Source organism: Lolium rigidum, chromosome 5 (assembly GCF_022539505.1).
Source record: "Lolium rigidum isolate FL_2022 chromosome 5, APGP_CSIRO_Lrig_0.1, whole genome shotgun sequence".
Lineage (NCBI taxonomy): Eukaryota > Viridiplantae > Streptophyta > Magnoliopsida > Poales > Poaceae > Lolium > Lolium rigidum.
The window spans coordinates 133,015,010-133,087,098 of NC_061512.1; the positions used below are offsets into that span (position 1 = coordinate 133,015,010).

At 44.2% G+C, this 72,089-nt stretch overlaps 3 protein-coding genes and 1 pseudogene across 4 annotated transcripts; 3 read left to right on the forward strand and 1 right to left on the reverse strand.

Moving 5' to 3' along the window:
• Positions 1 to 14,253: 14,253 nt before the first annotated feature.
• LOC124654688 (regulatory-associated protein of TOR 1-like) lies at positions 14,254 to 23,850 on the forward strand. 2 transcript variants are annotated; one of them, XM_047193684.1, is made up of 23 exons: positions 14,254 to 14,595; positions 16,273 to 16,375; positions 16,755 to 16,837; positions 16,921 to 17,079; positions 17,158 to 17,274; positions 17,410 to 17,564; positions 17,666 to 17,820; positions 17,893 to 18,037; positions 18,113 to 18,191; positions 18,277 to 18,378; positions 18,668 to 18,751; positions 18,848 to 18,958; positions 19,052 to 19,405; positions 19,485 to 19,665; positions 19,764 to 20,369; positions 20,469 to 20,795; positions 20,910 to 21,033; positions 21,119 to 21,243; positions 21,326 to 21,465; positions 21,562 to 21,663; positions 22,319 to 22,404; positions 22,547 to 22,631; positions 22,761 to 23,850. In XM_047193684.1, exons 1-23 carry the CDS (start codon positions 14,269 to 14,271, stop codon positions 23,100 to 23,102), a joined length of 4,092 nt encoding a protein of 1,363 aa, XP_047049640.1. In that variant the 5' UTR covers positions 14,254 to 14,268; the 3' UTR covers positions 23,103 to 23,850. The 2 variants fall into 2 exon arrangements, with proteins under 2 accessions (XP_047049640.1, XP_047049642.1); XM_047193686.1 differs by having other exon boundaries at positions 20,913 to 21,033.
• Positions 23,851 to 25,190: 1,340 nt separating this feature from the next.
• LOC124656434 lies at positions 25,191 to 32,069 on the forward strand (annotated as a pseudogene).
• A 5,108-nt stretch (positions 32,070 to 37,177) lies between these two features.
• LOC124654261 (double-stranded RNA-binding protein 8-like) lies at positions 37,178 to 40,435 on the forward strand. The gene is made up of 4 exons (XM_047193278.1): positions 37,178 to 37,276; positions 37,565 to 37,830; positions 38,604 to 38,817; positions 38,957 to 40,435. Exons 1-4 carry the CDS (start codon positions 37,198 to 37,200, stop codon positions 40,078 to 40,080), a joined length of 1,683 nt encoding a protein of 560 aa, XP_047049234.1. The 5' UTR covers positions 37,178 to 37,197; the 3' UTR covers positions 40,081 to 40,435.
• A 256-nt stretch (positions 40,436 to 40,691) lies between these two features.
• Positions 40,692 to 42,692, reverse strand: LOC124651523 (pentatricopeptide repeat-containing protein At3g09040, mitochondrial-like). The gene has a single exon (XM_047190602.1). The coding sequence runs from the start codon at positions 42,690 to 42,692 to the stop codon at positions 40,692 to 40,694; it is 2,001 nt and encodes a 666-aa protein (XP_047046558.1).
• Positions 42,693 to 72,089: the final 29,397 nt, after the last annotated feature.

The window sequence follows — 72,089 nt, forward strand, 5'->3', positions numbered from 1 at the left end:
TAACCGTATTGTGTGGAAGATGATTGTTTGCAGAGAAAACAGTAAAAACAAGTATTGCAGCAGATTTGTATTTCAGTATTAAAAGAATGGACCGGGGTCCACGGTTCACTAGAGGTGTCTCTCCCATAAGATAAAAGCATGTTGGGTGAACAAATTACGAGTCGGGCAATTGACAAATATAGAGGGCATAACAATGCACATACATGGCATGATAAGTATAGTGAGATTTAATTGGGCATTACGACAAAGTACATAGACCGCCATCCAAGCGCATCTATGCCTAAAAAGTCCACCTTCGAGGTTATCGTCCGAACCCCTTCCGGTATTAAGTTGCAAAGCAACGAGACAATTGCATTAAGTATGGTGCGTAATGTAATCAACAACTACATCCTCGGACATAGCGCCAATGTTTTATCCCTAGTGGCAACGAGCACAACACAACCTTAGAACTTTTCGTCACTTTGTCCCGGGTATCAATGCGGGCATGAACCCACTATCGAGCATAAATACTCCCTCTTGGAGTTAAAAGCAAAAACTTGGCAGAGCCTCTACTAGTAACGGAGAGCATGCAAGATCATAAACAACACATTTGTAATAACTTGATAATTAACATAACATGGTATTCTCTATCCATCGGATCCCGACAAACACAACATAGAGTATTACGGATAGATGATCTTGATCATGTTAGGCAGCTCACAAGATCCAACAATGAAGCACAATGAGGAGAAGACAACCATCTAGCTACTTGCTATGGACCCATAGTCCAGGGGTGAACTACTCACTCATCACTCCGGAGGCGACCATGGCGGTGTAGAGTCCTCCGGGAGATGAATCCCCTCTCCGGCGGGGTGCCGGAGGAGATCTCCAGAATCCCCCGAGATGGGATCGGTGGCGGCGGCGTCTCAGTAAGGTTTTCCGTATCGTGGTTTTTCGCATCAGGGGTTTCGCGACGGAGGCTTTAAGTAGGCGGAAGGGCAGAGTCGGGGGCCTGACGAGGGGCCCACACCACAGGGCGGCGCGGGCCCCCTTGGCCGCGCCGCCATGTGGTCTGGCCACCTCGTGGCCCCACTTCGTATGCTCTTCGGTCTTCGGAAGGTTCGTGGCGAAATAGGCCCACTGGGTCTTTGTTTCGTCCAATTCCGAGAATATTTCGTTACTAGGATTTACGAAACCAAAAACAGCAGAAAACGAGAGCCGGCACTTCGGCATCTTGTTAATAGGTTAGTTCCAGAAAATGCACGAATATGACATAAAGTGTGCATAAAACATGTAGGTATCATCAATAATATGGCATAGAACATAAGAAATTATCGATACGTCGGAGACGTATCAGCCCACACCACCCCTAGGCGCGGGCCACACCCAGTCCAGGCCTAGGGCAGGAGTGGCTACCCTGTGGCGCCACTTCATCCCCCCCTCCGAACTTCATCTTCGTTACGGTAAAATATTGACTTCGGCTTTTGTTTCATCCAATTCCGAGAATATTTCCTGTACAACTTTTCTGAAATACACAAATAGCAGAAAACATGGAACTGATATTGTGGCATCTTGTTAATAAGTTAGTGCCGGAAATCATGTAAAAGTGCAATGAAGTGTAAGCAAAACATATATGAATTGGTGTAACACAAGCATGGAGCATCAAAAATTATAGATACGTTTGATACGTATCAAGCATCCCCAATATTAACTCCTGCTCGTCCTCGAGTAGGTAAGTGATCAAATTTATTAAGTGCAAGAAAGTACTCCCTCCGGTCTCTTTTAATTGACTCAGATTTAGTACAACTTTATACTAAATTTGAGTCAATTAAAAAGAACAGAGGGAGTAAATGTGCCATCAAGTTCGTGAGAGCTTTACTGACCAATTTTCTCATGCCAAAATTTAATTTAGAAGATAAATAAAAACATGATGAATATACTTGGAATAGTAATAATGCTACTAGGTAGATTTGGTGGACTCAATTGGCAAACTTTGTTTATTGGTGGTTGGATGCACGAGTAGAGTTCATACTCAGCGCAGGCGAATGCTAGCAAAAGACTGGGAGCAACCAACTAAGAGAGCAATAATGGCAATAATCATGCATAGCGACAAAACATTATCAATCAAAGCATAAAGTGATATTACAAGTCAAAAACTAAATGATCATAGATGCTTTAGTTGACTGGTTATAGTCATAACATGGTATAAGCATGCGCCAAGTCAACCCAATAGAGCATCAAAGGAGAATACCATAATATTATGATTTGTATGATGGAAACAACACATGATTCTTTCAATGACACATTGCGCATTCTCAGCTATTTGAAACAAGTCATGCTACAACAATAAATACTAAGCATATGACAAGAATAACATCCAACATGACATGCCAAAGTCTATGCCACAGTCTAGACAAGCTTCCTTTTGTGTCACTACAGTCATGAAATATTTTACTCGTCTCCAACACCAATCAACTTATTTAAAATAACTCTCAGAGAAGAAATACATTATGGACCAGAGAGCTAATCATACACATATAAAGAATACTAACGAGATTTGAACAAAATTTAAGTGAAAAACAAGAGCTAAACGCAGTACCAGAAAACTAGAACACTCGCAGAACAATAACAACGAAAACTAGAGCGTTCTATGCAATTAAAACAGAGCAGGTATTTCTCCAAAACAAATGTGTCAGTATCCAACATATGCTACAGAAAACAAAACTAAATTAAAGTAAAAACAAAAATAAAGATGCTCCAAGAACAACACATAGCGTATAAAGCAATAAAAATATAACGCATAGAGAGATAACTTGTTGCTTTGTTGATGAAGACGGGATGCCTTGGGCATCCCCAAGCTTTGACGTTTGTACCTCTTGAATATTTCTTGGGGTGCAGGGGACATCTCCAAGATTGAGCTTTTGTCCATTTTTCATCTCATCACATCATTCTTCTCTCCCTACACTTGAAAACTTCCTTCATACAAAATTTCACATAATTCTCTATTAGCAGCAATCAAAATAAATAAATCCGCTTGGGTTCAGTACTAATATATGTCAAGCATCTATTAAAGCATTAGCTACTGTAGCAAACTTTCAAAAAGCTCTTTGATCAAAAGAACTCAAAAAGAAAGAGACTTAAGAGGCAAATGCAAATAGTGCAGAAATCTATCAAAACAAAACAACAAGTAAAGATCGATTTTTTAATAGGTTAGTGCCGGAAATCATATAAATGTGCAACAAAGTGCAAGCAAAACATATATGAATTGGTGTAAAACAAGCATGAAGCATCAAAATTATAGATAAACCTTTGAGACGTATCAGCATCGGTGGGACGAAGGTGCGTTTTTGTGACGACATCTAAGGCCAGGAGCAATTTGGGAGCGGTGGAAAACAAGGTAGCCCGGTGATTATATCATTTTTAAGGTAGGAAACTACTGCTGATTAATTTGCGTGCGAATGAAATAGGAAACAAATGATTTGATTTGATCAAGCATTAATAAGGGGTGGAGAAAGAGCGCACAAACCAAACAGTCGGACGGTGTTAATGATGTCGAGTTGATTGAACGGTCCGGATGATCTCAATCTCCTTCACCAAACGCGTTATATGACCTACAACCAACTCCAATATAATAGTATAGATAGATAGATAGTATAGATATCTCCCCAATACATACCCCTGCACGCACACGTTGGACAATATGCCATAATTCCATTATTAGTAAATTGACTCAGATTAGGTTTATGTACCATTTGCACGCGTGTTGGTTATATTGCTCAATGGGGGTACATTGTGAACTTTGTAAGCAAGCCTCAGGTGTTTGATACATCTACTCCAGCTTAACACCACCTGGGTTGCAACCTTCTTTTTGCTGGCGGGCTATAGGTTGCCTACGATACTATGTATATACTCCTCCATTTGTTCTCACCGGTCAATCCATGCAGGCCTCGTCGTGGTAGGAGTAGTAGGCCTACAGATCGTGGGGCATTAGTGGCCTATAACACATGAGAAAGGGGATCGAGGTTGGATGAGCATACCTAGTCCATCAACGTTAGGAGGGGCCGTGGCATTTCCTCGAACATGTTGCGGGGAATGGGCATGTTTTCTGGCGGATAGCCCTGGCCTTCCTAAATGAGGGGTCGACTCCCGGATCACCGCCAAGTGTGCAGTTAGGTCCTGGTGTTCCGACGAAGCCCTTGCTAAACAGGTCGTCCGACGACGATGAGCGCGGGCCGGCGAGGCGTGAATCGATGTGGCCGGTGGCATATTTGACGACCATTGATATAGGGGTGGTCGTGCGGCCTTGGAACTTACAGCTCATCGAGGAGGCATGGCGTGGCCTATGATCGCCTCCCGCTTCAACATGAGCATGCGCTCAGCCATGGACGACGGTATTCCGAGCTAGGAGTTGGCGTGCGCCTGCATCTCCAAGGCCATCTCGTTGGTGACCCTGGTGGCTTTCTTCGCCCGCACGATGGAGCAGTGTTCACTGTCTTTCTTTGTCTACACCGTCCTGTCCTCGGACGTCTGCTCCTTCTTCATCACCTTGGCCTTCTCCCTACGGTTAGCAGCAGTGGTCCGTTTAAGGATATGCTCTTGGGAGGCCTCTGGTGGCCAAATAGAGTTTTGGGTGGCAGGAGTGGGAGTGGCTACTATGCCACTGCCGAGCGGGCCATGCTTTATACAAGAGCCCAATTTTGACCAGCAAATGCGTCGGTGCGGATACAACAAATATTTTGGGTCAGCTCTAGGCTGAGAGTTTCCCCAAATTATGTCTAACTTGATTAAAATTGATACTTTTGGTCCGTTTGCCTCAGGCCGCTGGGATGTGTGCTGGTGTTAGTGATGCCATGTCCCCCCAGTAGAAGTCCACACACGCCACCAACGAAGCATTGCAGCTCGCAGGCCCTGCCCTGCCAGCTTCTCCAGCCCTAGCTGACAATTTATAATCTAATTAAGCCGCATGAGCTAGATTTTTGGTGAAGGAATTAAGCCTCGGCCGGAGTAGTGAATGTACAGACACATAACTCACTGATTCAGACTCTCGTTCGACTGAATTTAGGTAACAGGGTGGATGTAATGTACGTACTACACTACGCCATTCCTGCCAGCGGACTCCTGCAAGATCCTTTAGCAGTTTGGGGCGAAAATGAGTGATAATGAAGGCATGTAATAATCGAGTGCGTGCAAGGTGCAGGGGAGCGAGCGAGTGGGTGTCGGCTTGACATTGGCTGGCAATAATGGCCGTGGGGAGGGAGCTTCATCGATGCCTCCTGTTTTTCCAGCTGAGCTGACCTTGGAGCACACCAAATCTAGGCACTGCAGCAGCCCCCGTGCTGTGCTGTGCTGTGCTGTTCCAGGGCGTGTGAGCCAGCAAGCATCTGCCAAGCTGCCTTGCTACTCCAGGTCCAGTACTTGGTACATCACACCTAGGTTTCCACTTTCCAGTAATTGCTACTGGAAATGCCACATCCATCTCCTCTCCACTCCCTCTGACTCTCTCTCTCTCTCGATCCATCAAACAGATGACAACATGGTAGTGCTACTGTGCATGATTGTCTCAGAGTTAGTGGAAAGCTGTTAAGTAAGCTGTTTCCTACGACATCAGAGCTCTGTCGAGAAAATTATTTCAGGCCGTGCGGTTGCTGGCCTGCCAACGTCCGCAACAGAGACGAAGGGAGACGTGGCCTCGCCGTGAGCTGCTCATCTTCCTCCTATAACTAATGCTACAGTAGCACGCCATGGATCTATCCTTGTTGTCCTTTTTGATTTCACTAGTACAAATGCCCGTGCGTTGCTACGGGTCCTCAAATTTTATTTTACAATGTATATATATAATTTATAACTCAGTATAAAAATTTGGAACAAATCAGGGATAACATAATATACAACACGATAACACCGAAGCAATAACAAGACACGATAACACCGAAGCAATAACAAGACAACATTGTTGTGTCTCTGCGTGGTTCCAAGTTCTAGTTTTTCTTGTTATTCTTCCGTGGTTAGTCACACACCCGTGTTTAACTTTTAACTGAACAACCACTCCTTTTAGTTGTATTATTGTCTCACAAAACGTATGTGCTGCAAACACATGTATAAACTGGAGGAATACTTATTTTATGATTAGTTCAAACAACTCTTGATATTCATAAATATCTGGAGACAACCCTAGATCGTAGCCTTCTGTATCAAACATATTAAAGTGGCTTAGCAAATCTTCAATAATGGCTGGGGTAAAAAAAACTCCGTCGGCAGTGTTGTGGATGCTAATTTTTTTAGGTAGCTTCCTCAAACCTCTTCAACACATGCATGCCAAAAAAAAAAGTGAAACACGATTGCGATCAAAGATAATTGCTTTTGTGGCTCTTTCTCTAGCTCCCTTGCCTCTCCCCGTGTCTCTCTACATTCTCACGCCGGCGGACTCGCACGCTCGTCGCAGGCTCGCCCCGGCGTGCCTCCCGGTGGAGCTCGCAGCTTCCCGCCGGCGGAATCCTGCACTCCTCGCAGCCTCGCGCCAGCGGGCCTCCCGGCGGGCGGCCTCCCGCCCTTGGCGCCGGCAACCTCTCACGCCGGCGAGCCGGAGTCCTCCCTTGCTCCGCCGCCGCTGCTGGAGCTCACCTCTCGCGACCGCTGCTGGAACCTGCACGAGTAACAGGAAGACCTTTCATTGGTCTTGACCTTTTGAGCAGTGTTCACCAGATTGCGTCATTTCTTCAACACCTAGAGATTGTCTGGATTTTATTTTGTGTCCAGTGCCACGCCAAAGACATCCTGCAAAAAATGATACTCCAGCATTAGATTTCAGATCATACACAGGGAAATCATAGGTCCTCTTATATGGGTGAGAATGGATTTTTTTTTTCAGATCATAACAACTTAAGAATGTACTCCAATTTAAAAATAATAGAGTACTTGATATGTTTTTAAGTAACTAAAAAGCCTAACTATAGCAAGCAACTCCAAAGCCTAACTGTATGATTATGGCTGTATGCTCAATTACAGAAAAGGCACTTTGGTTATGATTATGACTGTATAATTGTGGCCATTGGACAGGTCAGTAGCTACCATAGAATCTTGTAAGGCCAGAACTGCTTCTTTTATATGGTTCCTTTCATCGGCACATCACACCTCATTTGAATTGAACCCACCAAAACGTAAGTAATAATGGGTTCAGTAACTTCAGTGTATAACTGTTCCTTCTGTTATATCTTCCTTGCATTTACAACAAAAAGATACCCCTTATCTAAGAGACCATAGACCAAACAACAAAATGATACCCGTGGAGTACTTGACAATCTCTGCTTTGATTCAGTACCATTTCATTTATGGAGTTGCCTCACTTGGCACATAAACAAATGTAGTTTCATCAATACCAGAAACCCATATGTTTAGCCTGGTTAAAGTTTTTACTAAGATAAACAAGCAACTAATGTACTCCAGTAGTACCAGTAGAACAGTTCAACTTTTTTCCATCTACTGTACTGTACAATAACAAAGAAAATTCAGGTTGAGTATAACAAAGACTATTCAGGTTTCAGACATATGCTCAATTAAACTACTGTACTGTCATCAGAATAAGAAACTCATATGATTTCCCTGGCTACAAAGATAAAACAAGCAACTAAAACATGTTAGGCTATTTACAGTAGCACAGTAGGATGGTGTTATTATGATCTTTGATTATGACTATGAAAGGCACATTGGTTTTTTCCTAACTACTTTGAGATATTAGTCAGTGTGATGCAAGTCCCAAAAGCCAGCATATAGAAAACTGAATTGCCTTAATTCAGAATAAATATATGGTTTGCACAATGCAAGAGAACAAAATTTAATTCTGCTAATGATGACAAAATAAAAAGCATGAACCTAAAAAGTAAAAAATAGAAGGTTGATTTTTTCTGTTCAATAGAGCAGTTTAATTCAGGCAGTTCATGTCTTTCAAATTTTTAGTATAGATGCCTTGGTGATTCAGGGATGCTCACAGCTCAAAGCACATCAAGATACAAAACAAACAACAAACAAACTCGACATATGAATCACCAAGGAGTGCTACATCAAAGACATATAACGTAGAAACTATTTAGCAACATCTGAATCCTACAAGGAGTGCTTAACAAACAACTGACAAATATAGGCTATACATATGAAGACTTGGTAACGCAACACGATGATTCATAAGTGATAGAAAGAAGGTTTGCACCTTTGCCACCACAATCAACACCACAAAAGTAACAGGAACAAAAACTGGAACATCAAGACTTATAATTGAGTAAGTGTGCTTCTTTGAAAATGAATAAATCAAGAGCTGATTTGAGGATAGGATTGTACCCGATCTACAAAGTCGATATGATGCAGAGGCCAGGGGTACCCCCTCCATTTTGAAGGGAAAAAAACGATCTACAAAGTTCCCAGTTTCCAAGCAATTATATCTTGAAAGAATCAATGTCCTGTGAATGAACTACAATAGCATGGTTAGTGTAAATCCTATTTTTTTGGAGAAACACACATGGCATGCATATATAACTGCAAGAGATCACTAACCCTATGAAAAAGAGCAGTAACCTTTGAGGACCAGGAGCTTTAGCTCAAAATTTTCATTGATGCATCCATAGTATGTAAACATAATCATGAAGAGACCTTATTAATCATGAAAGCATCAAAGAGGAAGGAGAGCAAATTCTATAAGAGGACAAAACAATAATCTTATTCAGAGCTCTCTAACAAATAGAAACATATTAGTTGCCCTTTCTTGCAAGCACATATATGAAGACCGAGTTCAGTGCAGCGAAGGCACATGTGCATACACCATCACGAGAAGCATGCTCATCTCGTCATCGGATGCTTCCAGTCGTTGTTGGTATCATCAGAGCTCGGTTTGATAACGTTCAGTTCAAATCGCGTCACTGCCGAGGTTGAGGAAGGACACAAAGACCCAGCCTCGTGGGCACATCCCCGGACAACATCTCGATGTGAGGATGCCTTAGTGGTAGGCCGGGTGCGACCTGCGGAACGTCGCGCAACCGCTCCATGAAATCATTAGTAAAGTACTACAAAATCCTAAATGGAGTTTATGGTTTCAGAGCTGATGATTGGAGAAGTACCGAAAGTGTAAAAACAGAGAAGTACCGACTAAGAGTAAGAGCATGAAGCTTTAGTAAAACAACAGGAACAATTTCCTGCTAAACATCACTACAAATACATAAATATATACGAGTATAATTTTATAATCCAGTTGCTAGAATAAACAAAGAAGGAGCTCCCAATTTTTTGGTCCGCTCCTCTGAAACTAAGCCTAGATGATGTCTTCCGAATGTTTCATCTAGAGTACATTTCTACTTTTCTATCTGATAATATCTGATTGGGGCTTGTCTTTGATTCTGCCTCTGAACATGCACACATTTTTCATTGTCCCAGACTAAAATTTTGACAAATTGGCAGCACATCGATTCTTTCATATTTTCCTTGAAACCATCCATCTTACCATTACCCAGCAAGTTGATCAGAAACAGTAGTGATAGATGAGCGGAGCATGAAACATGCACACATTTTTATTCTCAAGTTTTGGAAGAATTAAAATGCATCTTCTTTCAGAACCCATTGATAGATGAGCGGAGCATGAAACAACTATTGTAACTTAGAAAGTAACATAAATATAATACAAAATAACAAATTATATTAAGCATTATGAAAACTCTCCCACCACATGAGCATGCTCTATAATTGAATGTACAGCAAAACCTCAGTCGAAGGGTTCTTTCCAGGCTTTTTTTGCGAATAGGATTTTAGCACTGTTTATAGTAATTATGTAGAGAGAAATTCAAATATTTCTCTCAAAAGGAGATGAAGAAAGTCAAAAGAGATAACACAAGCAAGCAATTTATCACACAAGTTACATGGGCACAGAGCCATTAATCCCAGATTCAGACATAACTTGAAATCAACAATTCTTAATTAGTACACTCCGTTCATAAATAGTTGAACTCCCAAAACGTCTCATATTTAGGAAAAATGAAGTTTATGGTTTCAGAACTGATGATTGGAGTAGTACTGAAAGCGCAAAAAAAAAGATAAACTGATGCCATGCTGACTAAGAGTAAAAACATGAAGCTTTAGTGAAAAAACAGATCACTACAAATACTTAAATAGATGATTTTATCATCCAGTTGTTAGAATAAACAAAGGAGAGCATTGCCATGGAGTGGTATTGCTCGATCAAACTGTCCGCCAAGGCTTCTTTTTTTGACAGAATCAAATACCCTGTTCACAGTGGGAAGCCTTGCAATACTTTCCTTCACATATACTACGGATTTGAAATAACTCAATTCCCGCAATATAAAAAATCTGTAAAATAACGGTACCACTTCAGAGCAAATGATTCATGAAGCAAACAATTTCACATCAAGGTACCATTAGTAATGCATTTTAAAATCCTAAATGGATTTTATGTTTTTAAAGCGGATGATTGGAGAAGTACAAAAGGTGCAAAAACACAGAAACTCATGTCATGTTGACTAAGAGTATATCATGAACCTTTAATGAAACTATAGTAAAAATTTGATCCTCTACATCAGTACAAATACATAAATACATCATTTTATCATTCAGTTGCTAGAATAAAGAAAGAATGAGCTCCAGAATTTAGTGAGTAAAGGAATACCCTCAATTCATGAACATATATATATATATATCTTACCGGACTTAAGTCAGCTACTTCAGAAAAACCTAGCGATATTAGAGTAACATATCACTGGAGACGGTGGCGCCATGTGAGATGCCCCACCAGCATTGGCAGATTGTCAGCATCCTCGGCGTCGCCACTGGCAGTTGCATCATCAACGAATTCCGCCTTGCGGCCTTGCTGGACGATGGATGGAAAATTCCGCCTCAAGGATAAGGGAAATCACAGAGCTTACCACGTCCAGGTATAGTATAGATTATATTCATTGAATAAGCGGACAACACATAAGGTCACAACCAACCCCGTAAACAGAAAGGAACACATGATAATATGAGGCTATACCGTATATGCCCATGGCGAAGATTACTGTATGGTTCCGTCTTCCATCCTCCGCATCCGAGAACCAGGCAAGGAAGTGGGGGCTCCTCGGGGATGTCAACCTTGACTGAAGCTCCGCAGCCGAACCACCTATAGGCAGGCTATCCACCTGAGGCTGACCTCGAGGTGGCAGCTATGGGTGCGGAGTGCTTCGGAGGCGGGCGCGTCAATGCAAGCTCGATGCAGCTAGGGTTTCCTTGTGCGGCGGCGGTATAGTGAGGCCACGGTAGCGACATGGATTCGACATAACCGCACCGCCGAGGCAAAGGGAGAAGGTGCGACGGGATGTGGAGATTTAGGCGGTTGGCAGCCGCTCTCTACTGCCAAAGGGAGGAGGGGGCGGCGCGGCGGGATGTGGAGATGGAGGCGGTCGGCGCGAGCGCGAGGATTGCGTCCCGGGTGAGGAGCGAGGGTTTCGGCTGCCGTTCCCGTTCTGCTCGAGTGTTGGGCTTCGGCCCAGTTGGGCCGCGCGGGATGACGAAGCGGACGAATTGTACGACGACCAAAGTTTGACGTATTGAGATTTGGGCAGAATAAGGAACATGTTCCTCCTTTTTAAGTAGTGTAGATATATGTCAATATTTGGGTGGATCAAAGACGACCAGCAAGTACGCACGAGTCCTCCACGGGTCAACAAGCATGCGTGCAACTTGCAACACAAAGCTACAAAAGGGTTGCTAGTGCTGATTAAGCTAATCCTCAAAGGGGCTTTCTAGCTAGATTGCTGACGAGGAAAACTGTCATGGCGGTTAACTGAATCGCACCGTGCTTACGAGAGGCTGTGTGTGTATCATGACTCGGTTAAGAATATATCAAGCCACCACGTCAGCCCGTAAAGTTATTTTGTAGGATGATTTCCGTAGGTGTAGGAATCTGGATCTCTTTTCTGATTTACTAGAGTTGAGAACATTCGACGAAACTCCGAGTTACTTTTGGTAGTATCAAAGTGTGGTTGTTCCATGAACTCAGATTTATCACCTCTGCGGTGAACAATATCAATATTCCCGATTAGGGTCGGAAGAAAGACTTGAGACTCACGAGCGGCTCGAGACCAACTCGTCTTTTAGCTTTGCTCGTGGTCGACTCAAAAATGAAATGAGCCGAGTATAAGTGTCTTACTAGTTCAACCTAAACACTAGCTGATCTTAAACGACCACTAGCTCGCTCTATTTTAGCTCAGTAGCTTAAAACAATATAATTATGTGTAATTATTTTTCCATATTAAAAATAAATACAGTACAATAATTTGTTGCCTTGTATGTTATTAGTGATTTTTCTTTCCTTCTACGCGCAACAAAATTTGGAAGATCAATTATGCGAGTAAATTTGGTATTTAATGGTACGTTGTCTGCCCCTATGAATAGGCTACACCATATATAGGTCTTCGGGCCAAAGTTTGAAACGAGACAGATCTTCCCTATCCTTGCAAGTACATTTTTTTTTATTATGATATCGTTGTGTGTCTTACTAGTTAAAAAATTACATTGAAATATTAGAATTTTTATTTTTATTTTTCGCTCAAAACTAGTTTAAGACCGACTCGAGGTCGTCACAAGGTGAGTACGAGCCAACTTTACGGCTCAACCTTCCACTCAAATCAATTAGAGCTTACCCGATTTTTTTACGAGCCGAGCTGATCCTAGTATAAGTCGCTCAAACTCGTCGTGTTTGTAACCCCATTCCCGATGTTAATGAGGTGCGCGTTGCCTCATTCACCGGTGACCACACCGCCTCATATTGGCAAAGCGTATCAGGATCACCAACTCCAAAATCAAAATCAAAATCAAAACCATAAACTCCTTTTCTCTTTTGTTGCAAGAACATGATGTCAGTTTGTTGCGAACTCTGCATTTGGCCTTGCGCTAGCTTAATGCTAACACCCACTTTGGTATTTAGGTCGATTATTTCTCTATGAATGACTAGTTTTTCCAAAGAGTTAATTTCACTTTTTACCCCCCATAGCTTAACATGCGTGACACATTTTACCTTACATTTTCAATTTGCGTCATTTTATATCTTCTTTTTGAAACAAGGCAAAAGCTTTGTTTGTTTGTATTGATATCCCACCCATACTTTTGAATGCGTGTCATGTTTCACCCTCTAACTAAAATTTTGCCAGGTTAGCGAAGTTCCAGTATCATGTATCATTCCACATCAGACATGTGAGCACCATGTTAACGATTTTCGCAAAGAGAAAAGAGCCATGTTAACAGACCGACACATTTTTTTTTCAAACGAGGCAAGATATATGTATTTTCATTGAAATTGTAGAAAAGAATTTGCCGGGTTATAAGAAAAACTAGCCAAAAACCGAGACACATTTATTCTATACATGTTTTCAGGTGTAACATATTCTTCTTTCCGCCTCTGCATTGACTAGTGCACACAGTCATGGTAACACCGATTATAGACGGCCAAAATGGGCAAAAATATTGTTAGTGGACAAAATGTGGCACACAATTAAAAGATGGGTAAAACGTGTTAGAAATGAAAATTATGAGTAATCCCTGCCACAAAGAACAAAATAAGAGAAAAGGTTGGAATTATTTCTATTGCAAATTTGCTATCTGGCCAACTAACTTTGTCTGTTCTTGCACCTACTGATCAACAGCATTTTATAAGCAAATTTCCACGCATCACAATTTCACAAAACTATAATAAACTAACCGTCCGTAAAAAAATATACCACCTCAGCTCAAGTAATACAGAAATCACACTGAAAATGGTTGGACAAGAGAAGCACTAGCACCAGCAAAGAGAAGTTGAAGCTACTAGCACAATAGCTGAAGAAGCAAAACACACGGGCAGGAGGCTGCGCACCTACTCATCTTGAGGGCAACCAAACCAAACCCCAAAAGAAGAAAACAAACCACGCAAGGGGAAGGAAGAAAAAGAGAGGAGAGAATCCAGTTTCCAGTTTTTATACTGTTTTCCCCTTCTCTCTCTTTCTCTCTCTCCTCGCCTCGGGCTGCCTCTCTCTTCCTCCCCACCCTCTCCGCCGCATCCCCGAGCTGCCAAACCCTAACCCTAAACCCCGCCCGCGCGCGCCTCCTCCCCAGCCCCTCGCCGGCGCCCGTCCCCGGCGGCCGGATTCGGATTCGCCGCGCCGGGCCGGTTCGATCGATGTAGGCAGCGACACGCGCTGCCCACCGTACACTCCCCCCGCCCCGAGATGGCCGCGGAGTGGCGAGCCGGGTGAGAACCTAGCGGGAGGGACCGGCGAGACGTAGATGGCATTGGGAGATCTCATGGCGTCCAGGCTCGTGCACTCCTCCTCCTCGTCCTCCTCGCCCTCGCTCCCCACGCCCTCCCCGGCGGCGGCGGCGGTCACCCTCCAGCCCGACCGCGACCTCCCCGCCGCCAACGGGCCGGACCCGCTGCTCCCCGCCGAGCGGGAGGAGGAGGAGGATGACGGGAGGGCCGTGGGGCTCGTCGCCTGCCTGCCGCAGACCGTGGTCCTCTGCGAGCAGCGGCACGACGGCTTCGATGAGGCCGCTGCCGCCGCCGCTGGGCCCTCCACCAGCGGCCCCGTCTCCAAGTGGCGACCAAAGGACCGGGTAATGGATATAGCTTCTGTTGCCCCCCCTACACCTGTTTGTTGATCATTTCGTCCTTAGATTTGCCATGGTTAGGCCTCAGGGAAGCGGTCAGGTGATGCTCATGAGGTTACAGTTTAACAGCGCGCCTAGTTGAATGAGCTAAGTGTGGAGTAGCTGCTGTCTGGCTTTACGGTTACGATTTCATCACCACACTGTTAACAATATATTATGGGTAAGATGATAAAACTCTTGACGTTGTCATGATTTAGTCTTGCCAGCTGGATAACCAAATCTGTCGACTGGCTATCCAGATTCTGGACTATGAGCATACTTATTATTGTTAGCTGCGAATTGGTGCCATTCTCCTCCAAAATGCGTGGAGATGCTGATGCCGTTTTACGTTATTGTGCTGTCCGTTCCATTCATTAATTAATGCAAGAGGGAACCGTTATCGTTGCTGCTATGTTATATCGTAATCACGCTTATTCGTCGACTAATTAAGTGATGCACGGGATCGCTACAGGTAAATGCAGCACCAAGATCACCACCGCGAGTGTGATTAATCGGTCAATAACAATAATTCAAATAAGCAAGTCAACTAACGCAATTACTATGGCTTTCTTAACAGAGCACTTTCTCGTATGATTATCATTCTGGCCTACCCACTTTTAGGAAGTTTTGTGACGATAGGTATTGTGATTTTAACCAACAGAGCACATCTCTTTTTAAATGTAAAAGTAGGTATGCAATACCCAAATATTGTATGGGTATCAAGTGGATAAAGTTGATACTTGCTGCTGATGTAGTGATGTTTTGTGTGTGGTGAAGCTAAGTAGGGAGTGAGGCGATGACCAAATTCTGGTTTGATGTAAAAGTTCTCAAGGAAAAGTTGGCTACCCAATGTACAAGTGTCACTGATGGTCTTAAGAAATTCCATTGTTAAGTATTACGCGCGTGACTGCGACTGAGTACATGGGGGCTTATAGGATCTCACTTTGGCAATGCCATCAATTTGAAGTATATATGGTGTTACAACTCATGGCAATACGAGGAAGATGACTTGGATGATTAGCATGAGGCTGCCATGCTTGAAAACGATTCAACATTATTACCCTTGAAATTTCCTGTGGGACAATTTTAGGAGTAGAGATTTGGCTGATTGCTTTTGGACAAGTGTAGATGTTCACCTAACTTGTTCTTTTACTCCCTATAAGCTCTTTGTAGAAGTTGATGTATAGTAAGCTACCCATTCCCTTCATATGCAAATTAACTCTCGAGCAGGTTTGCAGATTATGTTTATTTGTCTGGACTAGAGCATTGTCGTTAACTTTATTAACCATTTGTGTACCTACTACCTATCATGAGTTTTGTAAAAAAGATTTATGCTAAATTATTATGTTAGCAAGGAGCTATTACATTTATTATATATATAAATTTTGACACAGCTGTGGTTTGTTCATTTCTAGTGGACCTAGCTAATGCTAATGAATAAATAGCTTTAGTATCGCAATTGGTTCTCTAGTTTTGTCGGAGTGTTGGTCTGTGTTAGTCATACCTTCCTGATTGCTCCTTGTGGCTGTTTTAGTATTTGTTTTTACTCTTTATCAATTGTGGTCTAACCTTTGGATGGTGTTATTTTCATAAACTGCCCACATTTTGCATATTCTATATACTAATAGTTGCCTCTGGTTGCAGATGAAGACTGGATGTGTTGCACTCGTATTATGCTTAAACATTAGTGTTGATCCACCGGATGTAATTAAAATTTCCCCTTGTGCAAGAATGGAGTGTTGGATAGGTAAACATCTGGTCATGTGTGTATGCTTATCCCAATCTGTAATGAGCCAAGAGAATTTTTTAAATCATCTATTGGTGATTATTTTCCGTGTTCATGGTGCGGTATGCAGCTCCATATCCGTTTAATTTTTTTTTACCTCTTATGTGTCTTACTAGCTATAACAACGTTAGTATTTTTTGTATTATTAATTACGTGATAATTGATATGAACTTGACTTGTTAATAGTTGTGATAATTATTTGTTGAGAATGTGAAATGTACCAGATTTAGATATGGGTGATGGTTAATTGGTTATCGTTGTAGATAGCTGATAGCATAGTATGTCAAAACTCTATTGCACTTCAGTTACCTTGTTATCTGCTCACAGCTTTTCTTTGCAGATCCATTTTCTATGGCACCTCCCAAAGCGCTTGAAACTATTGGAAAAACATTACACTCACAGTATGAGCGATGGCAGCCTAAGGTGACACACTACTTTTTACTTAGATAGTGTTCTGATAAATTGATATCACTGCTTACATCTTCATGTGCTAATGATGTTTGCAGGCTCGTTATAAGCTTCAGCTGGATCCCACAGTCGAAGAAGTAAAGAAGCTTTGTAATACTTGCCGCAAATATGCCAGATCAGAGAGAGTTCTTTTTCATTACAATGGTCATGGCGTACCAAAGCCTACAGCCAATGGGGAGATTTGGGTGTTTAACAAGGTGAATGTTGCTAAAGAGTCAGACATTGAATATGTTAATGCACTATTTAATAAGCATCCTTTTTGTACTTTGATGCAGAGTTACACACAGTATATCCCTCTTCCGATTACTGATCTTGATTCATGGCTGAAAACACCATCGATTTATGTTTTCGACTGCTCAGCAGCTGGAATGATTGTCAAAGCTTTTCTTGAGGTATATACTATAGCTCCTGCTAATTTTTGTACATTAGAAGAAACATGATTTATGGATCATAGACTCGTAGTATTTTACGTATGTATGATTCTTGGATAGTTTAATATTCATTATGTTTCCTTATGTTGACTTCAGCGCCTAGACTGGAGTTCAAGCTCTTCTACATCTTCGAAGGATTGCATTCTCCTTGCTGCCTGCGAGTCACATCAAACTCTTCCACAGAGTGCAGAATATCCTGCTGATGTGTTTACAGCTTGCCTGACCACACCCATCAAAATGGCGTTGCACTGGTCCCCCCCCCCTCTTCTCTCTCTCTCTATGTATCTGTATAGTCCCCCTTCTGATTTGAACTGACATTTGTACTGATCTGTGAACATTTATAACTATGCAGGTTTTGTAATCGATCATTACTCCGTGGTTCTCTGGATCACTCTCTTATTGACCAAATTCCTGGAAGGCAAAATGACCGTAAAACACTCCTGGGGGAGTTGAACTGGATTTTCACTGCTATTACAGATACTATTGCATGGAATGTTCTTCCTCATGGTATGGAAGGTCATTTGAGTTAAAAAGTAATATCAACAGGCATCACTTTTATGATCAAATTTCACTGTGCAGAACTATTCCAAAGGCTTTTCAGGCAGGATCTTTTGGTCGCTAGTCTTTTCCGCAACTTCCTACTTGCTGAGAGAATCATGCGGTCTGCAAACTGTTCTCCAATTACATACCCAATGTTGCCACCAACACATCAACACCACATGTGGTAATTACCTACACTGATCAAGTGTTTGTATAATATATACCTTTTCTGCATTTTCTGTAATTAGCTAAATGTCAGGGATGCATGGGACATGGCTGCGGAGATCTGCCTTTCCAAGCTTCCTCAATTGATTGCTGATCCTAACGCAGAGTTTCAGGTCTTGCTACTTATTGTTGGTTTTACTATGTCATTTGACTTATCGCTTCATTACCATCACTTAGCTTGTCTCCTTACTCAAACAGCCGAGCCCATTTTTCACGGAACAATTGACAGCATTTGAAGTGTGGCTTGATCATGGCTCGAAGGATAAGAAACCACCTGAACAATTACCCATTGTTCTTCAGGTAAGGCAGTGTCTCTGGGCAACTTTTCTTGAGGCTAGTAGTGCTTTTTTTTATTTGAGATTGTAACAAACTCCCCAAGTAAGAGGCAAGAGACATTGTTTGGTTTGTCCACCTCTCGTCGCCTATTTTACCATCTTGGTTCTATTTATATCATGTTGTTATCTTCATTGGTTCCCGACCTCATGCTACAAGTGCTGATTTGGGAGAATGTGCTACACTTTTGTACAGTTGTCAGCAATATTTCTTTTGCTGTTTTCCTTTTCTCCTGATACAACCATGCTTTGCGTAGGTCCTGCTTAGTCAATCACACAGATTTAGAGCGCTCGTTCTTCTCGGAAGATTTCTTGACATGGGACCGTGGGCAGTTGATTTGGTATGTAGCTGACATAATCTGCAGACCTTTTTTTGTACAAAATTGTGGTTATTTATTCCTTATCGGTATTCAAACAATGTTGCATCATTGTTTTAGGCCTTGTCTGTTGGTATCTTCCCTTACGTGCTCAAACTTCTTCAAACAAGTGCGATGGAGTTGCGTCAAATTCTTGTGTTCATATGGACAAAAATTCTCTCTCTTGATAAGGTACTTGCTCTGCTTCGAAATTTTCCGCAGCTGTTCCTGTTGTATTGAAAGAGTCTGGTGCTCACTTAGTTGCTCTTTTTGTTGAAATGACAGTCATGCCAGGTTGATTTGGTGAAAGATGGAGGGCATGCATATTTTATCAGGTTTCTCGACAGTTTGGATGCTTACCCAGAGCAGCGTGCCATGGCTGCTTTTGTTTTAGCAGTTATTGTGGATGGGCATAGGAGGGGTCAAGAGGCTTGTATGAATGCAGGTCTTATAGATGTTTGCCTGAGACATCTGCAACCTGAGAATCCTCATGATGCACAAACAGAGCCTTTGCTTTTGCAATGGCTTTGTTTATGCCTTGGCAAACTGTGGGAGGATTTTCCTGAGGCTCAGTTACTTGGTCTACAATCAAATGCACCAGAAATTGTTATATGTTTATTGGCCGAGCCTCAACCTGAGGTACGGTATACTTCATGTTGTTTCATTTATCCCTTACTGCCAGTTAACAACTTAAGCAATAAATATTTGGCCTTGGCAGGTTAGAGCCTCTGCTGTTTTTGCTCTTGGAAATCTCTTGGATATTGGATCTTCATCAATGAATGGAGGTGATGATGACTCTGATGATGATGAAAAGGCGAGGGCTGAAATAAATGTTGTTCGGAGCCTTCTGCAACTTTCTTCAGATGGTAGCCCTCTTGTTAGAGCTGAGGTGTCTGTAGGTATGTGGACCTGAAAAATATCTTGTACTTCCTAAATAGTCTTTTTTTTTCCTATTAGCTTTGTGGCAATCAGTTTGAGTCAAGCTGATGTCTTCCAGCTCTTACCCGCTTTGCGTTGGGCCACAACAAACATCTCAAAATTGTTGCTGCGGAGTACTGGAGACCTCAAACCAATTCACTACTAAAGTCATTACCATCATTGGCCAATATTAATAACCCAAGCAATGTTTACAGTCCCAGCAACTTTCTGCAAGGCAGCAGTGGTCTCTCTTCTCATATTGGTCCTGTGTTAAGGGTTGGTAGTGATAACAGTGCCACGGGCCGTGATGGGAGAATTTCTACGAGCAGCCCGATCGCGACAAACAGCATCATGCATGGGTCTCCCCAGTCAGACGATTCTTCTCAGCACTCTGATTCAGGCATATTGCTTAGGGAGAATGCAAGTAACGGCGGTCTCAACTACACCAGGTCAAGGCCTATTATTGATAGTGGAATTTATTCTCAATTTATTTCGACTATGTGCTCTGTTGCTAAAGACCCTTATCCAAGAATTGCAAGTATTGGCCGGAGAGCACTATCCCACGTAGGGGTCGAGCAAGTGGTCATGAGAAATAGATTTGGCAGTGGGGGTGCAGGCGAGACATCTGCTCCTTCATCAAACATTGGAATGGCACGTTCTTCTTCCTGGTTTGACATGAACTCTGGTAGGTTATAATCTCTTTTTTGCAATGTGCTTGTAGTGTCTCTTACCTTTTTCTTTCAATAGGATTAACTGTTCATTGACTAATTCCAACATTGTGCAGCAAATTTCTCAATGGCATTTAGGACTCCTCCTGTTAGCCCCCCTCAGCATGATTACCTTACAGGCCTGCGCCGCGTGTGTTCTATGGAGTTTAGACCACACCTCTTGAATTCCCCTGATGGCTTAGCTGATCCGGTCTTAAGCTCTGCTGCACCGCCCAGTACCAGTGAGCTTAATATACTTCCCCAATCAACAATTTATAACTGGAGTTGTGGCCACTTCTCTAGGCCACTTCTAAATAATTCTGATGATAACGGGGAAGCAAGTGCTAGAAGAGAAGAGCGGGAACGAATTGCAATGGATTGCATTGGAAAATGTCAGCGTTCCTGTACGTGGATTGACAGTTTATTCTGCATTGAAGTATTGCTTTTTTTAATTCATTACTTATTTGTATTTCATTTGTGACGGTTCCTCTTCTCCTTTTTCTGGTCGGTCGGAATAGCAGCATGCAAGATGACCAGCCAAATTGCTAGTTGGGATACAAGGTTTGAGCTGGGTACAAAATCAGCATTGCTGTTGCCTTTTGCACCAATCGTTGTTGCAGCTGATGAGAACGAGCAAATAAGGTGATTTTCTTGAATTGAAAATAATTGTGTATTACTTGCATGAGTGCAGTTGTCTAAAGTTTTGCCCTACTGTATCCTATGCCAGAGTGTGGAACTATGACGATGCTCTACCAGTGAATACTTTTGAAAACCACAAGTTATCTGAGAGAGGTCTATCAAAACTTTTGCTTATCAATGAGCTTGATGAAAGCTTGCTTTTAGTTGGCTCAAGTATGTCTCTCCTCTTTATTGTTGTCTGTTGTATCTGTACTGTTAATATGTACTGTTTGTGATATGTATTTTCACATTGCAGGTGATGGAAATGTCCGTATATGGAGAAACTATACCCAAAAGGGTGGACAGCAACTTGTAACTGCTTTCTCATCAGTTCAGGGCCATCGAGCTGTTGGACGCAGTGCTGTTATTGACTGGCAACAGCAATCTGGTTATCTGGTGATATTCTGATGTCTCTTTCGAATGACTTAAGTACATCTGTATTTTATTAAGACTGCTCTAATACTGGAACCTACTCTGTTTGTTATACACCAGTATGCATCTGGTGACATGTCTTCCATCTTTGTATGGGATCTTGACAAGGAGCAACTTCTCCACACCATACAATCATCTGCTGACAGCGGCATTTCAGCTCTGGTGAGTTCTGGTTACAATGTGCTCTTCGAATCATCAGAATAATTGTATGCAAAATTGTTGTTAAGCTAGTCAGTTTTGGACCTTGCTTGAGAATTGGTCAGTTATCTATATGTGCTTCATTTCTGATCTGCTGCTCCTGCTCTATACTTGGTGGCTTGCCAAATTTTCATACTAATCAGTGGTTGCCAATACGTATGGTGTTTCACCGTTAGCTATATGTTTTATGAGATACAAGTTTCTTATTCACTAGTTTGGTTGAACTGGGATATTTGCACTGTTGCACAAAGGGAAATGAAATCTTAAAGGGTTTGGGGCTGCTTTCTATTGGTACTGGTCATTTTCTTAGGTTGAACATTGTATGCTAGAGTATTTTTTTTCTGAAGTATTTGCGCACAGGTTATTCCAAAAGTTAACTCAATTAAGAGTATAAGCAGTGTATTTCAGTTGGTTTTTGTTAGCTTGTTTTGTTGTTGGCCCTTTTCCATTATGTAAGGAATACAATTAGCAAAATAACATTTGGTGTCTTGCTTCTTAAGAATTTATGTATTTTTGATCCATAGAACTTTGTATCCCATTTGAGCTATTGTGTCAAGTCGTATTGATGAGCTTTGCATCTTGTGTTGTGAATGACCATTGCTTGCTATTTCTGTTTCAGTCTGCATCTCAAGTTCGACCCGGTCAATTTGCTGCCGGTTTTATTGACGCATCCGTGAGAATATTTGATGTTCGTACTCCCGACAGGTAAGCAAAGATTTTTTTCTGTCCTTTACCCTAAATGATGTTTGAGGAGAGATCATCCATATCTTCAGCGTAGTAGATTCATTCTGTGTTGCCCTTTATCCCCATTTATGCTCATTCATTCGGATGTTTTTTCCTTATGCAGGTTAGTTTATATGGCAAGACCACATTCCCCAAGAACTGAAAAGGTTGTCGGTATAGGATTTCAGCCTGGATTTGATCCATACAAGGTATTTTGGCGACATCTTCTGTATTGTTGTGCTCTTTGTGGTGTTATATTTTTAATTGTTTAAAGTGGTATATTTGGAAAAAAAGGTATGCTTGAGCTTTACAAAGCTATATAATATGTGTGATCACAGATTGTAAGCGCATCTCAAGCTGGAGACATTCAGTTTCTTGATATTAGAAGGGCAGCTGAACCCTACCTCACTATTGAAGCTCACAGGGGTTCATTAACTGCATTAGCTGTTCATAGACATGCCCCGGTCATTGCAAGTGGCTCAGCTAAGCAGATGATTAAAGTGTTCAGTCTTGAAGGAGAACAATTAACGATCATTCGCTACCAGCCATCTTTTATGGGCCAAAGAATAGGCAGTGTAAACTGCCTTTCTTTCCATCCGTACAAATCTCTCCTGGCTGCTGGTGCTGGTGATAATGCTCTGGTCTCTATCTATGCTGAGGACAATTATCAAGTAAGATGAGTTTTACATCTTGTGGCATGCAATGATGATGCAATCAGTAGGCCATATGATTGGCCAACTGCTGGATCCGCAGCAGGTTCAGCTACAAGATACAAGATGATACAAAGCCTGGTCAGCAACATGGTGGTGGTGCTAGTGCCGCGGCTTTTGGTCCATATTGCTTGTGTTGGGCATCTACATCTCTGATCGGCGTGTGCAATTTGTAAGATACAAAAAAAGATTCATTAGCCTCCCCTGCAGAAGGTTGTGAAAGTGATAGGCAGCTGTTGTCCCCATCAGTGAACTAGGAGGCTTCTCAAATAATCATACCTAGGTTAGCTGAAATGTAAATAGCCGTCCGCATTTGGATTGTTCTCTTAGTCAGTTCTCTTTCTTTCCAAAGTGTAAAAAGGTTTGCCGACGCTTCATATCATAAGTCGGGTTTGGCGGTGGCCTGCTCGAGCAAGTGGTTGTTTATATGGGCCAGGGAGGGAGAATGCAATGCACATGCCTCCTCACAGATGTTCTGCATAGATAGATGCTCCTTTTCCAGCTAATATAGGATTAGAGGTGAGTTGTTACCATGGCTTGCTTGAATTAGTATTCTCCAGCTCATTCATTGTCACAGCTCTGGCTTCACTGTCTATTTGTATATATGAACTGCATTTGTACAGTAGTTAACTCTCTTAAGATGTAATGCATGTTTGTCCTTGGGTGTATCTGACATATTCTGATGAATAATTAAGTGAAGAAGAAGCTTGTGTCTGTACACATTGTTCTTATTTTTTTCTGCATAGTATCATGGGCTGTTAAAAAATCGAGATAGCTGTGGTCTCTAAATATTGTGCCTGGCATTATACGTGGTCTATTTTGATTGTTAGGATTATGCAGCATGAGCTTGAACCCCGAAGATAGTGTTGCATGTACTGAGTTTATCTTGACAAGTTGGAGGCATAACAAACAAGATGCTGGCGATGTTTCATTCAAACAACTGGCAATCTTATTTTGGGATGTGGTGAAATGAATTTTATGTGAGATTTCATAGCATGCGAGGAAATGCTTGAGGTTGTGAGGACATTAAGTTTTCACTATTTTTTCGAGTGGTTGTATTTCACTAGTGACTGTTGGCTGAGTGGTTTTTATCCTGAGACCGTCGTAATGATCAATTTCGCTTCCAAAGTTTTTGGCCTGGTCATGTTTTGTGCTTAGGCCATTTGAAAAGGCTACTATTGGTACCATTTCTACCAACTCGGATTCACTTATTTTCTCTTGAGATCACAGGTAGTGATTGCCTCCTCCCACAGGCTTACAGCTGAGGCTTCCGTGAATCCTTAGCTCCTCACCATCACTTTGTACCATGACCATCCCAAACTGAGCTCTATCGTCGGAGAGAACATAGAGTAGTGCAAACACCAAGGAGAGAACGGTAATGGCAATCCTTGGAGCAGGAGGAAAGAGCGTGTCAAGGCCGACAGTCACAGAGGAGCGGCAATTGCGGAGATCGAAGTTGTGTTCGATTCGATTTCTATACATATACATAGAGGAGAAATGGGAATGGTATCGCGGTTGCAGTTGTTGCAAATGCAGCGAGTGCTAAGACTGCCTCTAGCAGCGTGTTTGACAACATAAAGGAAAGCGAATGAGAGTTTAGCTGTGGGAGTTTGTTCAGGGATTTGGCTTGATAATTTCATTATTACTTTTAATCCCACGTTTGGTGTGGCGTGGGAAATGGTGGTGGGAATTTGACATGGAGTTGTTTATTTTTTTCCCTTTTCGGAGAATATTTTTTTCAGCTTATGATTAACCCGTTTGTAAATTGTAAGTTTGTGCTGCCGTACCGCTAGTAAGCAAAGAATCAGCTTTCACCTATCATCGATTCAAATAAAAAGCTTTCGGCTAGCATCGAGTCAAGGCAGGAGCGCAGCGTCGGGGTCAGCGGCTCCTTCGTATGTTGGGTGTCGTGCTTTTGGTCGCTTGGGCGGCAATCATAGCGATCCGCTTGGGACGCGGCTTTGGGGCCGGTGTGGGTTCAGGGGTGGTGGAGCCGTCGACCAGTCTGCGGCACGACCTCGGGTTCGGTGTGTAGAGGTTGGTGGGTCCGGTGGAGGCATGGGTGGAGGTTCGCGAGTTATATCCGGGTGAAAGCCCAGTCTTCGATTGTGGCCAGAGCCAACGACGTCGATGCCCTTGGGTGCTGTTCCCTTGTTGGAGGTGGCGTTGAGGTGATGCTCTTGTCCCTCACCCGAGTCAACTTCGGGAGAAACCCTTGATCTTGTTGCAATGAGACGTTCACGGCGTTTCGGTGTCGGTTACCTTCTTGAGGGCTTCGTCTTTGGAGTTGTTCTTCGACCGGAGTGACTTGTGGAAGATCGTGGTGACGGTGGTTGGCAACGAGGAGCTCTGCATCGGCTAGCGCGGCCGCGAGGTTAGCGTGACTTGCGGCATGTGTTTTTCAGGTTGTAACTGGAGCGGCGGCTCCGAAGTCCTTGTGTTGTAGGGTGGCTACTTTGGTTGCTTGGGCGTCAGGGTTGTTGGCTCGGCGGGTGCGCAGCCTCGGGCCGATGTGTGTTGTTGATGTACCGGCAACTCTCTTCTTAACCAATGAAAGGGCCTTTTGCATGAGTTTCAGAAAAAAAAAATCTTTCAGCTAGCATGGTAAACTGGTGGCACCGCCCCAACAGGGCGGAGACTCAGACAGAGCAAGCCGAACGGTCCTCTATGTGCAAAAATGCTAGCTAGCTAGCTCTTCTCGATCGACTGGTTCTCGTCGTTCCTTCGCGTAGCCAGAGGAAGAAAAAAAGGTTTTGATCTACGTCGCCACGTACAGGTTTAGGCGTTCTCTTCGCCGTCGGCACCAGACGTCCAGACGGCCGCGAGAGCAGCTCGCCGCCACTAGAGCCCGATCACCACCACCGCCTCCTCGCCACCCTCGCGCGGCACGGCCGCCACGCTCTTCTCCACCGCCGTCCGCACAACGCGCGCGCTCAACGCCTGTTAACGTATGAGGGTTTGGGAGGAACTGGCTCAGCGCTCTGGGGCGTGGTATGTAAGGGTACCAAAGGGTACGTACAGGGTTACAAATACATACAGACTATACAGTCTAACACCCTCCCTCAATTTTAACTGTGGCCTGAAGTATTCAGTAAGTTAAGATTGCGTCTACATCTAAGGAACAGTGGAAGCGGAAGCGGTTTGGTGAAGATGTCAGCAAGCTGGTCCTTAGACGAGATGAACTTTATCTCGTAGTCGTTTCGAGCAACTCGCTCTCTCACAAAGTGGTAATCAACCTCTATGTGTTTGGTGCAAGCATGGAACACTGGATTGAGCGACAGATATGTGGCGCCAATGTTGTCACACCACAGAATGGGCGGCTGCTTAGGAGTCATCTTCAATTCTCGAAGTAAAGACTGCACCCAAATAATCTCAGCGGTGGCATCCGCAACAGCTTTATACTCCGCTTCGGTCGTTGCTACGAGAGACCGTGGCTTGCTTGCGTGCACTCCGGGCGATCAAGTTAGAACCCGGAAATACAGCATAGCCCCCCGTTGATCGCCGGTCATCGGGGTTGCCAGCCCGAGTCCGCATCACCGAAGGCGGAAAGCACAGCCGTAGGCGCCGGTCGAAGGTGAAGACCATGTGTGAGAGAGGAACTCACATAGCGCAAGATGCGCTTGACAGCAGTCCAATGAGTATCCCGTGGCGCATGCGAGTACCGACGGACACGGTTTATCGCATAGGAAACATCGGGACGAGTGATGGTTAGGTACCGGAGACCTCCAACAATGCGGCGGTACTCGGTAGCATCATCGGCAGACAGCAAAAGACCACCATCGGCAGATAGAATCTCAGTAGAGGACATCGGTGTAAGCGCAGCCTTGCAAGCAAGCATACCAGCACGGCGCAAGAGATCCCGTGAGTACTTCGCTGAGAAAGAGTGAGCCCATCGCCGGAATAGGTAACCTCCAAGCCAAGAAAGTAATGTAACTTGCCAAGATCCTTGAGAGCAAACTCAGACCCAAGAGCGACAATCAACCTGTCCGTAGCAGACAACAGATGAGCTGACCAAGATAATATCATCAACATAGACCAGCAAATACATGGTGAGCTGGGGACGCTGAAAAATGAACAAGTGAGGTGTCGGCAAGTGGAGGGAACAAATCCATGAGCGCGAAGAGCTGCACCAAGCCGGGCATGCCGAGGCGCTGTTTCGAGCCATACGAGCTTTCACCAATCGACAAAGATGCTGTGGACGAGCAGGATCAACAAAACCAGGGGGTTGGCGCATGTACACCTCTTCCTCCAAAACGCCATGAAGGAAAGCATTCTGAACATCCAACTGACGAAGAGTCCAGCCCCGAGTAACAGCAAGTGACAATAGCAGCCGAATAGTGGTAGGTTTAACAACATGACTGAATGTATCCTCGTAGTCAAGCCCATACCTTTGCTTGAACCCTTTGGCAACCAGACGAGCCTTGTAGCGCTCAATGGAACCATCGGCATGCTTCTTTACCTTGAATATCCATTTGGAGTCAATTATGTTGACACCCGAGCGGGAGGAACGAGCTGCCACGTGCCATTGTTCGAAGAGCTTGATATTCTAGATCCATGGCAGCACGCCAATGTGGAATGCTCATAGCAGCCCGATAGTGTCGTGGTTCAGCAGACGGGTCCGCTTGCGCTTGAGCAAGGCAAGAGGCAATCCATGCAACAGTGCCATCGGTGCGCTCCTTGGGGCGATGAATCCCGTTGCGACTGCGTGAATGTGGACGCAGGGCAGGCGGAGGCGGCGGTGGTGGTGGAGGTGGCGGTGTTGGCGAGGATGACACGGGCGAGTCGGCACTCGCAGTGGTCGAAGGCGACGTACAGGGGGTCGCCGATCCAGTGGAGAAGGCCGGCCCAGCAGGAGCCGACCGCGCGGGCGACGTACAGGGAGGCGACGCCGGCCTGCTTGGACCAGGCGACGCCGCAGGAGATGGCGGTGGGTTGGGCACCGGCCCATCGGCGGACGGTGAGGGGCGGACGCTCGGGACGCGACGCCGCTGCATGTCCCATGCAGCGATCGACGTCGGTGGCAGCAGGCGGCGCGGCGGGCGCATCCAGGAGCTCAAGGCGGGCTCCGCGACCGGTACCTGCACCGTGGTTAGGCAGTAACACAGGCGAATATGCAACATCATCAAATTGGCCAAGACTAACTGAAGAGTTATTTGTGGGTGGTGAAATAGATGAAGATGATGGCATATCGGAAAAGGAAAACACGTTTTCATCAAAGATAACGTCGCGAGATATGTAGACACGGTTTGTGGGAACATGGAGGCACTTATAGCCTTTGTGAAGAGCACTATAACCGAGGAAAACATACTTTTTCGAACGAAACTCAAGCTTTCGATTGTTGTAGGGCCTAAGGTGAGGCCAACATGCACAACCAAAAACCTTGAAGAACGTATAATCAGGGAGTTCCTTGAACAAGAGCTCAAGGGGTGTCTTCATATTAAGGAGCCGAGTGGGAGTTCTATTGATCAAAAAACACGCAGTGGAAAAGGCATCACTCCAAAAGCGAAAAGGCACAGATGCATGAGCAAGAAGTGTGAGGCCAGTTTCAACGATGTGGCGGTGCTTGCGCTCAACCGCACCGTTTTGCTGATGTGTGTGTGGGCAAGAAACGCGATGCGAGATCCCAAGTTTGTTAAAGAAGGTGTTGAGGTTGCGGTATTCACCACCCCAATCCGACTGAACATGAATAATTTTGTGGCTAAGGAGTCGCTCGACATGAAGCTGGAATTGCACAAACACATTAAACACATCAGCTTTGCTTTTAAGTAAATAGAGCCACGTAAAGCGACCGTACGCATCAATGAAACCGACATAATAAGTATGACCACTAACGGAGGTTTGGGCAGGACCCCATACATCTGAATAAATGAGTTCAAGAGGTTTATGAATAACTCTAGTAGAGGAAACAAACGGTTGCCGATGACTCTTTCCCTGCCGACAAGCATCACATACCGCTAGACTTTTATTACTAGATAACGTAGGGAGCTCATGGCGACGAAGAACATGGCTCACTACCGGAGACGCAGGATGACCAAGGCGCGCATGCCAATGTGCAGCCGACACACGCACCCCACCGAAGACCTCCGGGCCCGACGGCGCCTCCAACGCGTACAAGCCCCGGTGAACTCGACCTCTAAGCGTAACCTCCCGCGTGACTCGGTCCTTTATGAGAAGATGAAACGGATGAAACTCACGAGAAAACATCATTATCATAAGTAAACTTACGAACGTAAAGAAGGTTGCGAGTTACTAGGGGAACACGGAGGACATTGCGAAGATGTAAGCGGCGGGAGGTGTTAGAGAGAAGAGATGCTTGGCCAACATGAGTGATGGGCATACCTAAACCGTCAGCGGTGCGGACCTTGTCTTGGCCACGGTAGGGCTCGTTGGAGTTGAGCTTACCCATCTCGCTTGTCATGTGATCCGTTGCCCCGGTGTCGAAGTACCAGGTGGGATCAATGGCGAAGGAGGGGGTGTAGTCGGAGTAGCTGTCGGCGATGGCGGCCTGCTTCTCATTGCCGCGACCGTCATTGCCGATGCCGAGGAAGTCGCGCTTGAAGCGACGGTGGCACCGGGATGCAAGGTGGTCGTCGATGCCGCACAGTTGGAAAGTGGGGCGAGGGCGCCCACCCGAGGATGGCGGAGCTGGTGGGCGAGGCTGCCATTGGCCAGGTGGGCGAGGCTGCCACGGACCTCCAGCAGGCGGGCCACCAGGGGGCGGAGGGGCGCCGCGACCACGACCACCACTAGGGGCGCCACGGTAGGCCGCATGTGCAGCGAAGTCGTGGACGACGGAGGCCTCTTGGCGACGCGCCTCAACACGCCGCTCGGTGGCCAGTAAGCGCGTGTACAGCTCATGAGGAAGGATCGGTGTGATTCGATCCTCCACATGCTCCACCAGATTGTCATACTCCTTGTCAAGCCCATGTAGGACATGCTCAACGAACTCGGAGTCCCGGAGAGGCTGGCCGATAGAGGTCAGCGTGTCCGAGATCGTTTTGATCTTGTTGAAGTAGTCGTGTGCGGAGGAGTTCAACTTCTTGCAGCTCGTCGAGTTGGCGACGAAGATCATTGCCTCGGGCCACGGACTCGCTGAGCATAGCTCTGCTCGAACGTGCGCCGGATGTCGTAGGAGGTGGCGGCAAACAAGCACAAGGCCGGCGACGCCCTCCGTGAGCGAGGACCGCAGTGCCGAGACGATAGCCTCGGTCTTGGGCGACCCGTGCGGCGTAGAGGGGGTTTTCCGCCTCCACCCTCGTGCCGTTCGCCGTCGGTGCAGCGACCGTACGAGACGGACAGGGAGACTCCCATCGACGAACCCATCGAGTCGACGGCTGCGAAGAAGAGGCAAGATCTGCGCGCGCCGATGCAGATAATTATCAGGTTTAAGACGCACAAGTAATCAGATTGGTTAGCTGATACGGAGTTGGGGCAGCACCATCCGCAGAGGCCGGAGCGTCGGCGATGGCGGGCGATGCAGCGGGGGCCGTCAACAACGGGATCGGCGGCCCGGACAGAGTTGGTGCCGGCAAGGGGCGATGCGAGCAGCGACGGTGGACGCCATCGTCGCGAAGTTGGGCGGTGGCGGCGGGAACGCACCACCGGAGAAGCCGGAGAAGGAGCCCGCCTCTAGGTGTAGCGGGCGGGTCGTGCTCGTACGATGCCATCCGACTCGTGGCGCTCGTGGCAAGGAGCCGAGCGAGCGACGGCGGGACGGCGAGGGCCGTGGAGGCCGTGGAGGACGGCGGGACGGCGAGGGCCGTGGAGGCCGTGTCGGCGAGGGCAGTGGAGGCCGTGGAGGCAGGATCGGTGGCGGGGAGGGCACCCGAGGTGCTTGAAGCGGCTGCACCAGTCGTCATGGCGGCGGCGGCGCGATCGGAGAGATCGGTGGCGGCGGCGGCCAAGAGAGAAAGAGAGGTGCGGCGGCTGGGGGTAACCCTAATTGCAGTGCTCTGATACCATGTTAACGTATGAGGGTTTGGGAGGAACTGGCTCAGCGCTCTGGGGCGTGGCCTATCTCATATATATAGGGGTACCAAAGGGTACGTATAGGGTTACAAATACAAATACAGAATATACAGTCTAACATCCTCGCCGCCCTCTGCGCCACGCCGCCGCTCCTCCGCGTCGCGCCCTCCGTGCTCCTCCACGCCGCCCCGGCCGCCAAACCCGACGCCGCCACCTTCCGCGTGCTCGCCTCCGCGCTCTGCCGCGCCGCCCGCCCCTCCGCCGCCGCGGACCTCCTGCGCTGCATGCCGCCGCTCCTCCTCGACCCGGACTCGCCGCTGTGCCGCGCCGTGCTCTCCTCCCTCTGCCGGGGCGCCCCGGCGCGCGACGCGGCGGCGTTCCTGGACGACATGCGCCGGTGGGGCGTCTCCCCCAGCGGGCCCGACCACCGCGCCGTCCTCCGCGCGCTCCTGCGGGACGGGATGGTCCCGGAGGCGTACCGGGTCGTCACGGAGGAGATGGGCTCCGAAGGCGTGGCCGACTTCGAGCTGGTGCTGCGCGCCTTCAGCGACCGCGGCGAGTTCGACGCCTTCGACGAAATGCTCCTGCGCGGGCTCGCGCCGGGCGTGGCCGTGTACAACGTGTACGTCGCCGCGCTGTGCAAGAAAGGGGACCTGCCCGGCGCGCGCATGATGCTAGAGTGCATGGGGCGCGCCGGATGCCTGCCGGACGTCAGGACGTTCGGCGTCGTGGTCGCCGGGTGCGTGTCCTCCGGTGACGCGGCCGCGGCCAGGGAGGTGGCGTCGGAGGCGTTGCGCCGGGGCCTGCGGTGGGACGCGCTGGCGTTAGCGGAGCTGGTCGGCCTGCTCCGTGCGGGCGCGCACGCGCTGCTGCTGCTGTGTGTTCCTGCGCGGCGGGTGCACTGGAGTGGACGCCTCCGCGTTCGGGCAGCTGATATGTGCCAGCGACCACTGCTCGCCGAGCTTGTAGTGATTAAACCCGCCGACGTTGCAAAAGCCGGTCATGAAAATTTCAAATTTGAGGCCCATGCCTCGTTTTTCCTGTCCCGAATGTTTTCAACACAATGTCAATGCATTTTATCGCTCCGTGAATGGCCTGCGGATTCGGATAAGAGCAGGCTACACCTCCAAAGGTATTTGGTCCGCGCTCAGATAATTTTTTCGTTCCTAAGCAGCGCGCTCCAAAGTCTCCTTCCGTCCAACACGATCTAATACGGTGTCCGGCGTCCCGATCCATCCCCTGTCCACAGGGGACGCTTCGTGTAACATCCCAGATTTCTACCATATCTGGCGATGCTACCACACTATCTCAGTAACACCGATTATAGGAGAACATCTAAAATCAGCACCTTCTTTGTTTATAAGACACCCATGACAAGCAATTTACAAATGTTATCGAAAAGCATTAACCTATCTCACAAAAATAGCTAGTAGTTATAAGAAATAAACATATGAGCAAAACAAAGGCTCACACTAGGTTATTCAGAAAACTTGGTATTGGATATGACACTACTCACTACAGTTTGTTCACTAAGAATTGTCTAGTATTATGTGATCATGTGATGTGGAAGATGTGCTACACCCGTCTCCCATGCATATGCCGCTTACTTAGTACCTGAAATCCAAATGAAAAACAAGAATGAGTACATAAATACTCAGCAAGTACAATATGGAACCGTAAGAACAACAATCAATGAACACCATTAGAATTTCACTGAGAAACACTGGATTTGTTTGAAACTGGAATATGGGTTTTGGCAGTGCTAGCTCGGAATTTATCAGCGTGTTGGCTCGGAGTTTACCAACCTGCGGCAGAGCTGGCTCGGAATTTGCCAACCTGCAGTAGTATTGGCTCGAAATTTACCAACCTACGACCCCAGGATTTTAGAAGGAAATACCGAATCGGAGGAAGAACCAAGCACACCAGAAATACAATCAATAGCACAACCAAGAATTAAGAAGCGAGGTTCGTTATGCACTTGCCTTAACTTCGATGGTCAGCTGAAGAATTAATATCGTCACCGAAAATTCCCAAACCTGTGCATCAAACCACACTCAGAAAAACTACACCGTTTCACGATAATATAAAAAGTGCATTCTGAACCGCACCTAGCACTCGCGGTTGTATAGTGAGTTAATCTGGGCACATATACATATTTATATTCATAAATAGCAAGAGCTTCTAAGATGCATAGTGGTTAACATGAACCGTAGGCAAGAACACATGCTAGCTAATTAACATTTATTCCTAAAGCACGCAACCAAAGAATAATTCGGGCCAGATTTCTATGCCACTACCCAAGAGGACGTGCCAAACCATTTGTCATCAAAATAGAACACATTTTATCTCTCAAGTTAGCTGATGATATTTTAGTTCTGCTGATTTGAAATTGTAGAAAAATACTACAGGTGATTGACTGTGATTTAAATATCAGGGACAAAACTAGTTAACCCAGACCACTCGTGTTAACATGGAATAAATTACTATTACTGGTTATGCCCCTTCCAAGTTCAGCCATTATGTGCAAATCTACCCGGATTGATTAGGCTGGCCATAGTGCTAGTATCTTAGGTAGTATCATGCATCTTAAGCCTACAAAAATGCTGATGTGGCATCTAATTAATGGGGAGAGACAAGATTAGAGTAACATAGGTGGATACTGTATCATAGCACATTACGAGAAGAGCTAATGCTAAATAGATCTTGTACACACATTTTGTATTGGGATTCTACAAAACAATAAATTTAGAAGATCATGATACTACTCTATAATACCACCCACTATAGTGATAGTATCATAGACAAGTATCATATGCATGATACTACAATATGATACTATGCACTATGACCAGCCTTAGATACAATACTAACTACTCCCTCCATACCGGTTTATTGGGCTTGCTAGATATGTAGAACAAAGACCATCAGTTTTTAATGAGATATGCGTATCTAGTATGGAGCATGATTTCTTTAATCTGAAAATTAGCCCCAGTCAAACTATCGCTAGATCAAGCCACACCAATTATCGCCAAGACAGTGGGACATCCATGTATGTACTAGAACTACAAAATCGCTAGCCGGGGAAGAAAAACTCCAGACCTGCCAGGGGATCAATCGATGCCAGCAGCAGCTCTAGCGCGGGGTGGACTTCGGGATGTACCGCAGGACTCGGATGAGGGTCCAGCCTAGGTTTGTACTCCAACGGCGATTGTGTGGGCGAGAACAGGGGTCTGGTGGGCTTTTATCTTTATTTTCTCCCTTTATCATTAACCGAACCTGAATTGGTATTCTGCCTTTTTTTTTTTCCTATTTCTGAATTTATATAGGCAATAATTAAAGTGGCTCTTCAAAGATCATCCGAACTCCAAATAAAATATATAGCTTGTCGTTTTCGATCAACTCGACAAGACGAACTTAACCATGCGCTCTGATTTTGCAAACAACCAACAATACAAAAAAGTCAACTTTCGGTCAACACTCCACGGGTTAAGTAGAACTGGCTCTTAATAAAAAATCGGGGTATTGCACTTCGGACACGGCAGACACAACGAAAAGCGAGGCGAGGAGCCGCAGGACCGACGCATCAGCGACACATTCAAGTTTAACTTAACCGTCGCCTATTTCGCGACGGAAGTTATTCGTACGCAGCGACGATGCTGTTTTCGCAGAGGCGCAGTGATGTGTTTCATCGCGCCTAGCTCTCCGTGCCGATGTTAATGAGCGCCACCGCTCCCCCGCCTCCCTCCGGCTTATAAAAAGGGGCGCTCTCGCATCATCCCTCACACACAAACCGTAGCACCTCTCTCACCAACACTAGCCGCCACCATCTCAAAGAGTCGAGGGCATTTCCATAGCTGGTAGAGGCAGAGGCCGAGGTCGCGGCCGCGGCCCTGCTGGAAGGTCTGCACGGTCGCCGTCGCCTGCGACGTCGTCGTCTTCCGAGGGGGAGTGGGAGTTTGAGCTCGTCGTTGTCCTTAATGGCGACCCACTAGACATCTAGAGGCTGCCAGACAAGTTCGCCGAGTTCGTCACCGGCAACAAGACGACCGCGCTGCAGCTGCGGGAGGCTGGCTGCGGCTTCTGCCGGTGGCCGGTGGACGTGCTCTTCGACGGGCGCGACAAGATGTACCTCCACACCGACTGGGAGAAGTTCGCACGCTACCACGACCTCCAAGCCGGCTGCGTGCTCACATTCTCGTACCAAGACGACGAGGAGATGAGCGTGAAGGTGTTCGACGACACGTCTTGCCACCGGCACTACCACGACGACGATGAAGAGGAGGACTATTGAACATGCCGAGTGTTCTTTCTTTGCAACGAAAATGGTCACAAATGTTTATGTATGTTCTCTTTGCAAAGGACCAACACGGCTATTATTATCTGCTGAATTTTCCAGTTTGGGTGACTGAGGGTGCTTGAGAGTGATCTTTCTTGGTAGCGGATATACAAAATCTACGATGCCAACACTAGTTAGATTTCCTCATTTTGCAATGTTTTAACTATGTATTAGTTTGTGAAAACCATGTTTCAAACTATGTCTTAGTTTGTGGAAAACCATGTTTCCAATTATGTATTAGTTTGTGTAATGTTCATCCTGTTTATTGAAATGAAAATGAAAAAAAAGTATTTTTGTGAAAATAAGTTTGGGGGCAGCGGCCGGGGGCGCGGCTGGGGAGCGACGTCCACCAAACATGGCGCGAAGAAAACGCATCCCCCAAAAGCTTGATCCGGCGGCTTTTGGAAGTCGCTTTGGGAGACGCGACTACATATGCTCTAAGTACTCCCTCCCACCAGAAAGACTTCTCCCTCCGTTCCAACTTTATCTAGAAACAGAGGTATACACATATACTTTAGCTATAGATTCATTCATATTTAGATTTGGGAACGGAGGGAGTATAATCGCCGCGTGGTACACCTGATAAGCTATCTCATACCAAAATGAATATTGTTTATTAAAATTTAGATGTATCTAAACACTATTTATATTTGTGATTTTTATGAATGTAATTCAACATCAAATATTGAACCACACAATAACATTACATATTTCGGATATATATTTTGCTTTCAAAATCGGAGAACTTAACAAAATTAAGTAACTGACTTCTTCATTGTGACTTCTTCATTGTGAACCAATTTAATGTTGGATGGTTAGGAGGGCAGCGATACCCCTGCTCTTCAAAGGTCAAGACCTAGGTTTTATACTTTGGTTTCTCATAAAATGCGGAATATTTTTTTTATTGGGAGGTGATGTTCTCGTCGACCACGATGTAGCTATGGTGGCTTCGCTAATCTCAAAACCCGGCAGATCAGTTTCTTGGAGATGTTCATAGAGGGAGGCTGTAGGTGTATTCATAGGAATTAGGGTATGTACATATTTGTGCGATTTTGAGTCTGTACTATGTTTCACCAAAAAAACTGCATTGTCTGGTGCTTCTTTTAATTTTTTCTCTTTGCTTTTAATATTTATAAAATTTGCATACAGGTCAAATATGAACCTTTTGTACTGAATCTTTTTTGAAAACTAGTCGTTTCCTTTGCACCAACAATTTATTTTTCTTTGAGAGTAGATACTAATTAACGCAAAGCTAAATTAGATTACATTATCTAAATTGTCTTGCGATTTTGTTGTTACATTTTCTCTTTATCGCCTACACTCGCAGCTGAGATGAAGTATATTTCTCCTTTTTCAAGTGTGTCATTTTTTTTGAAAGGAATGCGGTAGGTGAAGCCTCTACCGAATTTTATTTTTTAAAATAATAATAAGAATCTAAATATACATGGGCGAAGAAATCTTGGTGGCTTGACAGTAAACAAGTGCCATTATTTCACTACTATTGTAAATTTACCCTCTTGCATTCCTATTTTTTATTCTTTATCAGCACATAAAAAGGTTTTGATTGTAATTTTACAATTTTTGTTATTGTGAAACAATAAAATATTCTCTTTTGGGGAACATGGCACCGACGAATATTTTACCTGTGTGGCTGTGTCCGACGGCTAAAGGCACACATACCACATCAAGCCCCCACCGCTGCACAACAAGAGGCCGCACAAAACCCTCGTCCCTGATTCTCCACAGCGGCGCTCGGTGGACATGGACGGGGCCGGCATGTCGGCGCCGCCGGAGCACGCCAACTCCTCGCATGCGCCCAACGGCAGCGGCGGCGGGATCAGTAAGGCCCCCTCCCCTCTCCCCTCTCCCCTCTCCCCCGTCCTCTGTCGCCGCCACCCTCCCCCCTCCTCGCTCCCCTTCCCCTACTTCGCTATTTCCGAGCCGGCTGTTCCGGATCGAGAATCTACAGATATCTTCCCCTTGTGCACCCAGACCTGCTGCTACTGCGTATCTTCTCAGAACTTGCTGCGGAATATTAGCATAGAACTGTCCCCAAATCCCAATTTTCAAATCCAAGAATGTGCCACGATGTCGTTTCCTGAGCTCTGGCACGCTTGATTTGCCGCAGGGGTGGAGAATTGCTACGTCTTCAAGAGCAGGCTGCAGGAGTACGCGCAGAAGGCCGGCCTCATGGCGCCGGAGTACCAGACCCTCAAGGAGGGGCCTTCCCACGAGCCAGTTTTCAGGTCCACCGTGCTCATCAACAACGCCAAGTACGAGTCGCTGCCCGGGTTCTTCAGCCGCAAGGCTGCCGAGCAGTCCGCTGCCGAGGTCGCGCTCATGGAAATCGGCAAGTCTGCTGCGGCGGCCACCAATGCGAGCATCCCTGCAGTCGTAAGTTTGTTCATTGGGGTTTTTTCTTATGTCTGGCTATGCTTATGTGAAATGGCTAGAAAGATTTCTTGTGTGTAACTTGTATGGTCAGAAAGAATTTTGTGTTCAACGTAGAAGTTAGCTAGTAAGGGGATGGGTGACGATCTATGTTCGTCCTATTTGGTGGTTGGGGAGAAGCTGACCACCTTCGTCCGCCTCAAACATGTAGTGAAATCACATCTGTTCTGCTGCCTACAACGTTTACATGTTTTCTTAAATATCAGAGATATGCTTCAGTCCAGTTGTGATGAAACACCCATTGAATAGGCTGTATGAATGCTAATATCGTTTGTGTTCCTTTACTTGTTAGTCTTTCAATAGCTTGGCTGTAGTATCTTAAGGTGCACAGGAGAGCTGTTGTTATTTCACGACTTTGCCAAATTCAACACTAGTGTCGTTGACTCTCACTTGTTTGTGTTTATTTCTGAAGGAAATTGCTCCTATTTATTCAAGCTCCTCATTTTACTAGTGTCTTCCCTAAACGCATGAAGTTAGTAGTAATGAAGATGCAGAAACTTCTACTTTTTGGTTTCCATGGGGAGGTTTCCCTCATTAGAACAAGAAAATTTGCACCTCACAGTACAAGTGTCGAATTTTGCTATCATGTCTAAAGCCATGCTTTATAGGATTTGACTTTTCCTAGTTCTTAGGGGAATGATTAAATTATGATAACAATCTACTAGTCTCTTTCCTGGATGCTGTGCTTTCTTGACACATCTTCCCATGCTTTCCAGCAAGAAACTGGCCTGTGCAAGAATCTTCTTCAGGAGTATGCTCAGAAGATGAATTACGCTATTCCATCATATATTTGCATCAAACAAACTTCAGGAGTAGGTTCTTTCATATGCACCGTAGAGATTGGTGGAATACATTACATTGGTGCCACAGCACGTACAAAGAAAGAGGCAGAGATAAAAGCTGCCCGAACTGCTCTTCTTGCCATCCAAGGTATTTTTTCCTGTTCTGTTCGTTTCGAAAGAGTGTTTTTTCTTGTTCAATCCTAGCTATTCTGCCGAAATTGTACTGCTTTCCTCCTTGCGGTGTTGGGTTGGACATTGAATCATCCACATGCTATATTTGTTTGCAGGCCAATCAGAGGGTTGTGCAAATGGTAGCACAAAATATATTGTTGTGCCTGGAAAAAGGCAAGGTAAGGAGCCAGAGAAAAGGCCAATTGAAACTCCAAAACCACTCAAGGCCAAAAAAGGTGGTTTCAAGAAGCAACGGAACAAGCAGAAATTCATCAAGAATAATGGCCAAGCAGTTAATGTAGAAAAGAATGAAGAATTGCCTGGAGACAGTCATCAATTTGATGTTCCCATGGAGCCAGCGGAAACAACACAAGATCCATCCATTGACACTGTAATGCTGCAACCTGATGAAGAAACTATAAGAATGGACCATGAGCCGATGAGTGACACTGCGATTCTGCAACCTGATGTGGAAGCTAGAAAAGTAGAACAGGAGTCACCCAGTGACACTGCAGTTCTGCAAGCTCATGAGGAAGCTGGAAGAGTTGAACATGAACCACCCAATGATACTCCAATGGTTCTACATAATGAGGAATCTAGAAGTGTAAAGCAGGAGCCACTCATTGACACCGCAATGCCTCAACCTCATGTAGAAGATAGAAGTGTGGAACCAGAGCCACCCAGAGATGCTGCAATTCTGCAAGCTAATGAGGAAGCTGGAAGAGTTGAACAGGAGCCACCCAGTGATACTCCAATGGTTCTACATAATGAGGAAGCTAGAAGTATAAAGCAAGAGCCATTCATTGACACTCCAATGCCCCAACCTCATGTAGAAGATAGATGTTTGGAACCAGAGCCACCCAGAGATGCAGCAGTGGTGCAACCTAATAAGGAACCGAGAAGTGTAAAGCAGGAGCCACTCATTGACGCAGCAACACCTCAACCTCACGTGGAAGGTAGAAGTGTGGAACCGGAGCCACCCAGAGACGAAGTGATGCAACCTAATGAGGATCCTAGAAGTGTAAAGCAGGAACCACACATTGACACTGCAGTTCCTCTACCTAATGAGGTAGCTAAAACAAGTGTGACTAATGTGTCTCCGAACGACTCCACAATAGAGCAGCAACCTAATGCAGAAGCTACAAGCATAAAGGAGGAGCCACTGAGCAACACAACAGTACCACAACATGACGAAGAAACTAGAATTGTAAACCAGGAGCCACCCAGCAATGGTTCATAGCTGCTACCAATTAAGGAACCTAGCGTTTAAGAACAGTGAATCTTTGTCCAAACACAAGGGCCAAACTATGGGAGATATGCCAGATCATTCATCTGCCTTTATGAGCGCAAAATAAATTGTGGTGCTTGAATCAAAATGGGCCTTTCAGTTTTACGTCTTGATCTGTATTAATTCTGAATAGCTGGCTTTGCAATTTAGAAATTTTTGCAAAACAGATGAGAAGTATTTGGGCGGAGCATAGTTAGCCTATGCTTGCCATTAGTTATTAGAAAGTTTGTATGCCTGACAATATGATCTTGGATCCATCTATGTTAAGTAGTCTGATCTGATCAATGAACTATTGTTAATGAATAATCACCATTCGTTATTAGAAGTACATGCTATGCCACCATTTTGAAATCTAAAATTACAGCAACACTTTTTAGGGATTTCCAAGCCAAAGCAAATAGCAGAATATCTGACGTATTTTTAGGTGTATTTGCTCCAGACTTTCAGTAGCAAAATAATCCCTAAATATATGCCTAGGTTCACGGAGATAGTATCAGTTCTTGCAGCCACATGGCTGTTCTGTTGTTAGTGCTAGCTTAGCAACTCCTATATAAACATTATCCCTAAATCTCAATCCTGCTATACCCTTGCACCTTCCTGACTTGATTCTCAGCCATTATCCTCCTGGCTTCTTCCGCACAATGCCACTCTCCATCCCCAGCGAAGACGTTGGAAAGCGAAACATAGGCGCCATCATTGCTTGGCAACATTCTCAGGATTTGCTGTGCTGCAAGCACTCCCAGTTCTTTGTTCCCGTGGATGCGGCAACCATTCAGCAGAGTCCTCCAAACCGCAGGCCACGGTTGGAAAGGCATTACCTCAATCACGCCTTTGGCCTCGTGGAGGAGCCCTTTCCGCGCCAGGAGATCGACTAGGGTGGCAAAGTTTGCCCTCGTAGGATTCATACCCTGATCTTCAGACAGCATCACACTGAATACAAGCTTTCCCTGCTCTATCAGCCCAAAATGGCTGCACGCTGAGACAATGGCAACAAACGTAGCTGGAGTGGGAACCAATTGAGCTCGTGTCATATGTTGGTAGAGGCTGAGGGCTTTGTCGATCAGGCCGTGGTTGGCGTAAGCTGTCAGCATGGTGTTGTACAGTATGGGGTCACCGCTCGATGAAACAGTGACGAAAGCACTCTTCGCAGCGGCTATGTCACCACACTTTGCGTAGGCATCAACTAGAGCACTTGCCACACAGAAGTGCTTGCTGTGCCCTGTCCTGATAACAAGAGAATGGATGCATCTGCACTTCCTTATTAATGCAGCGTTTGCACAGGCATTCAGGACTGTAGCCAGGATGAATTCATCAGGTTTGTTCATGCAGTCACTTCTAAACAAGTCGAAAAGGAAAATGACATCATCGTTTAGGTTATTACTGAGGAATGAAGAGACGATGACTCCCCACGACACCAAATCCATCTTGCCAGTGTCTTCAATGACTTTCAGCGCACTCTGAACTGATCCGAAAGCCGCCTTTACCTTGATCAGTGAAGTCGACACAAACTGCTGTGAAGCGATACCTTGTTTCAGAATACTTGCATGGACTTGCTCATGGTTCTTTGGTTCATGAGCTTCTTGAAAGGCAGAAAAAACAGCTGAATAGGTGAACTCATCCGGTCTTTCTCCGAAGCAAACCATATCGCGGAAGAGCCTCATTGCATCCTCTGAACAGCTGTATAGACCATAACCTGCGATCATCTCGTTCCAAGTCACGGTGTTTCTGAAACTGAGGTTACTGAAGAAGCCATGTGCACAATAGAGCAATCCACATCTAGACAGCATGTTGATAACTGCATTTGCTACAAGAACACTGTCAGAGTAGCCATAACGATAGGCAAGCCCAAATATCTGAAGACCAAGTGAGGCATTCTCTTTGGCACCAGCCAGCCTCAGCATGGTAGATAAAGTGACTTCATTGGGCTTACCACCCGATTGTTTCATCTCAGCAAAACAGCCCACAACTGCCCTCTCATCTTCATCATGCGCGAAACCAGATATCACCGTATTCCAAGAAATTGTGTCCTTGTGCCGAATCCTACCAAAAACAGCCATGGCAATGCCCATCAGCCCAGCTCTGAAATACATATCAACAAGCGCATTCATCACCGAGGTATCAGACTCAAACATGTTATGGATGACACTGCCATGCAGCTGCCGCCCAAAATCCAACTCCCCGGCGATCAAACATGCCTTGACAGCTGAAACGTAGGTGAACATGTCAGCTGCTAGCCCACACTGGTGCATCAGAGACGCCACAATCAGAGCGTCACGCCCAAAACCATTGGATACATAGCCATCCAGCATCGCGTTCCAGCAAGTCAAATCTTTGCGCCGTATCTCCGCAAATGCGAGCTCCGCAGCAGCTACACGCCCATGCTTGGCATACATGAGCAGCAGCGAGCTTCCTACAAAAGGATCGGCATCCACACCAACCTTAACCGCGACGCCATGGAGCGAAAGACCAAACTGGAGCTTGACATGTGCCATGGACTGGTCACACGCAGCACGGAGCGCGCTGGCGAGGGCGAACTCGTTGGGGCAGAAGCCGTCCCTGATCATGGAGACAAACAACTTGATTCCCAGTTCTGGCGCACCGCTGCGTACCGAGCCAGACACCATGGCGGTCCAGGAAACCAGGTTCCTGTGCAGCAATTCATCGAACACCTGGAGCGCGTGCCCGAGGAGCCCGAATTTGGAGTAAGATATGAGCAGGTGGTTCGTAGTGAAGGTGTCACCCGACATGCCGAGCTTGAGAACCTGGGCGTGGAGGTGCGAGGGTGGCCTGGAGGAGGGTGAGGCCATGGAGAGCGCATGGGCAAGGGCGAGGGGGGCCGGCGACCTCGGGTTTGTGAGGCTGGAATAACCCCTCGCGTGGAAAAATAATGCTGACGCTCTCATGAGTTCATCGTGTGTTCTTTTGTATGGTACTAGTATATATACTCCCTTTATTTCGTATTGTTACTCTGCGGGTTGGCCAAAATCAAACTTTGTCAAGTTTAACTAATGTTATACAAAAATATATTTTTTATTTAGAAAATAAAAATAATATCATTAGTACCATAATGTAATGTACTATTATATCATTTACATTTGATTATGTACATACTGATATTTTATATTGTATAGTTAGTTGGTCAAAGATTACAAACCTTAACTTCAACAAACCTTATATTTGGAATAATATGGAACGAAGGGAGTAGTACTCCTTTAGTTGGAATACAAATGGATATAGCAGTGAATATAGAGGAAAACACGAAAGCAGTGGCCTTCAAATTTGCGAAAACAAAGTCGAACTTTTGCCCTAGCATTGAGAATTGACAATTTCGTACATTCACATTTTTTGGCTAGAAAATATATTTTACGGGTAAAGTAGGAACTTTATTAAGCGAGATGGGTTACAAGTCGATCATGGTCTAGATCCTGAAGAATAGCTTCAGGTCCACAGCCTGGTTACTGATTTCTCATCCATATTGTACAACATATTGTGCAATTATATGACTTACTTCTAAAGCGCCAAATCGAACACGATGCATGTGCAATTTCAGAACTCCAAATATGTGAACTATGCAACTGTAAAAATAAATTAATGTTGTGCAGTGTTGCGCTTCAAAATTTGAAAACTAACCCAAAAATCGGACAAGAAACATTGAGTTTCAAAATGTGCGAAAACAGAAAAATTGCACAAACTCAAATAATGTGCAATTGTGGGTTCGAATGCTCATTTCTAAGTCTATTATTGTCTGAAATAGTTATGTGCAAGTTCAACATTTGAAAGCTACGAACTATGTATATGTGCCACCATTTTTTTGAGAATGATGCCAAGAGTTAGCAGAAGGAGAGAGGACAAGCACGGTCAGAGGCGGGGAAGCTCCATGCTAAGCGGAGCAGAAGAGGTTGTTGAAGATCACGTATTCACGTCGTTCCTGGCCTTCCATGGTCTCCAAAGAACTGCTCTAACGCCGAGGCGCCACGCATTTCCCAAACAGAGTTGTAGTCATCACAGGTGACACCGAGCCGCCGCCATGTCTCTACGGCTACGGTACACTTGAAGAATATGTGCCAGCAAGTTTTGGTGGCAGTGCATCGTTCAGAGGATTCGGAGGGGAAGGTAGCCTTCGAGTGGAGGTTCGCTCTAGAGCTGAGAGGGTCGACGTCTGCGAGATAGCAGAAATTTTGATCGCCGAGGAGTCCAGTTCTTCTCGACGACCAATTTAATCTCGGCCTTAATGGTCTGAATTTCAAGAGATCTTTTTGTGAGATCAACGACGCTAACACATGTGACATCTTTCTTTCGGAGTCTGCCTCCTCCTTCTCGACAATCAACCTCTTTAAGGTCTCACTAAATACAAGTGTGAACGCATCATGTTTGAGATCGGCCTTGGTGATCTTATCGCACGCTGGCCAAGATGGAAGGCCACTATTGCTTGGGCCACCTTCTTCGGAATCAATGATCGATGATACATCCTCCCGCCATTTTTGAGACTCTTTTTTTTTTTGTATATGTATAACCTAGTTTTTTACTTGGGACACTCCTTGATCTCCCTCCAACGGCGGCACAATGTGAAGGACATATTTTCATGACATGTCTTGAAGTACTCCAAAGCAAGGGAATCAACACATATGGTGAGTATATCAATGTACATTGCCATATTTGAAATGGCTGAGATCTTACCATGTCCGCAACGCCGAGGCCGCTCAAAGGGCTCTTAAGCACATGTTCGATTGCCCAACGTCGAGGCCAGGCACAACAAGGCCTCCATGCAAAGATGGGACCTCTGATGACGTTGGTCGCGACCCACTGAGCCGGGAGGGCAGCGCTATGACATGATGGACAGCGCATAGCGTCTCCACTGGTCCTCTAGACGACCATAGTTGTAGAGCCGGGTTTTTTTTGGCCGCGAACATGATTGAGCTTGTCGATTCGGTCTTGGCGGCCTAGGCCCTGGCCGTGTCCATAAAAACAAAATGAGTTCTTTTGTACAATTATGAATTGGGTGGCCTCTTGTGGATTCCTCCAACTATATGAATGAAGTGGGGGGCATGAGTAAGAGCATGTTTAACAAGTAATGCATAATAGGTCAAAAAATTGGTGATGTAAAATTTATAACATCACAAAAAATGGGATATACACCACATTTTCTAGTTATTTGTTTACAAGATGATATAAAATAGGGCATGCCCCGTCACATAAGGTGAAGTAAAATATTGCACGAGCAAATGGTACTTAATTATTACATTACAATACAAATAGTTCATCAAATGGTTCATCAAGTAGCACATGAATCAACACACAAACAACATCGAGTTCATCATATACAACAACATGACATAGAGATAAACCTAGTGGTTTTGTTGCCCATTCCACCTCCACCACTCTTCGATGGGATCCTTTTGAATATATTCTTGCACATACGAATCTCTGTTTTTCTCGTATGCATCAAGAAAGCGCGCGTCTCGATTTCTACCTCTATGTGGTTGCACATGTTGACCATCAAGTCGTAGATGCCATAGACCTCATTCCTGCCAGGACCTTTTCTCAATGATCGTGTTATGTATGATAACCAAAGAATTCATGATGTACCAAAGGATCTTTTGATCCCAAAACCTATCCGACCCTCTTACAAGTAGCAAATTAGTCTTGCAAAATCTCAAATGCTCGCTCTGCATCTTTTCGTTCCACCGCTTGAGCATTATCGAATTGGAGTTCTTTCTTACCGAGTGTGTGAGAGTGTGTGTGTGTGGGTGGGGCGGGGGGGGGGGGGGAGTAGCTTCACAAATGTTGCCCACTTCGGATAGATGTCATCCGCAAGGTAGTACACCATTTTGTAAGTCCACCCGTTTGCTTGAAACTCCACCGGTGGTGACTCACCATTGACTAGTTTTGCAAGAAGAGGTGACGATTGGAGAACATTTATGCCATTGCAAGAACTGTACATCCGAAAAATGCAATATCCATGTCTCGGCCACGACCTCAAGAATGATGGTGGGATCCTTCTTGTGCCCCCTTATTGTCCATGCCATAATGCGGATAGTTATTCCACCTCCAATGCATGCAATTAGTGGAGCCGAGCATACCTAGAAACCCACGTGTTATGTTCTTCTCCAACAATCGAGCCGTGTCTTGATCACTGGGCGCTCTCAAGATTTAGGCCCGAATGCCTCAACCATTACCACTTCACAGTTGATGCTCTAGCTCTTACTCACTGCCAATTGATTGATGACCCACAAGTATAGGGGGTGTATCGTAGTATTTTCGATAAATAAGAGTGTCGAACCCAACGAGGAGCAGAAGGTGTTAACAAGCAGTTTCGATGAAGGATTCACTGTAAATGCTCACAGATAAGTATTCAGGGGGTTTTGATATAGCAGATGAATAAAGTACAAGTAAGTAAAGTGCGAGAGAAATAATTGCAGCGAGTGGCCCAATCCTTTTTAGCACAAATGACAAGCCGGTTTGTTTACTTATAATGACCAAACGTTCTTGAGGACACACGGGAATTTAGTCTAGTGCTTTCGCTTCATATAGCTGATTAATCTTCATTGTTTTGATAAGTGTTGTGTGGGTGAACCTATGCTAATGCACCGCCCTTCCTAGGACTAATACATACTTGTGATTATACCCCTTGCAAGCATCCGCAAATACAAGAAAGTAATTAAGATAAATCTAACCACAGCCTTAAACTCGAGATCCCGCTATCCCTCCCGCATCGATATACCAACGGGGGTTTAGGTTTCGTAACTCCGGCAACCCCGCAATTAGCAAACGAATACAAGATGTATTCCCCTAGGCCCATAAATGGTGAAGTATCATGTAGTCGACGTTCACATGACACCACTAGAAGAATAACACCACAACTTAAATATCATAACATTGAATACTAACCAACATACTTCACTACTAACATTTAGACTTCACCCATGTCCTCAAGAACTAAACGAACTACTCACGAGACATCATATGGAACATGATCAGAGGTGATATGATGATGAATAACAATCTGAACATAAACCTTGGTTCAATGGTTTCACTCAATAGCATCAATAACAAGTAGAAATCAATACCGGGAGAGTTTCCCCTATCAAATAATCAAGATCCAACCCTAATTGTTACAGCGGTGACGAGGTGCAGCGGTGGAGATGGCGGTGATGATGATGAAGATGATGGTGATGATGGAGATGATGTCCAGCTCGATGACGGTGACGATGGCGTCGATTTCCCCCTCCGGGAGGGAATTTCCCCGGTGGATTTCAGCCTGCCGGAGAGCTCTTTTCTCTCTGGTGTTTTCCGCCCCACAAAGGCAGCTGTGACTCTTCGCGACTATCCTCTGGAGCTTAGGTTTTCGGGACGAAGAAGTACGCGAAGGAGAGGAGGCCAGAGGGGGCTGTGGGCCCCCTCCCCACAAGGCGGCGCGGCCAGGGCAGGGCCCGCGCCGGCCTATGAGGGGGCCCATGGCGGCCCTCCTCGGCTCCACCTTTTGGCTACCTCCATCTTCTGGAAAAATAGGATTTTCAGTATAATTCCCTTCAGTTGTTGATCTTCCGAAATATTGCATTCCGATGGTGCTTTTTCCAGCAGAATCCTGACTCCGGTGCGCGATTCTCCAATAGTCTTGGAACATGCAAAATAGATGAAATAACATAAGTATCATCTCTAAATATGAAAAGATATCAATGAATAACAGTAAATTATGATATAAAATAGTGATGCAAAATGGACGTATCAACTCCCCCAAGCTTAGACTTCGCTTGTCCCCAAGCGAAACTGAGCTCAGTAAACAAGACCAAATGTTTATGGAGTGAAGAGTCGATAAATAAAATACGGATAAGAAGCATCATATTAATTCACACAAGACATTCTAGTAGACAACTTCCTCATATAATTCAACTTGAAACAAGTAGAAGGTAATCACAAATAAAGGTGCATAAGAAATCATAATTGGTGATGGCAAACTTCGTTCTTGGTCAGAGAACAGATTAACGATTATACTTATCTATTGAGCAGCGCTCTTATATTAAAGCTTATAACAAGACTTGCATACTCAATCATAATAATTTCCTCATAATCATTGATAACCTTCAAAGCTATATTCATTCAGATAAAACTTGTACTAAACAAGGAAGAATAAAAGGCATGATTAAGTAGATCACAATATAGATGGTTGGATCACAACAACTCAATTGCTTGCTTAAGATGGAGGGAAATAGGTTTACTGACTCAACATAAAGTAAAAGATAGGCCCTTCGCAGAGGGAAGCAGGGATTAAATCATGTGCTAGAGCTTTTTAAGTTTTGAAATCATATAGAGCATAAAAATAAAGTTTGAGAGGTGTTTGTTGTTGTCAACGAATGGTAATGGGTACTCTAACCCCCTTGCCAAACAGACTTCCAAAGAGCGGCTCCCATGAAGGACGTTATCTCCACCAGCAAGGTAGATCATCCCTCTTCTATTTTGTTTACACATGTACTTTAGTTTATTTAAGGATGACACTCCTCCCAACCTTTGCTTTCTCAAGCCATGGCTAGCCGAATCCTCGGGTGCCTTCCAACATTTCACATACCATGGAGGAATGTCTATTGCAAAATTAAGTTGCTTACTGACGAATCAGGGCAAAACATGTGAAGAGAGTTATTAATGAAAGTTGATTAATTGGGGTTGGGAACCCCGTTGCCAGCTCTTTTTGCAAAATTATAGGATAAGTGGATGAAGCCACTAGTCCATTAGTGGAAGCTGCCCAACAAGATTGAAAGATAAAACACCACATACTTCCTCATGAGCTATAAAACATTGACACAAATAAGATAACTTGGAATAGCAAGGAAATACCACATAGTAGGTAGTTATGGTGGACACTGATGGCATAGGTTTGGTTTAAGGGGTTTGGATGCACGAGAAGTATTCCCTCTCAGTACAGGTTTTTGGCTAGCAAGGTTGATTAGCAAGCATAAGAGTTGAGGGAAACAAACAAATATACATGTGATAGAAACAATCATGCATCTTCCTTGTAAGCACAAACAATTTTAACTTCAGAATACTAAGCTAGGAACTAACAAGAAAGATAATAACATATCTACATGTATTTCCTCTTTTCTACTTAAACTCAAAGTGTTGTTGCTATTGACCAATGCTAAGTTTTCCAAAACCAAATAGATTTACTCAATGCTCCCAAAGTGATACCAATACTAACAACAAGATCAATCATATAATAGAGATTGCAAACTAAAATAAGATGTGCAATATGTAAATGATAAAACTTCTCATTAATATTCCATAACGATAACTCACACCAAGGGATACATAGATAACCAACCGAAGAGAGATACTTCCATACCGCAACACATCTTATATGATAACTTCCCTACTCATGATATGACACTACTTGATAGTAAAAAGGTAAAAGATAGTGATGATGTGATACCGCGGCACTCCCCCAAGCTTGGAACAAACGGAGGGGGTGCCAATACCGATGATGAATTACTCTGTCGGCGGTGGTGATGAATTCTTCCCATCATCAGACTTCCAAGGAAGAGGCTCTCCATCAACAAACGACATCTTGGTCTCAGGAATCCTGAAACTAGCAGCATAGCTTATGTGTTTAAACCTGTTTTCATACTCACGAGTTTTGATTTTGAACATCATAGAGTTGAGCTTGGAGTTTGTTGGTGGTGTCGTGAAGTGAGAGGATATCGTTCCACAGCTTTGCAGTCTCCTTCTCGTGTTCATCTATAAGTTCAGACACGATCTTGTGGAAAATGTCCACCTCACGCTCAGCCATCTTCTTGTAGTTAAAGACCTCTTGTTCTAGCTTCTCCATCTTGTCTTCCAGGCTTCCTTCTCCTTTAGGACCCCGGACATCTTCAATCTGCAACTCTCCATCTACGAGCAGCAATTCCTTGGGGTGCATCTTCAACTCGCTCATGTACGGGTTGACGACGTCCTCAAAGAAGCTGTCCTTTGGAGTTCCCGACGAAGACATGGTGTCTCTAGATCAAGCAGATCCTGGCAGAAAATAGCTCGAAACAAAACGCGACGAGAAAACGATATACGGACCTCCAGGGGTCCGGGGGATTATATAACAGAAATTTTCACGACAAACGGAAAGTACCAGGTCGAACCAGAGTCGGAGGGGGGCAACGAGGGGCCCTCCTCATAGGGCGGCGCGGCCAGGCTGGGGCGCGCGCCGGCCTATGAGGGCACGCCCTCGTGCGTCTCCTCCACTCCGTTTCAATCTCGTAATTTTTCATATTTCCCAAAAATAGCAAAAACATTGTTCGGAAAGTTAAACGCGGACTTTTTCTTACCAGTACTGTTACCTATACAAAGTCGAACTCTGCAGGACTGTCAATTTGACCTTTGATGAAAGCTTCCGGAGTTACCACTCGAATAACATCAACATATTCATTATAAGAATCACCGGAGATATAATGCTTGAGTCTTTGTCCATTCACCACTTGTGTGGCATTACCTTGCAGAGAGCTAATTTTAATTGCTCCTGAACGATACACCTCATCAATGACATATGGTCCTTCCCATTTTGAGAGTAATTTCCCTGCAAAAAATCTGAGACGAGACCGATACAATAGAACTTTATCCCCAATAATATTAAATTCTCTTTTGATAATTCTTCTATCATGCCATTTCTTAACTTTCTCTTTAAAGAGTTTAGCATTTTCATAAGCTTCACTTCTCCATTCATCCAGAGAACTTAATTGTAGCAATCTCTTCTTACCGGCAAGTTTAGGATCTTTATTTAGTTCTCTCACAGCCCAGTAAGCTTTGTGCTCTAGTTCTAAAGGTAAATGACAAGCTTTCCCATAAACCATTTTATACGGTGACATACCCATAGGATTTTTATAAGCAGTTCTATAAGCCCATAGTGCTTCCTTCAATTTAATATCCCAGTTCTTTCTAGATTTATTAACATTCTTTTGCAAGATAGATTTAATCTCTCTATTTGATAATTCTACTTGCCCACTAGTTTGAGGATGATAAGCGGAAGCAATTCTATGATTAATACCATATTTAGCAAGAGTTTTTCTAAAACCACCATGAATAAAATGAGAACCTCCATTAGTCATAAGGTATCTAGGAACTCCAAATCTAGGAAAAATAATATCTAAAAGCATTCTTAAAGAGGTCTCACCATCAACACTTTTTGTAGGTATGGCTTCCACCCATTTAGTAACATAATCAACAGCGACAAGTATATGAGTGTTACCTTCGAAGAAGGGAAAGGACCCATGAAGTCAAATCCCCAACAATCGAATGGTTCAATAACAAGAGTATAATTCATAGGCATTTCATTGCGTCTGGAGATATTACCAACCCTTTGACATTCATCACAAGATAAAATAAACTTCCTTGCATCTTTGAAGAGAGTTGGCCAATAGAAACCTGATTGTAGAACCTTTTGCGCAGTCCTATCTCCGGCGTGATGTCCTCCATAAACACTACCATGACACTTACTCAATATCTCTTGTTGTTCATATTCGGGAACACATCTTCGCAGAATACCATCCACTTCTTCTTTATATAAGTGTGGGCATCCCAAAAATAATGCCTCAAGTCATAAAATAATTTTCTCCTTTGCTGAGCTGAAAAGGTTGGAGGCAAGTACTTGGATACAATAAAGTTAGCATAATCAGCGTACCAAGGACTATCTCGCGAGCTCACCTTTATTACAGCCAGTTGTTCATTTGGAAAACTATCATTAACAGGAACAGGATCATAAGCAATATTTTCCAATCTAGACAAATTATCAGCAACAGGATTATCAGCACCTTTCCTATCTATAATATGTAAATCAAATTCTTGCAAGAGAAGCACCCATCTAATAAGCCTTGGCTTAGCATCTTTCTTTGCCATAAGGTATCTAATTGCAGCATGATCAGTATGAATTGTAACTTTTGAATCAACGGTATAAGATCTAAACTTGTCACAAGGAAAGACTACAGCTAATAATTCTTTTTCAGTTGTAGCATAATTTCTTTGAGCAGCATCAAGAGTTTTGCTAGCATAATGAATAACATTCAATTTTTTATCTACTCGCTGTCCAAGAACAACGCCTACAGCAAAATCACTAGCATCACACATAATTTCAAAAGGCAAGTTCCAATCAGGAGGTTCAACTACGGAGCTAGTTGTTAAAGCTTTCTTTAGAGTTTCAAAAGCTTCCTTACAATCATCATCAAAAACAAAAGGTACATCTTTTTGAAGAAGATTAGTAAGAGGCTTTGAAATCTTGGAGAAATCTTTAATAAATGTCCTATAAAACCCAAGCATGACCAAGAACACTACGAATACCTTTAACATCCCTAGGATAGGGCATCTTCTCAATTGCTTCAACTTTAGCTCTATCAACTTCAATACCTCTCTCGGAAATTTTATGTCCCAATACAATTCCTTCATTAACCATAAAGTGGCATTTCTCCCAATTAAGAACAAGGTTAGTTTCTTCACATCTCTGCAATACTTTTCGCAAGCAATTATCAAAAGAATTCCCATAGACAGAAAAATCATCCATGAATACCTCTTGATGAGGACATCCCATCTCTTGATACAACCGCTGTACCTACAGCCACACAAATACAAGGACCAATCACTCGAGCTCGTGCCAAACAACTTAACTATCAGGTACTTTCGTTTCTTGGAACAATTCCTCACATACATGAGAATATGATGCTGCCTAAATCAGATATGTTTGTTACTCTTAGGAATGATGGACCAAGCATGGATGAGGAGGACAAGCATTGGAGCATGATCACGCATGGAGGAGATGGCAGCAAGCGTTTGAGGATTGAAGATGACGCCGCAAGTGGAGATTTCAGAACTTTGAAGCCACCATAAGAAGAGATGAAGACATGGACGAAATATAGAGTTTCCCACTTCATAATTTCGTCCATAGCATGTTATGGTGCTGCGTCACCTTTAGTTTTGGGCCAGGCCCATGTCATTTTCGCAGGATTTAAGTCAGCCACTTTTTAGAGTCCGTATTGAAGGGGGAAAGGCTTTCTAGGGTTTGGTTCGACCACCATACGTATGGTTGGCCGAAACCCCACCTTTTCCTCCTTTAAATACCCCCATAGCCGTCACGTTTAGACTCGGATTTTGATTAGATTAAAAGTTAGCCATCGCTGCAACTCTCGTGTACTTCTTTTGAGGCCAACGCCCGAACAAGACCGACTATTCGGAATCCCACCTTTTCAATAAAGCTTTCATCTATATATCCGCAATATTCGATTGCAATATTAGTTCTTACTTGTTCTCGATTTCGGGTAGGAATTAAGACCCTCGTCTGGTCGGGCGATCGTGCATCCGCAAGATCGGTAACTCCCGGAGATTGTCCTAGCGATTGCATTGGCGCACGAGCTTTGCACGTGTAGTCGGATCGTCAAGCACGAACTCCACCAACAAATCGACGCTATCATACTCTCATCGAAAGATCGGCCACCTTTGCCCTATCAAGTGGTATCGGATTTCGAGGTTGCTCGGTGAGATTTTACTTGTTTTCGTAGTGTAGATTGCATCTCGCCATCATACCCATAAACCACGAAAAAGCCAAAAATACTGTTAGGGTTTTTAGATCATAGTTCCCATAAACCCCTGCCACGTCTTGCATTGTCTTTTCGGTTTTGCATAGTTGAATTTGTGTCTCGCATCTTCGTGTCGAGTTGCTTGGTCTTAGCGTCTAGTTCCTTTAGAGTTTCGAGTTCTGGTCATATTAGTCACGCCGCCGCCGCCACTCGCACCATACGCAGATCACCGCCACCACCACCACCATATACTTCCGCCACTGCCATATACACCCTGCCATATACTTCCGCCACTGCCATATACACCCTGCCATATACTTCCGCCACTGCCATATACACCCTGCCATCTACTTCCGCCATTGCCATATACACCCTGCCACATACATCCGTATCCACCATATACCCTGTATCCTACCGCGACACGGATTCGTGTTGTTTCTCTGCCGCGACAGAGCCCGTGTAGAATTAGGTTTTATTGTTTTTCCTACTTAGTTGTTACCTTCTAATATCATCTTGCGCTGCAGAAAAATTTCCGTGAGATAAGTTTCGGCCGCCAGTAAAGAATTGGAAGGAGAGCAAAAAAAAAAAAAAAAAAAAAAAAAAAAGAGTCTGGAACCGCCTCCGAAAAAATTTTCTGGCTACATTGGTTTTTCAACTTGGCGATCACTTTTCGCCACTGGCCGTTATAGCGACATTTTTTTGGCGCCTGCGCGCTTTTCAGAGCACTTTCCAGAAATTTCGACAAAAATTTTCTGAGGCTACACTGTTTTTAGACCTTGGGGATCAGTTTGAGACACTTGCTATCATAGTGATTTTTCGCACCTCGCGTCGCCACATCATCGCCACCTCATCGCTGCTAGTTGCTTGTGTGCCGCGCCGTGACCTCGTTCGTGTTCTAGGCTCGCGTCTCTAGTACGGTCTAGCCTAGGACCAGCACAGTGCCGTTGTTGAGCATACTTTCAATACTGCATCGCTGTTTTGACAATTGCTGTTTTTGCTACCATATATAAGCCATCCTACTGACTCCACATATTGTCTCCACGTGCACCGTGTCGACCCCGTGTAATCGCTTTGGCAATCTTTGGAGAAGCTGATCTTTGTTGGTTGCCGTATCACCTTCCTCCTGTTTGGTAAGAACTTGTAAGAGCTTTGTATTTTGCTTGACGAATTGCGCGTGAACCACCATATTCCGTAGTTTCTAGGCATATACATTTGTGCTTTTTGAGTACTAACCATGTCAGGACCTACACCGGCCGCTGTTGACCCGGCCAAGATGACGAGTGAGGAGTTGCATGCTCACTTCACCCACCTTTTGGGTGGGCATGCACGCGATACCGAGGCGCGCATTGGTGACGTAGATGCCAAACTCACCGACGCGCTGGACAAGCCTGGATGGCCTCGAGGCAGCTTTCAACACCAAGCTCGACGCCAAGTTCCGGGAGTTGTTGACTCGGTTACCGCCGCCTCGCGCCAACGTGCAACGCCGCGCACGCCGCGTTCCTCGTGCGGACATTCCTGCGAGTACCGCTCCTGCTGCAGCGAGCCGCACATGACGCGCCTTCGATGAAGGCTACGAAGATTATGAAGGGGACGCGGACGAGCGAGGTAGATGAGAACGTCATCGGACGGCGAGGAAGTCCAACAACCCGCACCTGGTCGTCCACGGCAGCTGAACCGCCACGCTCGACCACCTCCACGCCCGGTACGTAATGATGATGATCATGTTGCTAAGCCGAAACTGAATATTCCGCCATTTGAGGGTAGATATAATCCCGATGCATATCTTACATGGGAATTGGAAGTAGAACAACGCTTTGCATGTTTAAAATACCCCGATCACTTGCGTGTTAGTGTCGCTACTTGTGAGTTCACAGATTTTGCATCTATTTGGTGGTCCGAATATTGTAGAACACATGCAGCAAATATTCCTGCTACTTGGACTGGGTTAAAACTTGCTATGCGTACTCGTTTTGTTCCTCCACATTATCAACGTGATTTGCTTGAAAAAATTGTCTCGCTTAGAACAAGGAAAAAATTCCGTAGAAGACTATTATCAAGAATTGCAAGCCGGCATGATTCGCTGTGGTATTGTAGAGGATAATGAGGCTATGCTTGCTCGTTTCTTTGGTGGTTTGAATAAAGAGATTCAGCATATTTTAGATTATAAGGAGTACAACACTATTACTCGCTTGTTTCATCTTGCTTGCAAAGCTGAACGTGAAGTGCAGGATCGTCAACCACCATGGAGAAGAACTAACGTTTCTGCAGGTCGTACATCGTCGTGGTCTCCGCGACAATCAGCGCCACAATCTCGTGGTACTGCACCGGCACCTACTACCTCCAAGTACACCGCGCCTGCATCACGAGCACCTCCTGCCTCTACACCAACACCATCGGCTGGTCCTCCTCGGAGTTCATCTTCCATGGCCTCCACGGGGAAGACGCGCGACATTCAATGTCGCAAATGCTTGGGATTTGGTCACATAGAGAGAGAATGCGGAACCAAGCGTGTGATGTTGGTGCGTGAAGATGGAGAATATGATTCCGCAAGTGACTTTGATGAAGATACATTGGCCCTTATTGCTGCACGTGATGGTGCCAACTCGATTACGAGAGAGAGATGGAGGTAATGGAAGGCGACACTCGCTGATCGGTACGGGAGCTTAGTTGCACGGCGTGTGTTGAGCGTGCAATTGAGCAAAGCTGAGCATGATCAACGCCACAATCTGTTCCAAACAAGAGGCGTTGTAAAAGAGCGAGCTATACGGATCATCATTGATGGAGGGAGTTGCAATAATTTGGCCAGCGTTGACATGGTGGAGAAGCTTTCTCTTCCTACAAGACAGCGCACACATCCATACTACATACAATGGTTTGAGAGCTCTCGGAAGCTCAAGGTAACAAGAACTACACGTGTGCATTTTACTATTGGTACATATTCTGATTTTGTGGATTGTGATGTTGTACCTATGCAAGCTTGTTCTTTGTTACTTGGTAGACCTTGGCAATTTGATAGAGAATCTGTTCATAATGGTAAAACTAATCGAGTATTCTCTTATGCATGATGGAAAGAAAATTGGTCTCAAACCTATGACTCCTGAACAAATACTAAAAGATGATCTTGCTAGAGCTAGTAGAGTAAAAAACGAGGAGAAACTTAAGAGTGAGAATCAGATTGTTGCTTGCAGATTTTGTTCCACATAAGACTAATACTAAATCTGATTCGAACCATGCTACTGAAATTCGTTTGAAAAATCCTTGTTTGCTTGCTAGCAAATCTGATATTGCTGAACTTGATGTGGACACTACTCAATGCTATGCTATCATTTGCAAAGAAGTTCTGTTTTCATTTGAGGATATGCCTCCTTCTTTTCCACTGCGGTTGCTAACCTTTTGCGAGAATTCATGGATGTGTTCCCACAAGATGTTCCCCCTGGACTACCACCTATCCGTGGCATCGAACACCAGATTGACTTGATTCCAGGAGCGTCGCTGCCCAACCGTGCACCATACCGTACCAATCCTGAAGAGACGAAAGAGATTCAGCGACAAATTCAGGTTCTCCAAGATAAAGGTTACATTCGTGAGTCTCTTAGCCCGTGTGCTTGTTCCTATTATCTTGGTACCTAAGAAGGATGGTTCTTCACGCATGTGTACTTGATTGTAGAACTATTAATAATATTACCATTCGATACCGTCATCCAATACCTCGTTTAGATGATATGCTTGATGAATTGAGTGGTTCTGTTATGTTCTCTAAAGTTGATTTGCGTAGTGGTTACCACCAGATTCGTATGAAATTAGGAGATGAATGGAAAACAGCGTTTAAAACTAAGTTCGGCTTATATGAGTGGTTAGTAATGCCCTTTGGTTTAACTAATGCACCTAGTACTTTCATGAGACTGATGAACGAAGTTTTACGTGCTTTTATTGGACGTTTTGTGGTGGTATACTTTGATGATATTCTGATTTATAGCAAATCTTTGGAGGAACATTTGGATCATTTACGTGCTGTTTTCAATGCGTTACGTGATGCACGTTTGTATGGTAATCTTGAGAAGTGCACCTTTTGCACCAATCGAGTTGCGTTTCTTGGCTATGTTGTTACTGCGCAGGGAATTGAAGTTGATCCAGCCAAGATTGAGGCAATTGAGAGTTGGCCGCAGCCAAAGACGGTCACACAAGTGAGGAGTTTTCTTGGCCTCGCCGGCTTCTATAGGCGCTTTGTTAAAGATTTTGGATCCATTGCTGCGCCGCTGAATGAGCTTACAAAGAAGGATGTGCCCTTTGTGTGGGGCGATGCACAACAAGACGCCTTCATGATTCTGAAAGATAAGTTAACACATGCTCCATTACTCCAACTTCCTGATTTCAATAAGACCTTTGAGCTTGAATGTGATGCTAGTGGAATTGGTTTGGGAGGTGTGTTATTACAAGAGGGCAAACCTGTTGCATATTTTAGTGAAAAATTGAGTGGGCCTAGTCTGAACTATTCTACTTATGATAAAGAATTATATGCACTGGTTCGGACATTAGAAACTTGGCAACATTATTTATGGCCTAAAGAATTTGTTATACATTCTGATCATGAATCTTTGAAGCATATTCGTAGTCAAGCTAAGTTGAATCGTCGCCATGCAAAGTGGGTTGAGTTTATAGAGTCTTTTCCTTATGTTATCAAACACAAAAAGGGTAAAGATAATGTTATTGCTGATGCTTTGTCGCGCCGTTATACTATGCTATCTCAACTTGACTTCAAGATTTTTGGATTAGAAACCATAAAGGAACAATACTTGCTTGATGCTGATTTTAAAGATGTGTTGCTGAATTGTAAAGATGGTAGAACATGGAACAAATTCGTCCTCAATGATGGATTTGTGTTCCGTGCTAACAAGCTATGCATCCCAGATGGTTCCGTTCGTCTTTTGTTGTTACGGGAGGCGCATGGAGGAGGATTGATGGGTCACTTTGGTGTGAAGAAGACGAGAGGATGTACTTGCTGCACACTTCTTTTGGCCACGTATGCGTCGAGATGTTGAGAGATTTGTGGCGCGCTGCACTACATGTCAAAAAGCTAAGTCTCGACTTAATCCACATGGTTTATATATGCCTCTTCCTCGTTCCTAGTGTACCTTGGGAGGATATTTCTATGGATTTCGTTTTGGGTTTGCCTCGTACACGAAGGGGAGGGATAGTATCTTTGTTGTTGTGGATAGGTTTTCTAAGATGGCACATTTTATTCCATGTCACAAAACTGATGATGCTACACATGTTGCTGATTTGTTCTTTCGCGAAATTGTGCGTTTACATGGTGTGCCAAATACTATTGTTTATGATCGTGATACTAAGTTTCTTAGCCACTTTTGGAGATGTTTATGGGCTAAGTTGGGGACTAAATTGCTGTTTAGTACTACATGCAATCCCCAAACTGATGGACAAACTGAAGTAGTAAATAGAACTTTGTCTACTATGCTGCGGGCTGTTTTGAAGAAGAACTTAAAATTGTGGGAAGAATGTTTACCTCATGTTGAATTTGCTTACAATCGCTCGCTGCATTCTACCACTAAGATGTGCCCATTTGAGATTGTTTATGGTTTTGTACCACGTGCACCTATTGATTTGTTGCCTTTACCATCTTCTGTGCAAAATAATTTGGATGCTACAAACCGTGTTGAATTGATACTAAAATTGCATGAGACTACTAAAGACAACATAGCACGCATGAATACTAAGTATAAAATTGCTGGGGATAGAGGAAGAAAACATGTTGTGTTTGATGTTGGTGATCTTGTTTGGTTGCATTTGCGCAAAGATCGTTTTCCTGAATTGCGCAAGTCGAAACTAATGCCACGCTGCTGCTGGTCCTTTTAAGGTGTTAGAGAAAATAAATGATAATGCATATAAACTTGAGCTTCTGCGAGAATTGGGTCCGGTTAGTCCTACATTTAACATTGCAGATTTGAAGCCTTACTTTGGTGAAGAAGAGGAGCTTTCGTCGAGGACGACTTCAATTCAAGAAGGGGGCATGATGAGGACATCCCATCTCTTGATACAACCGCTGTACCTACAGCCACACAAATACAAGGACCAATCACTCGAGCTCGTGCCAAACAACTTAACTATCGAGTACTTTCGTTTCTTGGAACAATTCCTCACATACATGAGAATATGATGCTGCCTAAATCAGATATGTTTGTTACTCTTAGGAATGATGGACCAAGCATGGATGAGGAGGACAAGCATTGGAGCATGATCACGCATGGAGGAGATGGCGGCAAGCGTTTGAGGATTGAAGATGACGCCGCAAGTGGAGATTTCAGAACTTTGAAGCCACCATAAGAAGAGATGAAGACATGGACGAAATATAGAGTTTCCCACTTCATAATTTCGTCCATAGCATGTTATGGTGCTGCGTCACCTTTAGTTTTGGGCCAGGCCCATGTCATTTTCAGCGAGGATTTAAGTCAGCCACTTTTTAGAGTCCGTATTGAAGGGGGAAAGGCTTTCTAGGGTTTGGTTCGACCACCATACGTATGGTTGGCCGAAACCCCACCTTTTCCTCCTTTAAATACCCCCATAGCCGTCACGTTTAGACTCGGATTTTGATTAGATTAAAAGTTAGCCATCGCTGCAACTCTCGTGTACTTCTTTTGAGGCCAACGCCCAGAACAAGACCGACTATTCGGAATCCCACCTTTTCAATAAAGCTTTCATCTATATATCCGCAATATTCTGATTGCAATATTAGTTCTTACTTGTTCTCGATTTCAGGTAGGAATTAAGACCCTCGCTGGTCAGGCTGATCGTGCATCCGCAAGATCAGTAACTCCCGGAGATTGTCCTAGCGATTGCATTGGCGCACGAGCTTTGCACGTGTAGTCGGATCGTCAAGCACGAACTCCACCAACAAATCGACGCTATCATACTCTCATCGAAAGATCGGCCACCTTTGCCCTATCACCTCTACAATATTCTCACAAAAGCCATGAAATATAGCAGACATGCATCTTTGAAAAGTAGCAGGAGCATTACATAAAACAAAAGGCATACGCCTATAAGCATAAGTTCCATAGGGACAAGTGAAAGTAGTTTTCTCTTGATCTTTAGTTTTAACAGCAATTTGTGAAAACCCAGAATAACCATCAAGAAAGCAAAAATGAGTATTTTTAGTCAACCTTTCTAACATTTGATCAATAAAGGGTAAAGGGTAATGATCTTTCTTAGTAACCTTATTAACTTTTCGATAATCAATACACATTCTATATCCTACAACTACTCTTTGAGGGATGAGCTCATCATTATCATTAGGCACAACGATCATTCCTCCTTTCTTAGGAACACAATGCACAGGACTAACCCATCTACTATCAGCAATAGGATATATAATACCAGCTTCAAGAAGTTTTAATACCTCATTTCTTACCACATCCTTCATCTTAGGAATTGGACGGCGCTGATGTTCAACAACAGGCTTTGCATCATCCTCCATATTGATAGCATGTTGGCAAATAGAGGGAGAAATCCCCTTCAAGTCATCAAGAGTGTAGCCAATAGCTCATCGGTGTTTCTTCAGTATTTCCAATAACCTTTCTTCCTCAAAATCTGAAAGCTTAGAACTAATAATAACAGGATATATTTTCTTATCATCAATATGAGCATACTTAAGATAATCAGGCAACGGTTTTAAATCAAAAACATGATCTTCCTTTGGTGGTGGTGTTGTACCTAAATCTTCAACCGACAAGTCCTGTTTAAGAATAGGTTGACGAAGGAAAATTTCATCAAGCTCATTTCTTTCTTCTCTAAAGACTTCACTCTCACTATCCTCCAAATGTTGCTGCAAATGATTATTAGGAGCAAAAGCAATAGACGCACACTGTTCAACTCTAAAATCATTATTAGGCAAATCAGCTTTATAAGGAGTTTTGCCAAATTTAGAGAAATTAAACTCATAAGATTCACCAGCAAATTTAGTCACAATCTTTTCCTTCTTGCAATCTATAACAGCTCCACAAGTATTTAGAAAAGGTCTACAAAAATAATAGGACAAGACTTACTAGCAGCAGAACCAAGTACCAAAAAGTCAGCAGGATATTTAATCTTACCACATAGAACTTTCACATCTCGAACAATACCAATAGGAGAGATAGTTTCTCTATTAGCTAGCCGAATAACCACATCAATATCTTCAAGTTCACAAGAACCAATTTCATGCATGATCTCCGTATAAAGCTCATAAGGAATGGCGCTAATACTTGCACCAATGTCACATAAACCATAATAACAATGATCACCAATTCTAACAGAGAGCATAGGAACACTGGCTTTCCTAGACTTATTAGGATGCGAAACAATATTAGAAGCATCTTCACAGAAAATAATATGACCATCTTCTACATTTTCAGTTACAAGATCTTTAACTATTGCAATAGCAGGTTCAACCTTTATTTGTTCTTCAGGTTGTATAGGTTTCTTTGCACTTTTATTAACCGCACTAGTTATAACAGAGTACTCCTTCATTTTAGCAGGGAAAGGAGTTTTTTCAATATAAGCTTCAGGAAGAATATGATCAACAGTTTCAATTATAGCACATTTATTTATAGATGGATCAATTTTATCTTTATACGGTTCATGATACTTATCAAAATTCTTCCTAGGCAATTCAAAGTGAGAGGCAAAAGATTTATAAAAATTTGCAACAACTTGAGAATCAAGACCATAAGTAGCACTCATATTACGAAAGTTATCAGTATCCATAAAAACTTCAATGCATTTATAACCATAGTTTAACCTGACTCTCTATCTTTGTCGTTCTCCCATCCTTCAGTATTCTCCTGGATCCGGTCAAGAAGGTCCTTTTTAAACTCTTCTTTGTTGCGTGTAAATGATTCAGAACAAGAAGTATCCAGCAAAGTCTTATCTTGAAAAGACAGTCTTGCATAAAAATTATCAATAATAATATTACCAGGAAGCTCATGAATGGGGCATTTGAGCATTAAAGACTTCAATCTCCCCCATGCTTGGGCAATACTCTCTCCATCATGAGGCCAGAAATTATATATGTGGTTCCGATCTTTGTGAATTTCACTTGGAGGATAGAATTTAGAATAAAATAAAGGCACAATGTCCTCCCAATCAAGAGAATCCCTATTCTTCAGCAATTTATACCAATGCGCTGCTTTACCAGACAGCGATATAGAGAATAGTTTCTTCCTAACTTCATCCATAGAAATACCTGCACATTTGAATAACCCGCATAATTCATGTAAAAACAGTAAATGATCTCCTGGATGGACAGTTCCATCCCCTTCATAGCGGTTATCCACAACTCGTTCAATAATTTTCATAGGTATTTTGTATGGAACCTCTTTCTCACCTGGCGCCTCATCCACTACCTTTGCAGTAGTAGTAGATTTTCCAAAGAGGCATTCAAGAGAAGACCTCTCCATAATGAATTATAGCAGCATGCAGAAATAAAAACAACACGTACAGTAAAAGTTTCCCTTACCAATTCCACTTACCAATAGCGCTTCACTCCCCGGCAACGGCGCCAGAAAATAGTCTTGATGACCCACAAGTATAGGGGGTGTATCGTAGTATTTTCGATAAATAAGAGTGTCGAACCCAACGAGGAGCGAGAAGGTGTTGACAAGCGGTTTCAATGAAGGATTCACTGTAAATGCTCACGAGACAAGTATTCGGGGGTTTTGATATAGCGAGATGAATAAAGTACAAGTAAGTAAAGTGCGAGAGAAATAATTGCAGCGAGTGGCCCAATCCTTTTTAGCACAAAGGACAAGCCGGTTTGTTTACTTATAATGACCAAACGTTCTTGAGGACACACGGGAATTTAGTCTAGTGCTTTCGCTTCATATAGCTGATTAATCTTCATTGTTTTGATAAGTGTTGTGTGGGTGAACCTATGCTAATGCACCGCCCTTCCTAGGACTAATACATACTTGTGATTATACCCCTTGCAAGCATCCGCAATTACAAGAAAGTAATTAAGATAAATCTAACCACAGCCTTAAACTCTGAGATCCTGCTATCCCTCCTGCATCGATATACCAACGGGGGTTTAGGTTTCTGTCACTCCGGCAACCCCGCAATTAGCAAACGAATACAAGATGTATTCCCCTAGGCACATAAATGGTGAAGTATCATGTAGTTGATGTTCACATGACACCACTAGAAGAATAACACCACAACTTAAATATCATAACATTGAATACTAACCAACATACTTCACTACTAACATTTAGACTTCACCCATGTCCTCAAGAACTAAACGAACTACTCACGAGACATCATATGGAACATGATCAGAGGTGATATGATGATGAATAACAATCTGAACATAAACCTTGGTTCAATGGTTTCACTCAATAGCATCAATAACAAGTAGAAATCAATACCGGGAGAGTTTCCCCTATCAAACAATCAAGATCCAACCCTAATTGTTACAACGGTGACGAGGTGCAGCGGTGGAGATGGCGGTGATGATGATGAAGATGATGGTGATGATGATGGAGATGGTGTCCAGCTCGATGACGGTGACGATGACGTCGATTGCCCCCTCCTATAGGGAATTTCCCCGGCGGATTTCAGCCTGCCGGAGAGCTCTTTTCTCTCTGGTGTTTTCCGCCCCGCAGAGGCGGCTGTGACTCTTCGCGACTATCCTCTGGAGTTTAGGTTTTCGGAATGAAGAAGTACGCGAAGGAGAGGAGGCCAGAGGGGGCTGTGGGCCCCCTCCTCACAAGGCGGCGCGGCCAGGGCAGGGCCCGCGCCGGCCTATGAGGGGGGCCCATGGCGGCCCTCATCGGCTCCACCTTTTGGCTACCTCCGTCTTCTGGAAAAATAGGATTTTCAGTATAATTCCCGTCAGTTGTTGATCTTCCGAAATATTGCATTCCGACGGTGCTTTTTCCAGCAGAATCCTGACTCCGGTGCGCGATTCTCCAATAATCTTGGAACATGCAAAATAGATGAAATAACATAAGTATCATCTCTAAATATGAAAAGATATCAATGAATAACAGTAAATTATGATATAAAATAGTGATGCAAAATGGACGTATCATTGATCACCAAAAAGATCTGCAGGAATACCACATGCCATCATGCGCAATGTGTCCGTCACCTTTCGGAAGGTGCTATGTCCAAGATCTCCGACGCATTCCCTTCTCTGCTTGAAGAACCGATCAAGAAGCTTGACACACTCTACAATATGCCTGAACAAATTGGGAGGCATCCAGAATTGAGCTTCGCTTCCATTGCAGTAGCTCAGTGGACGGCGGTGGTCGCTGAATCGGGCCACGGTCACGTGGTGGTACCCTTTCCCCTTGACGGAGGCGAGCGACACCTCCCCGACCAACAAGATGTACGGAGGCGAGCCGAAATCAACCGGCCTTCGCGATCGGCGATGAGGCATGCGCGACCCTGCATTGCATGTTACAATGCCATGCCTCCTGAATTCTCACTTCATCAGCCTCGATGGGCACGGTGTGCCCGCCGCGCCTTTGCTTGCTAGGAGTACATATTCGGTATCATCATTTAGTGATGACAGTGTAATCATTAAGCAGTGGACAGCAGAAACAACATTACAGAAGAAAGCAACAATAACAACTCTTGAGATTACTACGTCCGTAACAGAAACTGTCAGGCAGTGTCAGGTGAAACTGTCTGCTGATCCATTGGTTAGAGGTAAATGGCCAACCGCATGTTCCTCCAGAATACGAGACCAGGCGACGGTGACGTCAAACTTACAGACACCAAGATCAAGTTTATCGCGGCTTCTATCTGAATCCAGAGGTGCAAAGGACACCTTGTTCTCTGCCAAAACCTGGTCTTTATTGCCACCTCGACATGCCACAGCATGGACTACCAGCTGCCCGAACCTCTCGACAGAAACAACACGACGCGACAGCTTAACCATGCCGTCGGTGGCAGCCACCACAGGCACCATCTCTTTTCCAGAATCGAGTAGCACAATTTCCATGTGACCCAGACTACCAATGTAGGCTGTAAAGAGGCCTCGAGAACCATCTGGCCATGACCCCTTCACAATCTGCAGAGTGATAGTGGCCTCCACGGAGCGCATGACAAGGCCACAAGTGAGCTCCAGCGTGCTGAGCATGCTGGTGTAGAGGCGGCTGCTCACGCATGAATCGAATATGCCCTGTCCTTCACTCTTGCATAGATTGACCTTTTGGCAGCAGACGAAGCATTTAAGTAGAAGGCTTAAATCTTTGTCCTCAGGTTCAGTAGCTCCCTTCACTTTCAGCACAGTCTCGAAGTACACACGGTTTTCATACACAACAGCACGGCTTGGACCTGTCAGCGTAAAATAGGGATCCTGCATACAAAACCATTGGTTACATTGAATCTAAACTAGTACAGAGATTTTATTTTCCAATTCAAACTTTTCAACTGACAAGCAAAATACGAAAAAAACAATTGTTATTTGGTCCAAACACGGAAAAATAAGGCAGTCTGTCATACATGCTTGTATGCATGGATCGACAAGTCGCATCTGCAAGGTCTCTCCGGCTAGTCGACTCGACTCATTTGATGAGTCGATCAACTAGTCTTGACTAGTCTCGACTAATCCAGGTTTGTGAGTTAGTCGACTTAAAAAATGATCCCACATGTGTGTTCTGGTGTTCTATTGTGTTCTGGTGTTCTATCAGTCGACTTCAAGTTTTTCCATTCTTCCCTCCCCTTCCCATTTTCCCACCGTGTTCCCCGTGAAACCTAGATCAAGAGTCAGTTTCCCCTGCTCGACCCCAAAACACATCTTGGCGTTCTCTCCCTTGGCCACCGCCTCTGCAAGAACCTGCTGGCCAGTGCCGCCGCCACCTCTGCCAGAAGCTCCTCGTCAGCCACGAGCTCCTCCTCCTCCGCCGGCTGCTGGTGGTGGTCTTTTGCTCCTCTACAGGCTGTTACTGCTGGTCTGCTCCTCCACGGCTGCTGCTGTTGGTCTGCATGTCCACAGCTGATGCTGGTAACAAACTCTCCACTTCCCTTTTCCTCTGATCTGCTCCAGTGCTTGTGCTTGGGGTTTAGGGATCAATTAGAAAAACAACTTATATGATCCATTCACCATGCCATTCACAGGAAGCACCATGTCCCAGCAAGAGATATCCCAAGTCATTCGTTCAGCTAAAGCTGACGAGGACTATGATCCATTCAAAGATCCTAAGGAGGTCCAAAGATCGAGCATGGAAATATGCATTCTAGTCTTAAACTTGAGCCTTGCATTATACATTATGCATATTATATACTACATTATACATATTATATCCTACAAAGATCCACTTCCCTGTCCCCAGCCTTATATTATATCCTACACTATACATGTTAGTAATTCAGTATTAAACATGAGTCTTGCTGAGTCGAGACTAGTCTCTGAGTCGCTGTCGCTGCCCCAGAACGACCCGTCGACTCAAAATCCATGCTTGTATGTGATGTGATCTCTACAATTGTTGCTTATTTGCTATGCAATCATAGTGAGCAAATTTATGTCTGTTGGATTTTCATAAGCAAAAAACTTACTGTTTACGATGAACTTCTCTATTTTCATATGCTTTGCTTCTGTTGGATTTATATGCTATCCAATCATAGTTACAATAATTATGTCTGCTGGGTTTTCATAAGCAAAAAACTTACTGTAAACTTCTATACTTTCATACGCTTTCCTTCGCAATGGTTATGTGTGTTCTGGTGTTCTATTGGTCAAAGGCCCACATATGATCAAGTATTAAAGATAATACCTGCAAATTGGTTTGTTTGGGTTGTCTATTATCATTCAAGATTATAAGCAACACAGATAACAGAATGGAACGCCTAAAAGAATTATACTTTGGAAGTAAGAAGCAATAAACTTGGTGTGGAACATGCCATCTTCACAAAGCACATTAACAGAGGTGATTCAATGGATTAAGAGGGTCAGGTTTGCCAATTTCCCTGCAGGTCTACAGCAACATGATATCTCTATATGGCAAAACAAGATGTGCTGCTCATATATAATTAACAAAAAAGATATTACTTCAGATTGCACGGCAAGGAACAAACAATATAACCTGTTCAGTAAGGGTCTGGGGGTTTTCCCTGGTGCGGCTGAAGATAACATTCCGACTGTAATCCAATTTATCATGCACGGCAATCAGACCAAACACATCCAGCGGCCATGCTAAACCCCCATCTACTCCCCCGACCTTCACACTGAAGAACTGCACTGTAGTTCCGTGTCCGGTGTAATCAGGCATAGGGTTGTCCGTGAAACACATGGCAGGGATACGCGCTGCATGCAGTCACAAAGCAATTCAATTTAGTCAGCAGATTATATACTAGACGATCCTACAAGAAATGCATATGAATCCAATGTCCAACTGTTGTACAGTAGGAATCCTAGATCTATGTATCTAGATAGATTAATAATGGTGAGTCTTTTTTAAGCACACAAAAAAAATGGATATCAATGAATCGAGTAGATCATAGATGGATACTTACTGGTGCCATCAAAACAGAAGTTTTTGTGCCTGTGCTGTTTCGTTTTTACCAAGGAGTTGCGGATGCTGTCATAGCGCTCCTGCCAGTGGTCTTTGCCGAGATCCTCCTCCTCCTCCGGCTCAGGCGGAGGCGGCGCCAGGGCCCTCTCGTCTTCCTTCGCTAGGAATTCCGCGAGCTGCTGTTTCGCGATCTCCTGCTCGATCTTTCTCATCCTCACCTTCTCATCATGCACCAGCGTAGCCCGCTCCTGCTCCGTGAGCTTCTCCAGCACGATCGGTTCCGCGTAAGGGTTCTCTTTGTTCAGCCTCGCCACCGCGTACTTGAGTCTGATGTTGTCGTAGCTCCAGCGCGGATACAGCATTACCGGCGCCAGATTTGGCGGCTCCGCCTCCATCTCGATCACAACAGCGGATCGTGGCCACGGAGAAGGATGGATCCAGCACTCCTTTTTCTCAAACAGCCTTTCCCAACAATTCGGTGGCAGCACGATATGACAAAATGGGCTGGGCCACTCTCCAACGAATAATAGTTTCCCAGCCCAGCATATGTATATCCTCTTCCTCAACAGTTCTAAAAGGCTGATTTTTTTTTTCTTTTAAAAGGACATTTGGTTCTTGTTAGTACACTACTAGTAGTGAAACCATCAACTCGCTCACATTTAAGAAATCTTTTGAGCTAGAGATTGTTCCGAGCATAACATACGGCTAAAATCCGTAAATACCACATATTTCCAAATTGCTCATGTCTGTCTGGAAGGCATAAGAGCATCTATAGCATCTTATGTATATTGTCGTGTAAACGGAATATAAAACATCCGTAAAACTCTTGCCGGACGCCCTTCTAAATTGAAACCTCCCTTTTGACTCATCATTCCTGCCTTGATCCGGAGAGGTCGGAGACCCATATGCGTCACCTTTCTAGTGAAGTCGCACTCACACACCCACCCTCCCACTCGAGGTAGGTTTATTTATGGAAACATTTGCTATAGGATACCCGTTAATTTCTGACATTTTCAAAACACACTGCTCGATTGTGACTTTGCCATGTAGCATTACAATTTTGTGGCACATTTGCTAGAACACAACCCGCACGTCCAAAAATAGAAAGATCGACACTTTTGTCTTGGATGACCATGCTATGACTAGTTTGGAAGACAATATATGTGCCAAGATTTCCATTTCTGTCCATGTTTTTTCTTCTCACCAATAGGCCACAAAGTTGTAATGGTACCTGATAAAGCACAACCGGGCGGTGTATTTTGGAAAACGCCAGAAACTAACGACGTCCTCTAGGAAATTTTCCCTTTATTTATCTCAGATAGAGAGATGGTCAGGATGGGTGACAGAGTCCTCAACCCAAGCGCCATCGCATGCCACAAATATGGCCACAAGAGTGGGAATGGGAGGGGCGGAGGGTTTGACGTGTCGCCTAGAGAAGGGAGCTAGAGAAGTGGACGCTAGCGCGTCAAGCTAGGGTGGACCTACTGTTAACGATGCCTCTCTAGGTCGGTGCCTGCTGTCAGGCGGAGCTAACAGATTTGGTGGCCAAGATTGTAGAAAGAGCAAAGAGTGTCATTGGGGAATTGGGACAAGGAGGTCGGGAAGAGAAGGATTTCGAGGATAGGCGACTCTTGCTCGGGTCGTCTAGTGGGGAAGAAGGGGAGAAGGAGAGGATAGGAAGGGGTGGGCTATACCGGTGGTGGGGAAGGAGAAGAGGGTGGTAGTGCAAGCCTCTAAACATGTCATGCCATTTTTAGGGCAATTTCCAACCTAGTGCATGCAATCTATACTTCCTAACATACCGGTGAGGCCTCTTTGCTCCCATGTTGAAAGTAGTCTTGGAGTACCTTCTCCATTTGGTACCACAATTATTCAGACGTCAATGATTGGAACCGGCATGGAGTCGCGTGTTCACCTTCCCTTTCTCTCCTTGCACTCTATGAATGATGCAAGAATGAGTTCGTCATCACAGGATGAAGATGACAAGGAATTCATGAGCGTATTGATAAAAAAAATGTGTATCCACTCACTCTACTGTAAGAGAGAGATGGGAGAATCCACAACAAGAAATGTTGGGGGTGGGGGGGGGGGAGGTGGGAGTGAATGGTATTACATAACTGGAATATAGTCGTTGGTGAATTAGCCGCTGAAAAGGTAGATGTTTGAAATATAGCCGTTGAGAAAATTGTTGTTAGAATTATAGCCATTGTTGTAATCATAAGCCATTTGAATTTTAGTGTTTAAATGGTAGTTTCTTCCGATCCTGGTTCATCGGATCGATTTTGGATATTTTGTCATGGTTGCCACGAGGATGATTATCCTTGCAATATTTTCCCGGTTGCTACCTCCTCGACAATGGTGATTTGTCATCTTGACTCCCCAACGATGTCAACAAGGCTATTTGGTTGTTTTTTCCTAACATATTGGTGTTGGTACTCTTGTCGATGATGGTTGACGACTTTAATGGTTGTGCACATGCACCTAACCTTCACATGGTTGTTCAAATTAAAACTATAGGAGAACTTTCGTTGGTATTTACGTGCTTGTGGGTTGGTATCTGTCTTCGGCTGTCTTCAGAAATGTACAAGATTGTGTGATGGAAGAAGAAAGAATTTGAAAGCCTCGAATTTGAAAATCTTGAAGATTTGCTGGTTTCTTATAGACTTTATTTTCTAATCATGAATACGGGTTGGGTATCTCTACTATGTTATATTTTCTATTTTAAATATTGTAAAAAGGGATCTCAGTGTTGGGCTAATTTAGAGTTGGGGAGGAAAGTCTTGTAACATACACCAAACTTATTCCAGATTTCATCACGCCGGAACCCCAATCTAGAACTTACCTCTAAACTTATATAAATGATCGTGTTTTGGAATTTGACTTGTAGTATTCACATTTTCTCGTTTAAAAAACTTACCAAGCCATCAAACACCAAGCCATCATTGTTTGATGAAAAATTACATGCATAAGCCTCAATTCAATACATGTGTGGGTGATTTATTTTCAAGATTTTATGAAACTTAAACATGTATATTTTGCTAAGATATAGAAAGTGTGTGTGTGTGCAGTGTGCACAAATGGTTTTATTAATTTATTATTTTGGTCACATGCTGCCAGAGGGATAGATTGGTTGTCAAGATTTTTAGTGGGGCTCCTTAATCAGACCAGATTGGCATTTTCGTAACAAATATTCAGAACGAAAAATGCATTTCAGATTGTGGTCGAAAAAACCACTGTGCATGAAGAGCAGCCGGGCAGGGGAGGAGGAGCAGGAGAATGAGGAAATTGGTGGAAATGACGGTTAAGGAAGAGGAAGGAGGATGGAGAAGGCGTCGGTGTACAACTCACCAATTCCTCTCACACGATGCGCATGATCCAACAACCTAGCACTGAGAGAGCTGACTCCAAGTCTCCAACAACCTAGCTTTCGATCCGGTTTGCATGGCACTACCCCTTCCATCTCAAAATATCAAAATATAAGACGCCTAAGATTACTCAAAAGTTAAATCTTGCTAACTTTGACAAAAATATTAGGAAAAAATATCGGTATCTACAATATGAAATGGATACTTTGAGAAAATATATTTTATAGTGAATCTATTGATATTGATTTAATATTGTAGATGTTTATATTTTTTGTAAAAACTTGATCAAAGTTAGAAGACGTTGACTTTTGACTAACATTAGGCGCCTTCATGAACATTTTTTTTTTATTTTTCTCGAAATGGAGGGAATGCCTCCTGCTGCATCGAAGAGAAGCATGCGACATTTTTATTAATTTATTCAAAAGAGTTCTAATAAAAACATACATCAAAATACCCGAAGCCACCACTTAACATCTACACATCCCATAATGAGTAAAGATCATGTTAACATGTCATTATTTTCTGGAGAGCAAAGAAAAACTCTCATTCAA

Bases quoted from the DNA above. Each gene is read 5' to 3' on its own strand.
- LOC124654688 (XM_047193684.1), top strand. From the start codon at position 14,269: ATGGCATTGGGAGATCTCATGGCGTCCAGGCTCGTGCACTCCTCCTCC. The intron at 18,752-18,847 runs GTATGTAGCTGA...TCATTGTTTTAG, and splicing joins GACCGTGGGCAGTTGATTTG to GCCTTGTCTGTTGGTATCTT. The intron at 18,959-19,051 runs GTACTTGCTCTG...TTGAAATGACAG, and splicing joins AAATTCTCTCTCTTGATAAG to TCATGCCAGGTTGATTTGGT.
- LOC124654261 (XM_047193278.1), top strand. From the start codon at position 37,198: ATGGACGGGGCCGGCATGTCGGCGCCGCCGGAGCACGCCAACTCCTCG. The intron at 37,831-38,603 runs GTAAGTTTGTTC...CATGCTTTCCAG, and splicing joins ATGCGAGCATCCCTGCAGTC to CAAGAAACTGGCCTGTGCAA. The intron at 38,818-38,956 runs GTATTTTTTCCT...ATTTGTTTGCAG, and splicing joins TGCTCTTCTTGCCATCCAAG to GCCAATCAGAGGGTTGTGCA.
- LOC124651523 (XM_047190602.1), bottom strand. From the start codon at position 42,692: ATGATCAGGGACGGCTTCTGCCCCAACGAGTTCGCCCTCGCCAGCGCG.